General features: G+C 30.9%; 9 protein-coding genes and 1 long non-coding RNA gene across 12 annotated transcripts; 6 read left to right on the forward strand and 4 right to left on the reverse strand.

Annotated features, from left to right (window-relative positions):
- Positions 1-2,374: 2,374 nt before the first annotated feature.
- Positions 2,375-9,966, forward strand: LOC107496217 (oligopeptide transporter 1; the record flags this gene model as incomplete). Its single annotated transcript, XM_016117425.3, is given in 7 exon segments — positions 2,375-2,531; positions 4,215-4,666; positions 5,136-5,233; positions 6,060-6,632; positions 7,510-7,780; positions 8,396-8,578; positions 9,322-9,966. Coding segments are annotated over 7 exon segments (2,265 nt in total). The 3' UTR covers positions 9,943-9,966.
- A 2,331-nt stretch (positions 9,967-12,297) lies between these two features.
- Positions 12,298-16,876, forward strand: LOC107496039 (oligopeptide transporter 5-like). Its single transcript, XM_016117243.3, has 7 exons — positions 12,298-12,361; positions 12,704-13,155; positions 13,255-13,352; positions 13,861-14,433; positions 14,526-14,781; positions 14,859-15,047; positions 16,245-16,876. The coding sequence occupies exons 1-7, from the start codon at positions 12,298-12,300 to the stop codon at positions 16,863-16,865; spliced, it is 2,253 nt and encodes a 750-aa protein (XP_015972729.1). The 3' UTR covers positions 16,866-16,876.
- Positions 16,877-18,731: 1,855 nt separating this feature from the next.
- Positions 18,732-23,993, forward strand: LOC107496146 (oligopeptide transporter 1). Its single transcript, XM_016117346.3, has 7 exons — positions 18,732-18,893; positions 19,874-20,322; positions 20,765-20,862; positions 21,715-22,287; positions 22,518-22,785; positions 22,901-23,083; positions 23,154-23,993. The coding sequence occupies exons 1-7, from the start codon at positions 18,854-18,856 to the stop codon at positions 23,772-23,774; spliced, it is 2,232 nt and encodes a 743-aa protein (XP_015972832.1). The 5' UTR covers positions 18,732-18,853; the 3' UTR covers positions 23,775-23,993.
- Positions 23,994-24,124: 131 nt separating this feature from the next.
- On the reverse strand, positions 24,125-26,423 carry LOC107496147 (ER membrane protein complex subunit 8/9 homolog). The gene is made up of 6 exons (XM_016117348.3): positions 26,099-26,423; positions 25,861-25,865; positions 25,576-25,722; positions 25,428-25,487; positions 24,510-24,676; positions 24,125-24,423 (listed from the first exon to the last, which is right to left on the reverse strand). The coding sequence occupies exons 1-6, from the start codon at positions 26,307-26,309 to the stop codon at positions 24,393-24,395; spliced, it is 621 nt and encodes a 206-aa protein (XP_015972834.1). The 5' UTR covers positions 26,310-26,423; the 3' UTR covers positions 24,125-24,392.
- A 435-nt stretch (positions 26,424-26,858) lies between these two features.
- Positions 26,859-30,369, reverse strand: LOC127740670 (uncharacterized). Its single transcript, XM_052252038.1, has 4 exons — positions 30,264-30,369; positions 29,452-29,516; positions 27,819-28,037; positions 26,859-27,662 (listed from the first exon to the last, which is right to left on the reverse strand). The coding sequence occupies exons 1-4, from the start codon at positions 30,367-30,369 to the stop codon at positions 26,859-26,861; spliced, it is 1,194 nt and encodes a 397-aa protein (XP_052107998.1).
- Positions 30,370-34,247: 3,878 nt separating this feature from the next.
- LOC107496145 (GBF-interacting protein 1-like) lies at positions 34,248-39,475 on the forward strand. The gene is made up of 9 exons (XM_016117345.3): positions 34,248-34,493; positions 35,127-35,170; positions 35,617-35,716; positions 36,067-36,208; positions 36,343-36,953; positions 37,040-37,277; positions 37,669-37,951; positions 38,111-38,557; positions 38,701-39,475. Exons 1-9 carry the CDS (start codon positions 34,322-34,324, stop codon positions 38,989-38,991), a joined length of 2,328 nt encoding a protein of 775 aa, XP_015972831.1. The 5' UTR covers positions 34,248-34,321; the 3' UTR covers positions 38,992-39,475.
- A 284-nt stretch (positions 39,476-39,759) lies between these two features.
- LOC107496244 (nucleotide-sugar uncharacterized transporter 2) lies at positions 39,760-42,729 on the reverse strand. 3 transcript variants are annotated; one of them, XM_016117463.3, is made up of 7 exons: positions 42,507-42,729; positions 41,868-42,019; positions 41,568-41,776; positions 41,209-41,302; positions 40,902-41,068; positions 40,437-40,607; positions 39,760-40,233 (listed from the first exon to the last, which is right to left on the reverse strand). In XM_016117463.3, the coding sequence occupies exons 1-7, from the start codon at positions 42,583-42,585 to the stop codon at positions 39,966-39,968; spliced, it is 1,140 nt and encodes a 379-aa protein (XP_015972949.1). In that variant the 5' UTR covers positions 42,586-42,729; the 3' UTR covers positions 39,760-39,965. The 3 variants fall into 3 exon arrangements, with proteins under 3 accessions (XP_015972949.1, XP_015972950.1, XP_052108095.1); XM_016117464.3 differs by having other exon boundaries at positions 41,868-42,023; positions 42,507-42,660; XM_052252135.1 differs by having other exon boundaries at positions 41,868-42,023; positions 42,452-42,580.
- A 1,410-nt stretch (positions 42,730-44,139) lies between these two features.
- LOC107496231 (uncharacterized) lies at positions 44,140-46,948 on the reverse strand. Its single transcript, XM_016117445.3, has 6 exons — positions 46,801-46,948; positions 45,875-46,222; positions 45,435-45,625; positions 45,144-45,290; positions 44,746-44,970; positions 44,140-44,575 (listed from the first exon to the last, which is right to left on the reverse strand). Exons 2-6 carry the CDS (start codon positions 46,064-46,066, stop codon positions 44,326-44,328), a joined length of 1,005 nt encoding a protein of 334 aa, XP_015972931.1. The 5' UTR covers positions 46,067-46,222; positions 46,801-46,948; the 3' UTR covers positions 44,140-44,325.
- Positions 46,949-47,786: 838 nt separating this feature from the next.
- On the forward strand, positions 47,787-50,665 carry LOC107496105 (ABC transporter G family member 26-like). The gene is made up of 7 exons (XM_016117304.3): positions 47,787-47,930; positions 48,294-48,580; positions 48,687-48,842; positions 48,944-49,127; positions 49,293-49,571; positions 49,657-49,941; positions 50,025-50,665. Exons 1-7 carry the CDS (start codon positions 47,787-47,789, stop codon positions 50,658-50,660), a joined length of 1,971 nt encoding a protein of 656 aa, XP_015972790.3. The 3' UTR covers positions 50,661-50,665.
- Positions 50,666-64,354: 13,689 nt separating this feature from the next.
- LOC107496237 (uncharacterized) lies at positions 64,355-67,328 on the forward strand. Its single transcript, XR_001593594.3, has 2 exons — positions 64,355-65,026; positions 67,107-67,328. It is a non-coding gene; the product is annotated as an uncharacterized LOC107496237 (long non-coding RNA).
- Positions 67,329-69,817: the final 2,489 nt, after the last annotated feature.

Below are 69,817 nucleotides of genomic sequence, written 5' to 3' on the forward strand. Positions count from 1 at the left end.
ACAAAAGTTATAACTTTATGGCCATTTTTGCTATAATATTTGCCACCGTATTTACATTTCTCATAATCAAACGAAAGTCAACACGCCAATTCCAACGCATGATATTTCTTATTTTGAGTACCAACGGATTAATAAACCCAAAACCATCTTGAGTAACAAGATTAAATACTTCCACACAATCCGTCTCACAAATAACATCTCGTTGACCCACATCCGAAACTAAGAGATATCCTCTCCAGATAGCAAACAATTCTCCTTGAAGAATATTATTACTCTCAATCATTTCCAAATACTCATTTTGACAACTCTCATTACAATCTCTAATAACACAAGAAAAATCAACACTATCACACAAACCAAAATAACTAGTATTATAATTAATCTTAAAAATATTAATAGATGGAGAATTCTAAATACTATTTAGAATATAGAAAATGGACATACGTTGTAAAAGATGGAGCCACGGTACATTTTGTTTTAAATTATAAAGAGAAGTTAGTTTTTACTATATTAAATGAATGAGACATTTATATAATTGTTCTTGGTTAAAATTGGTAAATTGTACATAACAAAGATAAGGCATAAGAAGAAAAGAAAGAACACTGCAGAAACCACTCCCTCCTATGCCTCAACCTCTTCTCTATGAATCAATTTGAAGCAAAAACTTCCCAGTTCAGTCTCCAATGGTTGACCAAGACTAACGCCTCTGTTGTCGAATCTGTTTTTCTTGATTCCATATTCATTCCCTGATAAGCACCATCCCACACCTCTCTTGAATCTCTTTCAAATTGGTGAGTAATAAGTTCTTGCTACATACATATCATAGTTTAGAGATATTAATTATTAATAACAGTAGAGATTAATTATGACTTATTCTTAAAAGTTACTTAGTGATATACTTATTGTTAATTAAACAAATCTTAATTTTTTATTTATTATTTTTTATTCTATTTTCAATGATATTATTTCCAATAAAAATATGCATTTTTTTTTATTGAAGAGCTTACCATAGTAGTTTAAGTATTTTAACATTAAAAATAAAATAATTCTTCTAATATTTTGGCTATTTCAACCTTGTTATAAGACCTAGAATTTTATTGTACGTGTTTTATTTTACCTTAAGTTGTGTTTCAAACTTTAAAACTTTGGTGATGAATATATAATTAGGCTCCCTTTTAATAAAAGTTTAAGTGGTATTTGGGTTGCTCTTATTAATTACTGTTGTTGCTATTATTATTATTGATACAGTAAAATCAATTACAACTAAAAATTAGTACGCATTAGTGGTAAATTCGGCGAGAGATGGCAACGCATATAATTATGTAAAATTAGTAGCTTTTCAGAGTGATTTTTGGCCAAAATGTCTCTAAATTCAAAAGAAGAGTTAAATAAATAATAGGGAACAAATGAATAAAATTTAGCTCTTGTGGAAATTAAAAGAATCACTATCGTATAATAAAATTAAAGATGTAAACAATTACAGTTCTAACAATAAAAATATAAACTAAATCAATATCTATTAAAAAATAAGTTAGTTTGATAAAAATAAATAATTTAACTAGTTTGATACTTAATAAATACTTATTGTCAATGAACTATAGTTCAAATGACATAATTTCTCCATATTTATCTGGTCACGGTTCGAAAAAAAAGAAGAAAATACTTATTACTTATAAAGGATAATTTTGTCAAATTATCCTAATATTTAATAAATATACAATTAGTTTACATCTTTTATAGTTAAAATTATCGATGACTAAATTATTCAAAATAGTAATTTATTCAAATTTAAAAAGAGAACCCTTTTTAACTAATCGAATACTAATAATTATATATTTTGAATAAATATTTAAAGTCGCATCACAATTAGTCACCAAAAAAAAGTCGCATCACAATTTAGTAACGTTAAAATAAAAAAATGTTTGATAATAAAAAAATTAATTAAAAATAATTAAAATTTATCTTATTTAATATTTATTAATTTTAAATATTAAATAAGATAAATTTAGAGTTTTTTTCCTCTTAGCATTACCACGTTAAAATAAGTGTCAAATACAATGTTAGGACTTAGGAAGTTCTCATAAAACTACAACTAACATTATTATACATAAGTAGTTGTCTTATGTATATATCTTGTTCTTATATTAATTAAGAGTTAACAGGGTTCGCATATATAGTCATGGCAAAAAAAAAATAATGAATAGAGACCACAGAACGTGGCAAAAATAATAGAAGCCGTAACAAATGTTAGTTCTCACTATAAAAACTTGTCCCACAAATTCACAATATATAGTACTATAATAAGTAGTAGTCCTTTCTTTCTTTCTTGTAGGAGAACAATTAAGCTAAAGTAGGCATGGGAGAGTGAGAGAGAAAAAAAACACACACACACACAACAAAGCTTGGTGTTTCAACTTCGAAGAAGCTAAGGTTAATTTAGGAGATCTATCCTACTAGGACAACAATGGCTGAGGTTGTCCATAATGGGCTTCAAGTAGAGAAGCATCAATCCAAGGTTTCTTCTGTAGATGGTATGTTATAATCACCAAACTCTTCTCATATATCTTTAATTTTATTTAGTTTGGTTACATGTTGTTGATGATGTTTATTATATAAATAAAATTTTTTCTTGAAAAAAAATCATGCATATACTTTGAGCTTTTAAATTTAATGGGTTTTTTGCAAGCAATCGCAACTAATGAAATTAATTGATCTCACCATAATAATTCACCATTATATATAATAGTATTTGGTGAAAATCAGGTACAGTCAACTTTACGTGAAGTTGATAGTTGAGAGTCGTTAAATAATTTAAATAATTTAAGTAAATTTTTATCTAACGGCTCTCAATTGTCAATTTTACGTAATAAAATTGACTGTAACTAAATTTTCACGGTAGTATTTATATATTCATTATCTATTCAAAGACTCATCTACTTCACCCTTAAATATTCATATATAATATATAATACAATAACTCTAAGTCTAACCAGTTTGAAAAAATATATATATCTAAGAGTTGATAATCATTATTTGAAAAAAAAAAAATAAGGAGATGGCCATGCATGTGGTGATGAAGGTGGATGAGATAGACTTTGAGAAGTGAGAAGAAAAGATAATTTGGTAAGATTAGTTATGGGTCCATCTCATGGACCATTCTGTAATAAGAGTCCCAGCTAAAAGGTCCCATGTGTTCCCTTTTTTATTTTTATTTAATGGTATTATATAAGGTGCATGCTATGGTTTAAAAAATATTGTAAAAATTAAAATAATAATTTTTAATTTAATAAATAAAAAAATAATATCAAAATATAAAAAAATAAAAAAATATAATTTTAATAATATTTTTAGTTTAATTACTCTATTGGTTCTATAGTTTCGCGAAATTTTTAATTAGGTCTCTATATTTTTTTTTCTTTTAATTTGGTCACTGTACCAATTTTTTTCAATTAAGTCCCTCTTGACAGTAATTGGTTTAATTGAATAGGGATCCAATTAAAAAAAATTAGTGCAGAAACCCAAATAAAAGAAAAAAAAAGTACAAAAATCCAATTAAAAAAAAAATTAGTGCAGAGACTCAGGTAAAAAAAATATAGAGACCTAATTAAAAATTTTACAAAACTATAAGGACCAATATAATAATTAAACCAATATTTTTCAAATATTATTAATAATATTTTTTAAATATTATTAAAGTTATTTAGCTATCGTAATGATAAACATCTTAGACTCTACTGTTATATAAATGTTATAAAAAAAAGTGTTTAATTACAATGTTATTCCCTATAATTTCCCTGAATTTTTAATTAGATATTTATATTTTCTTTTAATTGAGTCTCTAACTCTTCATATCATATTAGATTTTGTAATTAATATCTAATGTGATAAAAATGTTAGAATTAACAGAATACTATGTTAAACAAAACGAATATACTTAACACTTAACCGAATATTTTCTATAATTCAACAGAATATTCTGTTAATTTCAATTTGTTACAATAGAAACTTGGTTATAAAATCTAATATGATATAGAGACCTAATTAAAAATTCAATAAAAATATAAAAACTGGCGGAATAATTAAACCTTAAAAAAAATGAGCAACTTTCATCATTATTAAATGTTATTTGAAGTTTAGAGTTGGAAAAAAAATGTCACATTATTTTTCCTTGTACTAGTACATTAATTATACCTAAATGGTTGTTACATATGTAGGTGACATAATTAATGAGGTTAATGACACTCCCATTGAACAAGTGAAGTTAACAGTGCCAATCACTGATGATCCAAATCAACCATCACTAACATTCAGAACATGGGTTCTTGGAACCATGTCATGTGTTGTTCTTTCTTTTGTGAATCAATTTTTCAGCTACAGAACCAACCCTCTTTTTGTTTCATCTATGTCTGCTCAAATTGTTGCATTCCCACTTGGCAAATTCATGGCTGCAACACTTCCCAAAAAACCTATTCACATTCCCATGACAAAATTGCAGTTCACATTGAATCCAGGCCCATTCACTTTGAAAGAACATACCCTTATTACAATCTTTGCTAGTGCTGGATCTAGTGGTGTTTATGCAATTGGCATAATCACCATTGTCAAGGCTTTCTACCATAGAGGCATTCATCCATTGGCTGCTCTTATGTTAGCATTATCAACCCAGGTTCTGATTAATATTTAATTTAATTTCTAAGCCCAATAATAATTAAAAAGATTTATTTATTATATTGGTCTATATAATTTTATTAAATTTATAATTAAGTCTTTATATATTTTTTTCTTTTTAATTGAGTTCTTACATTGTTTTTTATTTTATAATTAGATTATTCATAGTGTCAAAAAATATTAGAGTTAATTAAATATTTTTTTACAAAATGAAGTTATTCATAATTAAAAAGATCTTTAACTGCATCTATTTTAAAAAAAATATTTTGTTAGTTTTAACGTTTTTAAAATGAAAATAACTTAATTACAACACTAAAAATAGTATAGAGACCCAATAAAAAAAATATAAAAATTTAATTAAAAATTTAATAAAATTATAAGGACCAATAGAATAATTAAACTTAATTAAAATTAATATAAAAAAATAAACACTTTAATTTATTTGTGTCCTTGAATGTTATTTTTAGATGCTTGGTTATGGATGGGCTGGGATTTTTAGAAGATTCCTTGTTGATTCCCCCTACATGTGGTGGCCTTCAAACCTTGTACAAGTATCTCTATTCAGGTATTTTATTTATTTATTTATTTCATTATATTTAACTTGGTAGCTTTTTGCAAATTTTGTTCCATTAATTGATGTGTAAGAGCTAGAGATTAAAAATCTAATTAATAATTAACAAATTACTTAATTTGTATTATGGTGGGGTAGATAATTACTATTATTATGCTGATTATGGTAATTATATAATTTTCACAAATATTACTGAAATTAAAATCACACTTTTTTAACATTTTGACAACACTTTTTAATTTTTAAAATTAAATAATATTTGTAAATAATAAAAAAAAGATTAGCTTAATTTTAACAATATTTTTTAAGTGTTGTCAAAATTGCATTGTGACATAGCCACATGTATTATATTGTTAATTAGTCCCAACAATAATTGGTTTTTTTTTTAATCAATACATTGAGTGAATTAGGAAAATTATTTTCAAATCAATGCAAGAAGCAAAAATAAAAGTTTATATTTTAGGTTTAATTACTCTGTTGGTCCTTATAGTTTCGTAAAATTTTCAATTAGGTCCCTATACTTTTTTTTCTTTTTAATTGGGTCCCTGCACTAATTTTTTTTCCAATTAAATCCTTCTTAGTAGTAATTGGCTTAATTTTATAGGGACCCAACTAAAAAAAAAATTGGTATAGGGACTTAAATAAAAGGAAAAAAATAGTGTAGGGACCCAATTAAAAATTTTTTTGGCGCAATGACTCAATTAAAAGGAAAAAAAGTATAGAGACCTAATTGAAAATTTCGCGAAACTATAAGGACCAACAGAGTAATTAAACCTATATTTTATAAAGGTGTTAATTAATTGTTGGGCTTAAATAACAGGGCATTCCATGAGAAAGAGAAAAGGGCAAAAGAAGGATTAACAAGGCTACAATTCTTCTTGATGGTATTTGGAGCAAGCTTTGCTTATTATCTAATTCCAGGTTACTTATTCCAAGCAATATCAAGTGTTTCTATAGTATGCTTAATATTTAAGGACTCCATTTTAGCACATCAAATAGGATCTGGCATGAAAGGACTTGGAATTGGTTCATTTGGGATTGATTGGAACACAGTTGCTGGATTCCTAGGTAGTCCTCTGGCTGTCCCTGCCTTTGCAATCATAAACATGTTGGTTGGATTTGTTTTCTTCATCTATGTTGTTCTTCCTCTTGCTTATTGGAACAATGTTTTTGATGCTAAGAGGTTCCCTCTTATTAGCTCTCACACGTTTGACTTTTCTGGTCAAAGATACAATGTGACAAGGATTCTGAATGTTAAGACTTTTGACATTGACTTGGAGAGTTATCAGAGTTATAGTAAGCTCTATGTTAGTGCTGTCTTTGCACTTCTCTATGGATTGAGCTTTGCTAGTTTGACTGCCACTATTTCACATGTCATTCTTTTCAATGGAAAGTAAGATTCATCCCTTAATTTCTCTCATTATATTCTATTTAATAGTTGAGAGTCGGTTAAATAATTTGACAGATTAGACTAAATTATCATCTAATGACTCTTAGCTATCAACTTCACATGTAGTTTATCTGCATTGAGTTCTTACCATTCAATATATATAGTTTTTAATACAAAATATGCAAATTTTTGTTTTTGATAATGCTAATGGAAATACTTATTAATAATCAAAATAGAGAAATGCTAGGGGGCAGTATAATTTGTGATGTTTAGCTATCAATTAGCTATCGTTAATATTTTCAATGGTGTGAGATGATATTTAATAGTGTAGGATTAATCATTTTCTTTTTAATAGTTAAGTGCTGGCCAGATTTCAACAAAAATACTAACTCCTAGACTTTCTCATCAAAATACATATTAATTTAAATATTTTTTAGTAAAATTAAATAATCAGCTATCAAAATATTTAAATTTGTCGTAGTAGATTAATAATCAAACATGTTTATAATAATATAATAAAGTTTATTTTATAAAATACTAAATATGTATTTCTATTTGAGATGATTATTTTTTATATACAACATGTAATATCATTGTATTTGTCTAATATTATTATTTGGGTTTAGTGTATATATATATATAATGGTTGTTTTTTAATTTAAAGATTTTTAGTTTTGATTTCTTATGTTAGTTTGTTTTATTAAATTAAATGATGATGTATGTGTGTCACATTTTACTCAGTCAACATTTAATATAGCAAACAAATTGCATTGATTAAAAAAATAATAAATTAATTAACTAAGCCTTGTATACATATAATTATGTTTGATAAATCATCTAACAATTTAAGTAATAATGGCCTTGTATGAAATATGAATAGAACGATATATCAGATGTGGAGGAAGACAACAAAAACACTGAAAGGAGAAGAAGTTGAAGATGTGCATACAAGAATCATGAAGAAGAACTATGAGCAAGTTCCTCAATGGTGGTTTGTCTCCATTTTGGTTCTAATGGCCGTCATGGCCTTAATAACTTGTGAAGGTTTTGGCAAGCAACTCCAACTTCCATGGTGGGGAGTTTTAATGTCTCTAGGAATTGCATTGGTCTTCACTCTGCCAATTGGAGTCATTCAAGCAACAACAAACACAGTAATATATATTCACTATCCTTTAATTTTATGGTTTAATTACTATTTTCGTTTCTATAATTTTATTAAATTTGTAATTATGTTTTTATATTTTTTTTTATTTAATTAATTTTTTACACTGCTTTTAATTTTGTAATTAGATTATTTCTATGTCAAAATGTGAAAACTCAGGTGCAGTTGACTTCACGTAAAGTTGATAGTTGAGAGTCATTAGATGAAAATTTAGTCAAATCAATCAAATCATTTAACAACTCTCAATTATCAACTTAGTTTCCACCATGTCAAAAATATTAAAATTAATAAAATATTTCTTTCAAAAAATATGTGATCAAAGATTTAATTATGTTCTTAATTATAGATACTTTCAATTTACAGAGAAATATTCAATTAATTCTAATATTTTTTTATATTAGAAATGATCTAATTACAAAATTAAAAAAGTGTATATAGACTCAATTGAAAAGAAAAAAATATATATAAAAATTTAATTAAAAATTTGATAAAACTATAGAAATTAATAGAATAATTAAATTTTATTTTATTTTTTAAAAATTTAAAAAATAATTTATTAATATTGTATAGATTTCACTAATTTATTGTGAATAATAACATGCAGCAAATTGGACTGAATGTGATCACAGAATTAATAATTGGATATATTTACCCGGGAAAGCCTCTTGCAAATGTAACCTTCAAGACCTATGGATACATTAGCATGTCACAGGCACTTGCTTTTCTTGGTGACTTCAAGTTAGGTCACTACATGAAGATTCCTCCAAAATCCATGTTCATCGTTCAGGTTGGTATTATCAAATTATTGTACCAAAATTACTTATTCTAATTTTTTTTAATGGTTAGATAGCTTTATGAGTATGATTGTATATAAGTAAGCTATTAAAATAATATCTAAAAATTAATATTATTGACAAAAATAATCTTAAAACATAGGAACGATAAATAAGTTACTCAAATATTTAAAATTTTAATGAAAATAACTAAATATTAAATATATATTTTTAAAAATAGTTTTAGAGATTATATTTTAAAATAAGCTTTTACGAGTATTGTGAATGACCGAACTTTTTTTGCAAAATTGGATTTTGCTTTAATTTTTTATATGCATATTTTAAATAATTATCTAAATATTTAAATAATATTCAAATAAAAAAATACACATTATTTGCTAAATACAAAAACTACTCGTCCCTTAAAAAAAGATATTTAAAATATTTTTATCGTGTGTTTAAATCATTGGATGAGTTATTTAGTTTATACTCTCAAAGTTATTTTGTTAAATTTTTGAATACCATTTTTATAGTTTTTTCTGAAACAAAAATTCTCTCTTCTAAAAAGTTAAGCTCTGTTTGATATATATCCACACATAAAATTATTATAAAAAAATGTTATTCGTATACTAAAATTAGTTATTATATATTTGTATAAATACATGGAAGATTTAATTTATTTTCAATATGTATTTATATTTTGGTATGTATTTTATACTAATAACTGATTTGAATAATTTTGGTGTATGGTGTTTAGTTGGCAAGCACAATAGTGGCTTCAATTGTGTGCTTTAGCACCGGATGGTGGCTTCTAACAACCGTTGATCATATCTGCGACGAATCACTCTTGCCGGCCGGTAGTCCCTGGACATGCCCCGGCGACGACGTGTTCTACAACGCTTCAATCATATGGGGCGTTGTAGGACCTGGAAGAATGTTCACCAGGGAAGGAATCTATCCTGAGTTGAACTGGTTCTTCCTGGTCGGACTTTTAGCTCCGGTTCCGGTTTGGCTACTTTCTAGAAAGTTCCCGGAGCACAAGTGGATTGAGCTCATCAACATGCCACTCATCATTCAAGGCGCCAGCGGCATCCCGCCGGCAAGAACGGTGAACTACATTATGTGGATAATTGTTGGGATATTTTTCAATGTGTATGTTTATAACAAGTTTAAGGCATGGTGGGCTCGCCATACTTATATTCTCTCCGCCGCCTTGGATGCGGGCGTTGCTTTCATGGGTGTGATGTTGTATTTTACACTCCAAAACTATGGTGTTTATGGTCCAAAATGGTGGGGGTTTGAGGCAGATGACCAATGCTATTTAGCAAAATGCCCCACAGCCTCAGGCGTAGTTGCCAAGGGATGTCCCATTTTATGACTTTGGTTTTCATATATTATTCAATATAGTTCTTAAAATGAATCTCTTTTATTTTTGGCTATTTAATTATAGGACAAGCCCACGATTCTACAAAGAAATAAAAAAATCCAAATGATCAAATGTTTAGAAAAAGCTATATAGAAGTGCTTACTTTCTGACCAAAAAAAAAAAAGTGCCTGCTTTTATAGGCTAAAAAATTTAAATATAGAAGTGTGATATATTTTAATATTGTAATTTTTTGTGTATTTTTAAAATTGTGAAAGATAAACAAATTGGATCTTCATTTGTGTTTAAAAAATTTTCACAGTACATAAATTATACCCTAAAATTTAGAGTACACAAATTTGATCTATTCCAAATTTTTTAAAACATAAATTAGACGATTCGATTTTTGTACCTTTTAAAAGTCAGACAATTCGTTTTTTATTCTTTAAATTAAGCCATTTTATATTTAAAAAAAATACCATTCACAATTTAAAAAAACACTATTATTAATTCAATATTAAAAATAAAAAAATGTGCTTCATAATTTATTCATATATTAGAGAGAATAATTCTACGACACATGAATAATTAAAAATAAACGTTGTTTTCTAGTTTTTTCTCATAAGTTATAATTAAACATTCATCTTACTTTATCTTTTTATTTTTAAATTAAATTCCAAAAATTTATCAATAATTAATTTTTTCTTTTTTCTTTATGCAATATATAATTATATATGGATGGCGTGCCACATATCCTAATACTTATAGTAGGTTCATAATGCCATCAACATTAAATACCAGTGTTGATGTTCTGATCCAAAATTTAAAGTTAGACTAAAAAATAAATAAAGTCCAAAATTATATAAGTCTATGTGTTCGACTTAGTCGATTGAACCAATTAATTAGTAGGATCAAAACTGCCTTTATTAACAAGCTCATAAATTTAAGATATGAGATCGTAACAACCTAACAACTTCAAGATAGGAGGAAAAAAAAGATAACTATTTGATAAAATTTTAACAACTTTTAGATAAAAGAAAAAGATAAAATAAGATAGGAAGAAGGTTATAGAGCTGATCCTTAGGTTACTATTTGACCCTTAGATTACTATTTCAAACTCTATAAATACTCTTTTATCTCATGTATTTTTCAACTCTAATCTCAGTATTTTTCAACTTTAAACTACTGAGTATCGGAGTTCTTTAAAAATATCGTTTCTACCTTTTTAAAAATATCATTTCTATCTTTACTAAGTCCTCTGAAGATCACACTTCAGGTAATTCCAAAACAACTAGTATTTTAAAACACTACCAATTATCAACTCTTTTTTTTTGTTCTTTCGATAATCATTTTACTTTTTCTTCTTTGTCCAATGCAATGGAATTGATCTCTTTGTTATTTTGTATCTGAAAGGACAATATTTTGTTATCTTTGAGAGCTGAGAAGGATTATAATAACCATTCGAGTTAATTACGAAATTAAAGTTTATTGAGTAAAAGATGGAGCACTGTACATTTTGTTTGAAATCATAAGAGAGAGTTAGTTCTTTCTATATTAAATGAATGAGACATTTATATAATTGTTCTTGGTTAAAATTGGTAAATTATTTTTGGTGAAGTACATAATAAAGATAAGGAATCAATTTGAAGTCAAGAACTTTCCAATTCTGTGGTCGAATCTGTTTTTTCTTTATTCCATATTCATTCACCCTTGAATCCCTTTAAAATTGGAGAGTTCTTGTTATGTATCATAGTTTTAGAGATTACTTGTTATTAACAATAGCAGAGATTAGTTATGATTTATTCTTAAACGTTATTTAGGGATGTATTCTTTATTAATTAAACAAATCTTAATTTTTTTATTTATTATATTTTATATCTATATTTCAAATATAGAATTTAGAATTAAAAAACAAAAGTGTGTTTAAAATTTTAAATTTATGTTTTAAGATTTGTATTTTAAAGTTCAAAAAGCATTTGTCTTTCTTTCTTTCTTTTTTTTTTGGAATATATTAGCATTCTTCGTTACTTTTATAAATATAGATGGCTTTATAATATCTAAATACATGCAAGTAGATCCTTATACTTTATAATAGCACTTCTTGTTAATTAAATGAATTTTAATTTTTTTATTTATTATATTTAGTATTTAGTATTTAAAATTAAAAATTAAATTTAAAAATAAATTAAAATTAAAATTTAAAAATAAATTAAAATTTAAAATTAAAATTAAAATTCAAATTCAAAATTCAAAATTTAGATTTAATGTTGTTAGTTCTCACTATAAAAACTTGTCCCACAAATTTTCTTTCTTGTAGGCGAACAAGCTTAAGGTAGGTTAATCAAGGAGATTAATCCTACTAGTACAACCATGGCTGAGGTTGTCATCCATAATGATCCTGAAGAGAAGCATCATTCCAAGGTTTCTGTAGAAGGTATGTGTTATAATCACTAAACTCTTTTTGATATATCTTTTATTTAGTTTAGTTTACATGTCGTTGATGTTTATTATATAAACAAAATTGTTTCTTGAAAAGATCATGCATATATATACTCTGAGCTTTTAAATTTAATGGATTTGTAAGCAATTGCAACAAAAGAAATTACTTGACCTCACCATAATAATAATTCATCCTTACAATAGTATTTATATATTCATTATCTATTGTTATAAAAAAGTAGCAACTTTCATCATTAATAAATGTTATACTTGAAAAAAAAAACATGTCACATTATTTTTCCTTATACTAGTAGATTAATAAATGTTACATATGTAGGTGACAATATTGATGAGGTTGATGACTCTCCCATTGAACAAGTGAAGTTAACAGTGCCAATCACTGATGATCCAAATCAACCAGCACTAACATTCAGAACATGGGTTCTTGGAATCTTGTCATGTGTTGTTCTGTCATTTGTGAATCAATTTTTCAGCTACAGAAGCAACCCTCTTTCTGTTGGATCTATGTCTGCTCAAATTGTTGCATTCCCACTTGGCAAATTCATGGCTGCAACACTTCCCACAAAGCATTTTCACATTCCCATGACAAATTGGCATTTCACATTGAATCCAGGCCCATTCACTTTGAAAGAACATGCCCTTATTACAATCTTTGCTAGTGCTGGATCTAGTGGTGTTTATGCAATTGGCATAATCAACATTGTCAAGGCTTTCTACCATAGAAGCATTCATCCATTGGCTGCTTTTATGTTAGCAATTTCAACCCAGGTTCTCATTACTATTTAATTTCTTAACCCCATTAATAATTAAAATTAATATAAAAAATAAAAACTTTAGTTTAATTGTGTCCTTGAATCTTATTTTTAGATGCTTGGTTATGGATGGGCTGGGGTTTTTAGAAGATACCTTGTTGAATCTCCCTACATGTGGTGGCCTTCAAACCTTGTACAAGTGTCTCTATTCAGGTATTTTATTTATTTATTTATTTATCTTAAAAAAAACTCTATAAACAGCCCTGACAATTATTTCAAAAGACAACGAAACTCTTTACAAAAAAAATACCAAACCAGGTCCTTGAGCTTTATTTTTATGGGACTGATTAACTCTTGTGCAAAAAAAAGTTAATGTTATTTTTTTAGCATAGGAGCTAATCAGTCCCAAAAAACAAAGATAACGAGACTCCTGATAATTATTTCAAAAGACAACGAGGCTCTTGACAAAAAAATACCAAATCTAGTCTCTCAGCTTTATTTATATGAGACTGATTAGCTCTTGTACAAAAAAAAAGTCAATGTATTTTTTTGGTATAGAGACTAATCAGTCCCAAAAAAACAAATATCAGAAACCGAATTGGGTATTTTTTTTGTCAAGGATCTCGTCGTCCTTTCGAAGTATTGTCAGGAACCGAAGGATCTCGTCGTCCTTTTTTTTGCAATAAAAGGTTTTTATTATTAATGAATGAATTGCAAACAGGGCATTCCATGAGAAAGAGAAAAGGCCAAAAGAAGGATTAACAAGGCTGCAATTCTTCTTGATGGTATTTGCAGCAAGCTTTGCTTATTATGCAATTCCGGGTTACTTATTCCAAGCAATATCAAGTATTTCTATAATATGCTTAATATATAAGAACTCCATTTTAGCACATCAAATAGGATCAGGAACGACAGGACTTGGAATTGGTTCATTTGCACTTGATTGGAACACAGTTGCTGGATTCCTAGGTAGTCCTCTGGCTAGCCCTGCCTTTGCACTCATAAACATGTTGGTTGGATTTGTTGCCTTCATCTACATTGTTCTTCCTCTTTTTTATTGGAACAATGTTTTTGATGCTAAGAGGTTCCCTTTTATTAGCTCTCACACGTTTGACTTTACTGGTCAAAAATACAATGTCACAAGGATTCTCAATGTTAAGACTTTTGACATTGACATGGAGAGTTATCAGAATTATAGTAAGCTCTATCTTAGTATTACCTTTGCACTTGTCTATGGATTGAACTTTGCCAGTTTGACTTCCAGTATTTCACATGTCATTCTTTTCCATGGAAAGTAAGATTATTCATCCTTTCATTTCTCTCATTCTATTCTATTCGATATACATGTCAAATCATCTAACAGTTTTAAGTATATGAACTATGAAGAACGATATATCAGATGTGGAAGAAGGCAAAAAAATCACTGGGAGAAGAAGATGTGCACACAAGAATCATGAAGAAGAACTATGAGCGAGTTCCTCAATGGTGGTTTATCACCATTTTGGTTCTAATGACCATAATGTCCTTAATAACTTGTGAAGGTTTTGGCAAGCAGCTCCAACTTCCATGGTGGGGAGTTTTAATGTCTCTAGGAATTGCATTGGTCTTCACTTTGCCAGTTGGAGTCATTCAAGCAACAAATCTTTTAATTTATATTTTAAAGAAATAAAAAATAATTTATTGTATGGATTTGAATACTAATAATTTATTGTGAATAAAATGCAGCAAATTGGACTGAATGTGATCACAGAGTTAATAATTGGATATCTATACCCGGGAAAGCCTCTTGCAAATGTAACCTTCAAGACCTATGGATACATTAGCATGACACAGGCACTTAGCTTTATTGGTGACTTTAAGTTAGGCCACTACATGAAGATTCCTCCAAAATCTATGTTCATCGTTCAGGTTGGTATTACCAAATTTTTTACCTTTAGATAGCTTTTATGAGTATGCATGATTGTATATGAGGAAATTATAGCATCACCCTTATTAAAATAATACCTGATAAAAATAACTTTAAAACATAAGAATAGTAAAGAAGCTATTCAAATATTTAAAGTTTTAATAGAATTAACTAAATATTAAATATATATTTTTAAAAATAGTTTTAGAGATCAGATTTTACAAACATTATTAAAAAAAGTGAGATTTTACGCTTAAGTAAATTTTTTTATTTTTTATTTTTTGTGAATGACTGAAATTTCTATGCAAAATTTGATTTTGCTATAATTGGTGAATGCTACCCTACATTATCTAATGTTACCCTTTCTGATGTGTGATATTTTAATTCGATGTTTATTTTAATACATTTGTTATATATTTATTAAAATATTAATTTAAAAATTTTCTTATATTAACTAAATTTTAAACTAAAATATTGATATGATAAATTAAAAATAAAAACACAAATTAGTGTCACAGCGAAAATTTTCAATTTGAAAAGTTTATTGTGTCAAATAAATCTTTAAATTTGAAAATTTATTCTATACAATTTGATTTCGAATTATATGAAAAAAAAAGAAGAAATTGAAACACTTTATATCTTGTTTTTTAAAAATTAATGTAGCCACTTTGTAATTATTTTTTTATAAAGGTCTGGATTTTTATTTAATTTTTGTTAGAAATAAGAGATTTTGTGTAAAAAAATAAATGAGTAATATATAATATTATTTTTCAAATATTGTGTTAAATTTTCAACAAATTTTAATGATCCAAAATTAATTTTTTATTTTTTTATTTTATTAGATAAATTATTCATCCAACAAATTTTACTAAAAATTTAAAACAAATAAACACCTATTAAAATATGACATATCAGAGAGGATAACTTACATGTTATTTTAGAGAAGGTAGAATAGTATTCACCATTTTTTATATGCACCTTTTAAATAGTTATTCAAATATTTAAACAAAATTAATTATGGTAAAAACTCAAGTGCAGTCAACTTCATGTGAAGTTGATAATTGAAAACTATTAGATAAAAATTTAGCCAAATCAGTCAAATCATTTAACCATCAATTTCATGTGAAGTTGACTGCACCTGAGTTTTCACTGATTATATATCTAACGAATAATAATTTCTATGTTGGTATGGTGTTTAGTTGGCAAGCACAATAGTGGCTTCAGTTGTGAGTTTTGGCACCGCATGGTGGCTTTTGACATCCATTGATCATATTTGCGACACATCACGCTTGCCGGCCGGTAGTCCATGGACATGCCCGAACGACGACATCTTCTACAACGCCTCAATCATATGGGGCGTTGTAGGACCAGCTAGAATGTTCACCAAGAAAGGAATCTATATTGCCATGAACTGGTTCTTCCTCATCGGATTTTTAGCACCGGTTCCAGTTTGGCTACTTTCTAGAAAGTTTCCTCAGCACAAGTGGATTGAACTCATCCACATACCGCTCATCATCGCAGGCGCCAACAACATCCCGCCGGCGGGATCGGTGAACTTAATTATGTGGGGAATTGTTGGGATATTTTTCAACGTGTATGTTTACACCAAGTTTAAGAAATGGTGGGCTCGCCATACTTATATTCTCTCCGCCGCCTTGGATGCCGGTGTTGCTTTCATGGGTGTGGCGTTGTATTTCACACTCCAAAGCTATGGTGTTTATGGTCCAAAATGGTGGGGCTTGGAATCTAACCAATGCCCTTTAGCATCATGCCCTACAGCCCCAGGTGTAGTTGCCAAGGGATGCCCCGTTCTTAATTGAATCATCTTTTATATTTTGAGCAATGTTAAGGGGCAGCAATTTTTGTGATTATTAGCCATCAACTAACTATTATTGATGATTTAATGGTGTGAGATTTCATCCAATAACTCACATTTCTCTACTGGTTACATACTGGCCAAAATTCAATAAAACTGCTGGCCCGGCCCCTAGACTTTTCCTTATATTTTTTAGTAAATATTATTAAGTAGTGCTACGAGTCGAGCATATTTATAATACTATTTTTTAAGTATTTTTCTTTTTATCAAAGATATTTGCGACTTTTTAGATAACTATACTATTTGAACTATAATTCATTGGCTTTTAAGTATTTTATTTATCGATATGCATTATTTATAGCGTAATTTTACCAATTTATATTCTATTATTTATCTCATTTTTACTATAAACGAAATGACTATACAGTTTAATTGAGATAAGACATCATTTTATTTGGTTATATATAAAATTTGAAAAAATAGTTAAGGATTAGTTAAAATTTTTGAATTATAAAAAATTGATTTATCATTCAGACAAATAATTAAGGATATGAAAGAGTATTTACTATTTATTTTTTTGATTGAGTGAAAAAAAAAAATTAGTGGATTTGGACAAAGAATTTGTCTAGATACATTAACCTTTGTTTAGATACATTCTTTTTCAAAGAACATAAAAAAAAATAAATGAGTTACTTGTTTTGAAATTAAATGAGTATTAATTAGCAATTAATTTTCTGAGATCACATATTAATTAAAATACAACATGTACATACAAAGATTTTCGGTTATATACACAGGACTAGTATATGTATACGGTATACCTGTGTGTGTCACAAGGCAACAAAAAAAAATTATAAATTTATAATGTTTTTAAGATCCTTTAAATTTATTATTTACCAATCTATTCTAATTTGTTTGCGCTCTATTTGCTATACATAAATTTTTTTATATAAATATTCTATATATTATGCTTGTTGTATAGATATTTTTAAATAATCATTAAGAAAAGTTAAATATGTACGGTTACATATGTAAATCGAGTAAAACAAACAAATATATTTTTCAAGCAGAAGTTTGAATACAAATTAAAAAATTAGGGGAAAAAAGACTCTCCATAAAATATATAACTTAAATTCAATTTTTTGTTTAGATGCCAAACACTAAATTTAGTTCATAATTCAATTATTTTCCCATTTAAATGTTCCAAATTAAAATGGTTCAGCCAGCTAATTAATCAATAGTATTTTCAACAACACTAGTACAAATTTAACTATTTCTTCTCAAATTAGCATTTTGTATTTTACTTTTTTTATTCATTAAAAGTTTAATATATTTAGACAAAAATATGTTCAAAGTTCAAACCTATCAATATTTCAATGAACTAAAAAAATGAAAGTAGTCAATAGTTTGAGGAGTGGGAGTAAATATTAAAAAAGGTAATTATAAAATCCAACTCATTTTTTATAATTTTTAGATATAAAAGAAAGTCATTAAATTTTATGTTTTTGACGTTTTAAAAAATTAATATATATTTAAATTTTTTATTTATTTAAATATTGGAAATATAACTAAAATAATAGATGAATCAAAGAGATATTTTCTACTTAGTCAGCATGAGTCATTACTCATTACTACTCTTAGTTGTGAACAGCTTTTATTTTTCTAAATATAAGAGATTCCATCTTAAAATAAGTATCATTTTTTCCTCTCCCCCATACCACATATTTTTTCCCCTATACATTCAATTGATGACGCATCAATGATATCATAAGATATACATAGAATATATAAGAATAAGATACATACATGTTTAAATATGCATAAAAAAAAAAAGAGATAATGAATACAAGGTATATCAAGTTAAGAGGGTCCATCACTATAAAAGTGTAGTTCCTTTCTTGTTGTGTGAGAACAAGGTACGAAATTGAAAGAGACACAGAGGTTGTTGGTGTTTTCTCATCAGTGGCCAGAGAGCAATGGATTGGGTGGTCAATGAGAATGAAGAGAAGCTTCTTCAAAATCACAGTAAATGGTACATATACAATTCTATGTACTAATTAACTATTATAAATTTATAATAGTAGTAAAATGAAGAATAATATGGTGAACAATGCTAATTGCTTCAACATCTATTGAATTGATCTTGTAGACTTGAATTTTTAATGTCAAGACTCAAGAGTTAGTAAGATCCTTCCTAGGGATCAAAATTTACAGAGGATCAATCTTTTAATTTGTTTTAAATACCAAAAATTCAAGTAAAAAATATTGATTTTTATGCATAAAAAAAAAAGAATTCGATTGTATATTCCACCAACATTAAAATAATGCGTTTGATTTGTATTTTTTATTTTTATACATAAAAAAATTTTGATCATATGTTTCGTAAATATCAAAACATTGTGTTTGATTTTTATTTTTAATATATTTTTTATTTTTAATGTAAAAAATTTGTAAGATCCTTCCTACAGTCTCAAAAATAACGGAAAGATCAATATTTTAATTTGTTTTTAAAAATACCCAAAATATCGACTTTTAATCTTTTATGACCACAAATACCTTTGATTTGCGTTTTTATATTTAATATATTTTTTTTTCAATTTTGTGAATAAGAAAAAAACCAATAAACTCACATTTTTCAATTTTTATAATTTTTTCAATCTAACATATTTTTATTTTTGTACTGTATTAATTTTTATACATAAAAAAGATTTGATCATGTATTTCGTAAATATCAAAATATTGTGTTTGATTTTTATTTTTAATATTTTTTATTGTTAATATAAAAAATTAGCGAAATTCTTCATAGAATCTCAAAAACAACAGAAAGATCAATATTTTAATTTATTTTTAAAATATCAAAAATATCGATTTTTATGAGTAAAAAAATTCGATCACAAAATGCGTTTGATTTGTGTTTTTATATTTAATATTTTTTTTTTACAATTTTGTGAATAAGAAAAAAATCAATAAAAAAAAATAAACTCACATTTTTGTAAATTTTTTTTTTTTTAGGAGAGAATGAGGAAGTAGATGATTCTCCAATTGAACAAGTGAGGCTAACAGTGCCAATAAGTGATGATCCAAATGAAGCAGCACTAACATTTAGAACATGGCTTCTTGGGATTATATCATGTGTGGTTCTTTCATTTCTGAACCAATTCTTTGGTTACAGAACCAACCCTCTTACCCTTACATCTGTGTCTGTCCAAATTGTTACACTCCCAGTTGGTAAATTCTTGGCTGCAACACTTCCCACAAAGCAAATCAGTGTTCCTTTGACCAAATGGTCATTTACCTTGAATCCAGGACCATTTACTATGAAAGAACATGTCCTTATAACATTATTTGCAAGTGCTGGATCCAGTGGTGTCTATGCAATTAACATCATCACTATTGTCAAGGCTTTTTATCATAGAGGCATTCATCCAATTGCTGCTTTTATGTTATCTATGTCAACTCAGGTACCCTAAATCATTTTATTTATTTTTTGAGGAAAAAACAAACAAATCTTTAATTTTTTTAATTCGAAAACACATCAGTTGACTAATTGAAAATATAGAAATGTTATTGACTTTCTAAAATATGAGACATTTAAATTTTTCTATCTAAAATATATAAAAATAAATAAATTTTAGAAAAATTTAGATGTCTCACGTTTTAAAAAATAAGAGACGTTTTTTATTTTTTAATTAATCAAAAATTTATTTGTTTTTGAAATAAAAATTAGAAACTTATTTATTATTTATTCTATTTTTTTTATTTTACAATATTTTTCAGTTTAACAGATTAATAATTAATTCGCAATGTATTATTTTATTTATGTAGTCTTTTCTTATAACCATATTTTCAATTTGAGTTTCTTTTTAGTTATATTTTTTAAGGATTTTGTTGAAATTATTTTAGATGCTTGGTTATGGATGGGCTGGAATCTTTAGAAGTATTCTTGTTGACTCTCCCTACATGTGGTGGCCCACAAATCTTGTCCAGGTGTCTCTATTCAGGTATTTTAATTTATTTTAATATTTAATTATTTACTAATATATATAGGGTCTTAATAGATCGTTATATATTCATTATATTATACATTTTTTGAAAAAAATAAAAGAATATACAATGATAATAAAAACGAAATTATGAAAAAAGGGAAAAAAAAACAAAAAATGGAAAAATAGTTAAAAAGACAGCTGGCAAATATAATATAAAAAAATATAACTTAGTATTTAAAGACCATAATTTAAGATTTATAACTTAAATATTTTAGACTCTACTCATCACAATAATCATTGTATAATTATTTTAAAAGATATCCACATTCTACAGTCCACACATGTAAACCCAATCCATTTGACCTAAGTTTGACCAAAGTTGATAGATTATTTATTTATTTAATAGTTTTCGAAGATTTTTTCACCTTCATATAAATATATATTGTCAAGAATATTAAGCTAATTAATTAGTTAACATAATAATTTGGGCTGTGTGAAATAATTTTCATAATAAAATATTAAAAAATATATTTTCTATAATTTTTTTTCATTTATAAAATTCTAAAAATTAAAATACTAAAAATAAAAATAGAAAATAATGAAAAATCCAAAATCACTAGGTTCTAAATAACTATTACAAAAATATTATTTATACACTAAAATCAGTTATCATATATTTATACATAAATATATGTGTTGTTTAAATTATTTTTAATTTATATTTTATGTTATAACATATATTTTATACTAGTAGTTGATTATGGTGTACATCTGACATGATTCTGAATGTTATATTGTATTAGGATATGGTTTTAATCCTTAGCTCACGAGTTATGGTTGATAAATAACTATTGAATGAGATTACAGGACATTGCATGAGAAAGAAAAAAGGCCTAAAGGAGGATTAACAAGGATGCAATTCTTCTTAATAGTGTTTGGAGCGAGCTTTGCATATTATGTTATTCCAGGCTACCTCTTCCAATCATTGCAAGCTATCTCTATAGTTTGCTTGATATGGAAGAAATCTATCACTGCACAACAAATTGGTTCAGGCTATTATGGCCTTGGCATCGGCTCGTTCGCCCTCGACTGGAACACGGTGGCCGGCTTCTTTGGGAGTCCTTTGGCTTACCCCAGCTTTGCCATCATCAACATATTGGTTGGATTTGTGATCTTTGTGTACATTCTTGTTCCACTCTTCTATTGGAACAACATCAAAGATGCTAAGAAGTTTCCTATCATTAGTTCTCACACATTTGACTCTTCTGGAAACAAATACAATGTTACCCGTATTCTAAATGCAAAAAGCTTTGACATTGATATGGAAGGTTACAACAGTTATAGCAAGATTTATCTTAGTGCCATATTTGCACTTGATTATGGCTTGAGCTTTGCAACTCTCACTGCCACTATTTCACATGTTCTACTCTTTCATGGAAAGTAAGTTAGTAAGACTATTCATCATTCATATATATATTTAAATTGAAATTCAAACTTATATGCACTTACCTTTAAGTTAAGTTGATACTTGAGAATTGGTAAGTGATTTGACATGTTTGACTAAATTATTATCTAACAGTTCTCAACTATCAACTTCAATAAAGACATCTGCATGTGAATCTCTATCTTTTGAAATTCGTGGGTCTAATATATATTTGGTCGATTTGAAGAACGATATATCGGATGACAAGAAGCACAACAGAAGCACTTAAGGGAAAACTTGGAGATGTGCATACAAGAATCATGAAGAAGAACTATGAACAGGTTCCTGAATGGTGGTTTATCTGCATTTTGATTCTAATGACTGTGGTAGCTTTGATATCTTGTGAAGGCTTTGGAAAGCAACTCCAACTGCCATGGTGGGGAGTCTTAATGTCTTTAGGGATTGGACTATCTTTCACTTTGCCAATTGGAATCATTCAAGCAACAACAAACCAGGTAATCTACTCCCTCTATTTGGCCTCTATTTGGCTCATGTTTTCAACTATGCAATCTACCACCACTTTAATTTGAAGTAAATGTTTCTAAACATTAAATAAGTTGTTGTGTGCAGCAAGTTGGACTCAATGTGATCACAGAGTTAATCATTGGGTACCTTTACCCGGGAAAGCCCCTTGCAAATGTAACATTCAAGACCTATGGCTACATTAGCATGTCTCAAGCTCTTGGATTTCTTAATGACTTCAAATTAGGCCACTACATGAAGATTCCTCCCAAATCTATGTTCATTGTGCAGGTACGCATTTGATTCCATAGTTTCCAACATGTATCTAATGCTACACCATATATAAGGTTGTATTTGGTAGTTGGTAGGCACACTGGTGGCTTCCGTCGTGTACTTTGGCACAGCATGGTGGCTTCTTACATCGATCGATAATATATGTGACACATCGAAGTTGCCAGAGAGCAGTCCATGGACATGCCCCGGAGATGATGTGTTCTATAATGCGTCGATCATATGGGGGATCGTAGGGCCAGGAAGAATGTTCACCAAGAAAGGAATCTACCCGGAGCTGAACTGGTTTTTCCTCATTGGTCTCCTTGCGCCAGTTCCAGGGTGGTTCCTTTCTCGAAAGTTCCCAGAGCACAAGTGGATTGGACTCATACACATACCACTCATTATGCAAGGCGCCAGCAGCATTCCACCAGCGAGATCTGTGAACTACATCACGTGGGGAATTGTGGGGATCTTCTTCAACATCTATGTTTACAAGAAGTTCAAGGTGTGGTGGGCGCGCCATACTTACATCCTCTCGGCAGCCCTGGATGCCGGAGTTGCTTTCATGGCTGTTGCACTCTATTTTGCACTCCAAAACTATAATATTTTTGGTCCAGATTGGTGGGGTGTTGATGGAACTGATCACTGCCATCTGGCCAAATGCCCCACAGCACCAGGTGTAGTTGCTGCTGGCTGTCCTGTTCTATGAGTTTCATATAAGAAATCCATGCATGGAGGTGTTAATATAGAGTATCAATAGTAGAAGAACAAATTGCAGTTTGTTTGCATAGCAGGCACCTTTTAGTTCTTTTATTTCCTTTTCTCTGGTCAAGTTGTAATTAAGGTATATGTGTTAAATGAAAGTTAAAAGCATATGTTCTAGCATGAAAGCAAACAATCTCAAATAAACCATAAAGGTTCTTATTGTTATTGGGTCATTTCATTTTATTTTTATGTTTAATTTTTGGCTTTAAAACAAAATAAGTTCTTTAAATTTTTGCAATCGATTGTGCAACTTCACAATTACAACTGCAACTACATATAAACTATAAAGTCATAAGCAAACCATAAATCAAGATGATATGACTAATTAAGAAAACTCCAATGAATATACCTGAATTCGAAGTAATTAAGGAAAAAAAAGGCTCTAAAACCAAAATCCTATGGGACAGAAGAATTTTAATATTGTCAAAACAGGTAGAAAACATCCTGCTTATACATCTGAAGAATGTTTCTCTATCCACTATTGTTCATAGCTGAGATAACATCACCAATTTGTATTCTAGTGCAATGAATTAAGTAAAAGTGGAGAATACAGGGGCTGGAATCAATTGAAGAGCCCTGGATTTAGCCAATCCCTGAAAAAAAAATGAAATAGATTATAGGTTGTGTGTAATCAATTATAATACCAGAATATAAAGTGCTGCATGGCGAAAGCGCTTACTTGCTTATATCGTCAAGATGATCATCGAAATCTACAATACCCTTCCATTTCTCGGTTGAAATATAGTCCAGCAAGATCAGATTTGCTGACGGCTCTCTGAGAGAGAATCGACTGTTCCCTTCCGACTGAACCAACTTCCAGTTCTTAGATGCATCCCTAACATAAAGCTAAATCATAAGAGAAAGGCAATCTTGGTTAATGTAACCAACAAGATAAGAGTATAAACACTTAGAACCATATGTTAATGATTTCCTTTTTATAATTTACTAAAAGAAATAACAAACGAATATGCCTTTTAGATGCATCCATAGACAAATAGCATGTGATCTATTTTATCCATACAAATGTTGTTTGAAACCTTATAACGCATTAAGTCTGTGCCTACATAATAAACCAAAACAAATTGCATGACAGAACGATTTCATTCTCCTATTCATCAAACTAGACAGATCAATATGCTGCAAAATGTTGGCAATCAAACAAGGAACTCTATTTTCTGGAAACCGAGACCGAGAGAATGATGCAACATATTCAGAGGTGCAATTTATAATCCTGCATCAGATCTTAGTTCCAAAATATTACAAATTGCAACACGAAGATGCTAGCCCCAATATCCCTCTAAGTTATTGTCTAAATTTAGAGCTTAATGCAGCAGAAAAAGGCCCCAAAAAAAAAACGATCAAAAAACAAAATAATCAAAGCAGAGCATTTATCTCAAAGTGCTGAAGGGGACTACAAAAGATGCACATATTCTAACAGCTTCAATACTTACAAATGCTGGTAAGGATTTATAATCAAATGTGCTTATATACGGAATCCCAAAGACAATCCAGAATAAATACAAATGTACAATCATAATAGAACAAATGATGATTAAAGGCTTTGATGATTGTGGTTTCCTATATAAACGCTGCTAACCTGCGTTACAGCGCTACGATCCTTGCTCTTTTTCAAAGCTTCAAGCTTCTTGTTATCTAACTGCGAATAAAAGGTAAGGAACAACACGAAAATGACAACCACAACCACACGAATCATATAAAAAACAGAAGAAAATCCCAGCACATACCAAGAGAATGGCGGCTTGAGGAAAGTAGCGGCATATATGATCGCCAATATTCTTAGCAACACCACCAAGCTCATAGTCATCAGACCTCTCATTTGCATGAAAATAGCCAACTATGTTCAACCCTTTAGCAGAGAAATACTCCTCTATCTATGTCACACAAGATAAAAAAGAATTGAAAACAAATAAATCAAAGGTCTTGCTAACCAATGTAAAGGATACTACAAGTACAAACTTTTTAACAGCAAATATAACTTTTTCTTCAAGTTCTCAATGCATTGAAAGAACCAAAGCTTTCCACTTTGACTCTATTGACCAACATGGCACTCTTTAGCTAAATCCACAAACCAATCAATCAGAAAACCAAGCAAGCAAAAATTAATCGGTACAAAGCATGCTACTTTACATTAGAGTTAAATCAGAAAATAAGAAAATTAATCAAACAAGATAATTGTACCAGAAGGAAACATGATAAACTCAACAGTTTAAATTACAAATTCTCCTAGAAAGTAAGGTTTTTTTTAACGTAGAGAGATCTCCAATTGAGGGAGGAGGCCGAGGTGAGAGTGGAAGAGAGGGACGGCATCGTCGATGAGAACGGCGTCGTTTGAAGGGGAGATGCGGCCGATGAGGACGCCGTTGACGGAGGAAGTAGGGTGATTGAGTGAATGAAGAACGAGCTTTATGTATGCGTTCTGTGACAGCTCGTACCTCAGATCGCCGCTGCTGCTACCCATCGATCGATTCAATCGGTTAAAGATTCAGATTTTAATTTCAGATTCCGAAATCAGAAGACAGTGAACGAATGAAGAAGAAGAACAAGCTAGCTTAGCTTCACTGACTCCTATCAACTGTGTCAGCTCAGCCACTGGACGGAAACGACGTCGTCTCGAATATAACTAAAATTTTATTTTTAAATTAACCTTTTTTTTTAAGGTGAAGCACACTGGTTTGACCTAATCTATCTATTAGATATAAAAACTAAAAAGTGTTATTTGCGGTTATCAAATTAATCATTATATTTTTTTTTTGTGATTAAATAGAAAAGAAAGAAAAAAAAAGGAGACAAAACTAAATTAATTGGCTAGGGTCATATCTAAATTTATTATATGTTAAAACTCATTCCATAGTTGACTCCAATTCTAGTGAAAGCTCATAGCCATACAATCTGCAACACTATTTGCAGTCCTTTGAATTAAAAGAATAGAGACTCTCCAATTCCAATTCATAACCTCTTGTATATGCTTTGCCAAATCCCATTCTGGAATATCCTTACCAAGCATTCTTTAATTTACCAAGAAAAGAGCTTCTAAACAGTCTGTTTCACAAATGACCTTACGAAATCCACTCTCCCAAGCAAGAAGTAAACCTCTCCAAATTGCATATAATTCAGCAAAAAGAACACTGCACACTTCGACTTTCCCAGTGCAACCTTTCAACCAACATCCATCAGGATTGCGAATGATACAACCAAAACCAGCATAGCCAGAATGAGCAAACCAACTAGCATCACAATTCAATTTAACAGAATGAACTGGAGGTGGAATCCAATGCAAACAAAGTGAAGGAGGAGACAGAGATTGATGCATAGCAAAAATAGTGTGAAACTCCCTTACTGAACTACAAATCAAACTCACCAGTTTACTAGCACTCCATGAATCATCTATATTAAATAAGTCATGATTCCTACTTCTCCAAATCCACCAGATGGTCGAAAAGAAAAGAAAAACATCTCCACTCCTTGCACCTCTGTAGAGCCAATCATGTAAATTCGAGTTATCTGAATACAGGCCTAAAAGGTTCCAGACCTCCTTGGCACTAGGGCACTCCCAAAGACAACGAAGAATGGATTCATAACCATTCTGACACCGATGACAGGTGCTAGATAAAGCTAAACCACGACTCAAACGAAACTCTGACGTAGGAATAGCATTATGAAGATTGAGCCAAATCAAGAACTTGTACTTTTCAGGAATATGCAGTCGCCATACCCACAACCAATTATCATGCTCATTCCAGTCAAACTTTCTTTTGGCTAGCCAACTGTACCCACTCTTAGCTGAGTAGAGTCTAGAAGATGCCACACCCCACTACCAACCCGAACTCTCTCCAGCATTCAAATCCGGATTATAAGCATTCAAACGCTGTTTGACATCTTCTGGAATGATAGAGAAAATATCATGGAGATTCTATTGACCATCTTTCCAAACGTCTCTAATAGTTAAATCAGAGTCAGATATATGTACAAAAGGGACATCTTGAGCAATTGGTCCCTCAATACTCCAATTGTCAGACCAAAAAGATTGATCAAGTGACCCAAAGCACCAAGAGAAGGCATCCTTAAGAGCACCAAAAGCCTTTGAGATACTCTTCCAAACATGAGAAGCATTGCAAGGGACATGGCCATCTAACACTCCCTCATTCCTCAGATACTTCGCCCTCAATAGAGCAACCCAAGGCTTGTCCTGACAATAAAAAAGTTGCCACACTAATTTACCAAGTAAAGATATATTAACACACGCAGGATCTCTAACACCAGGCCACCAATTTTTTTTTTTTGAGTAATCACGGTCCTCCAATTAACAAGAGAAAGACTTCTACCATCAACTTGACCCTTCCAAAGGAACTGTCTCATCATAGAAGATAATTTATCACAAACCCAATTTGAAAAAAAAGATACCTGCATATGATAGATATGAATGGATGCTGCAACAGAATTGATCAAGCAGAGTCTCCCTGCTTTATTTAGAAGCCTTTCTTTTCAATTAGCTAATCTTCCCCTCACATTTTCAATCACCGAATGAAAAGAAGCCCTACTGGTACGGGAATGATTAAGGTTTACTCCAAGATATCTTCCTAAGTCCAAAGCAAAACGTATTGAAAAAACACAAGTAAAAATATCTCTTCTACGAACAGTCACATTTTTAGAACAAAAAGCTTTATACTTTTCAAGATTCACTTTCATGACAGATGCCTTGCAAAAAATGTTAAGAGAATGCATGACCATTGGACGTGACTCTTTGTAGCCTGACAAAAGAGTAAGAGATCATCTGCAAACATCAAATGAGAAAATTTTGGGCCACCCCTAGTGAAAGAAACTGGTTTCCACACACCCTCGACCACCTTATGAGATATATAGCAAGCAAGTCTTTCCATACAAAGCACAAATAAGTAAGGAGACATTGGATCGCCCTGTCTAACCCCCTTCTAGGAGCAAAACTATCCAATCTATTTCCATTCCACATAATAGAAAGAGATGATGCACGGACACAAGTCATAATCAAATTAACAGTGATGATAGAAAAACTAAAAGCAATGTGAGTACTCTCCAAAAACCTCCAATCCACCCTATCATAAGCTTTTTCAAGATCAATTTTAAAAGTAAGAGTACCTTTCTTAGATTTTGTGTGCTTCATGAAATTCAGAATTTTTTGGGCCACAATAATATTATCAGGAGTATCACGACCCGAAATAAAACCTCATTGTAAAGGACTAACAATGTTTGGAAGAAAAGGCCGAAGTCGGTTAGTCAATACTTTAGTGATAATTTTATAAACAACATTACACAAGCTAATAGGTCTAAAATCCTTCATAAAGATAGGGTTATCAATTTTAGGAATAAGCACAATCAGAGTTTCCATGATGCTAGGATTTAAGAACTCTCCCAAAAAAGCACTCCGGATAATATTCCAAATCTCAGTGCCTACTATCTCCCAATATTCTTTAAAAAAAAAGCTTGAAAGCCATCTGGACCAGGAGCCTTCAAATGGCTCATACTGAATACTGCTGACTTGACTTCCGTAAAAGAGTCAGGGTCAATTAACCTAGCACAAGCCTCAGTGCTTAGAGTGGCATCGGAACATCCCCTAAACAATCAACCTCAACCTCTTCCGTTGTACCAAAGAGATTCTTGTAAAAAGAGAGGGCCTCTTCCTGGAGAAAATCTGGATCAGTAGATCAAGACCCATCTCTAACATATAATTCATGTACTCTATTATGGTTTCTACGCACCAAAGTCTGAAGATGAAAGAATTTGTATTTTTATCCCCATACTTGACCCACTGCTCTCTAGATTTCTGGTACCAAAAAAGTTCCTCTTGCAATAGTTAATATTTTTAGCCAATATATGAATTTAGCTAATATATATTCTAATATTTTTATTAATAACTTTTTAATATTTTATTTTAATAATACACAATAATTATATTAAAAATCAAATTTTACATAATTTTTTATAATGAATTTTTTTATTAGTAATTTTATTATGTGTTTTTTAAGACATATGTTAACTAAATTTTTATTATACATATATATTATAATTTTTTAATATATATTTCATAATTTTTGATTTTATATTTGGTAAATATTTTTTTAATTTACATATAATATAATTGTGTAATATATATTTAATGAATTTTCAAGTGTGTTTTTAACCAAAATGACTATATGATAACTTATATAATCATTTAAAAAATCTAGTGATGTTAGAAATATATACAGATATATATTGACCTATTGGGGTTCGTTTTAAAATAGAGTTAAACTCCAAAGTGGTATCTGAGATTTACGATTTGCACCAATTTAGTCCCTGACTTATCAGTTGCACCATTTATGTCCCCGACTTTCTTAAAATTGCACCAAGGTCGTCCCTAGCCACATCTCCGGGCAAATTAACTGCCGCCGGCAGTGACCTGGCACTGAGAAGCCACGCTGGCATGGATAACAGCTGAGGTGGCAATTGAAACTGTTTGACCCAATGTGGTCCTTATCCCTAGCTTTAATCCCAATTTCTACCATGGTATCGTTACCCCTCTTCATCTTCTTCTTTCTGCCCAGCAACGTTCTTCATTGTCTCCGTTGTTCTTACTCGTTGAACTGAAACGAAAACCATAATTGGGTGTGCGAGCCAGGGTCAAGGAAGCTCTACACGATCAACGACGAGAACGCGTAGTCGGACCAGACCGTCGCGGGTACCCGAGCGGTGTGGGTGCGGCTGCCGGCCGGTGCTTCGTTGGTCCGGAACAACTACCAACCCAGATAAGCCCTTCTTCGGTTGTCCAAATTACAATGTGAGTTTTTGGTAAGAAAAATTGATTACTGTTTTTCTGTTTTTTCCTTCTTATGATATCTCATATTCAGACTAGGGGAAAAACATAGTGTGGATTTTTTCTCTGGTGATGATGTAGAAGAAGAAGAGGAAGATGAAGGAAGAGTGGATGCAACTGCAGTTGACAATGTGCAAGTCAGAGTTAATTTAGCCTGGAGGATTGAAAAATTGGAAGCTGAAGTGAGGACCCAAAAATCTATGATACAATTCTTAGGCATAGTGGTGTTTTTCACTGTAGTTGCTGTATTGATTATGACTTTGAAGTTCTGACAATGTTGTATGTAATGTGTTCATGGATGAATGAAAGTAAGAGGTGGTTTTTTATCTTGAGATATATGCCCTGTTTTTGATTGAGTGGTTATCATAAAGAGAAATAATTACAGATCATCTGACATCATAATAGCATAATGCATAATTACAAAAGTAGCGAAGATAAACATGTTTGAGTAGCAAACATTAACCTGTTTGAGTTGAAAAACATTAAAGGAACAGAAGAAGTGCAACAGCATAGTTATCAAGGCTGGCAACACAAAAGTTATGACAATTGTCCTAAACAAAGCAACTATCTACTAACTGCCTTTAACAAAATAACAAATTACTGTCCTAAACATCCTAATGTCAAAGTCATGAATTGTTCTTTTTTCTTGGTGCTTTGAAACTGGAAGTTGGAACAAACTTCATAAAATTGTGCAATCTGGAAGATGTAGCCACGCTGGCTCCTTACATTAGATCCACACCAATGGATTGAGGTGGTGATGAGCTCCTCCTTTTGGTGGGCAACTTCTGTGGCCTTGATGGTGGAGGTGCAGCAGGTCCTGCTATGTCCTACAGCAGATAAACAGTTCAACACATGAGTCCAGATAACAACAAAATTATACTTTTGTTATGTTGTAACGTGGAGAAGTATGTTACCTGTGATCCTTCGTAGTTTGGTTGTGATATGTCAATCTCCACAGCAGGAGGTTCATCAGCTGGTGCAGCAGCAATTTGAGGTTGAGGGCTAGCCTCAGAAGCAGAAGCAGCAGCATTTGTTTTGGCTTTATCTGCAGCAGTCTTTGCAGCTGCAACAACAGCAGCTACTTCATCCAGTCTCTTCTTTGAGCACCCTCTCTTAGTATGCCCTTTTACCCCACAATACCTACATGTGAATGGCTTCAAATGCCTTTTTAAACTTTCACTTGGTTTAGCTTTCTTATTACCACTGTTGCCCTCATCAACATCTTTTCTCTTTTTCTTTGTCAAAGCTCCAGGCCTCCTCCTAATATTAGGGGCCTGTGGTTGAGTGTACAAGAATTTCTCCCACAATGATTGGCCAGGAAGAGGGTTAATGTGATGGACATAAATCTTGTTGTATGCCTCCATAGTACACAGTTGGTGACAAAAGTCTTCCGGCCTCTTGTTTACTCTTGCAAGGGTAGCACAGGCATAAACACATGGAATGCCTACAGTTAGTAACACAAATACAGAGTAAGACAATCACAGTTTTCAGTATACACAAATGGTAATGATGAAATTAAAGAGTTTGATAAAGGTCACTAGCCAGCATCCAGAATTGGCAAGTGCATTATTTTTTAAATGTTCCCCCATGATGAAACATGATATCCATCAAAGTCTCCATCTGCATTATGCAAAAAACCAAATTGAGGAACCAAACAATTAGATTCACACATGCAAAAACAAACATTGGCATTCAACCACTTATAAAACACCAGAAACACCCATCAACCAACCCAACTAAGATTTCATTCAAAACAGAGCATGGAGAAAATTTCTCCACTACCCACAAAAACCCTAACAGATAATCAAAAACTTTCAACTTTCATCAACAAAAATCAAATTTTCACCATACACAGACATTGATGCTATTCTTTTTGTTGAAAAGTATTTTTTTTAGAGTTCAGACGTACCTTTGTGTGCTCGCGATTAACTGCTTCTCCTTCCTTCACCAACAACGACCGCACAACACTCTCATAGCGGCAGCGAACTCCATGGAGCCAAACGTTTTCAACCTTCAAACCCTATACAGTGGCTAGAACTCAGGTTTTCATGGTGCATTGTTTTGGTTTTCAAAAGACGAAGAGGAAGATGAAGTGATCATAGAATTTTGGTTATTTGGGTTTTGTTTCTAAACTTACATGAAACGACGTCGTTCCATCCATCAACAGTTTTAGCGCCAACAATGACACTCCAGCGTGGCACCCAGTGTGGTTTCTCAGTGCCAGGTCACTGCCGGCGGCAGTTAATTTGTCTGGAGATGTGGCTAGGGACGACCTTGGTGCAATTTTAAGAAAGTCGGGGATATAAATGGTGCAATTGATAAGTCAGGGACTAAATTAGTACAAACCGTGAATCTCAGAGACCACTTTGGGGTTTAACTCTTTTAAAATAGCTTGAGCTGACTAATTGTATTATTAAATTTACAACTTTCTTGTCTTTAAATAAGAAAAGTAAAAAAGAAAAAAGAATGGATTGAAGATTACGATTGCTATATGTGGTATTATGCACATTTATTTGTATAGTTAATGCATTTAAATATCCCTTAGCCCATACGTGCATAATCGTTCCCGCAAACAATTATAACATGATGGATTCATACAAATGAGTAGATTGATTAAGAATGTGGAAGTTATTTTTCAAATTGCAAAAAAGAATTAAAAAGTATGTTCAAATTATTGGGCTAGGTAACCCGATGTACTAGGTTAGTCCATTCTAATTAAGTCTAATCGGATTAAACTAATTCCAATTCAACTTTTTTATATTGACAATTTTAGTTAAATGTAATAATGATTTTGATGTTATGTGTAATATGAGATATACAGATATATAAATTTTAAATTTTTATAAGATATGTAAATATAATATATATAAAATATAAAATATTTTTTAAATAAATTATTGATATTAAAATATAAATTAATTTTTAATTATATAAAATATTTAAAATATTTTTTATTTTTAATAAATATTATATATTATTTTTAAACTCATTTAAAAAATACATGTTAACAATCAGGTTAAATATATCAAAATGTGATAATATTTAAGTATATTTAATCGTGTTTAGCAAAAAAATTTTTTTTTATTAAAAATACAAAAAAATGCGGCCAAATATTAATATGTGTCTGACACACAGTTATATCTAAAATGTATTCAAAACACAAATAGTCGAATGCAATAACTCAGGTAAGTATTTGTACTTTTTAGATATAAAATGTAGTATTAGTGTATTATCCCCTTAAAAGACTAATTTAATTTAATTTTTTAAATATGTTATATTTTTAGAAATTTCTTGTGAAAAAAAGTAAATCACAATGATTTGGTCTATATTTTTTTTTGTTAAAAATCCTCATTTATTATTACCCTAGGGAAGGTTAATATAATTTATTTTATTTAAATATAATATATTGTTATGAATTGCTTGGAGAAAAAGTAATATTCCACTACAATTTTCTATAAAATAAAAAAAAAAGAAATCACAATGATTTGGTCTAACATTTTATGATTTTAGAGTTTATAAAAATAATCATTGATGTTGTGTCCCTTATAAGACACAAACTAAAGACACTATCCCCTTTTCTTCTTCTTGGTGCTTGTGTGTGTTAACACAGCTAAAAACAAAAAAAAAAGCATTAGAGAAAAAGGATGAGCGGCGGTGGCGGGTCTTCTAGGGTTCCGATCCCCAACAATGTACGGAAGACCATCCATGACATCAGAGAGATCACCGGAAAACAGCACACCGACGACGAAATCTACGCCGTCCTCCGTGAATGTTCCATGGATCCCAATGAGACCGCTCAGAAGCTTCTCTATTTAGGTTTTCTTCTCTTTCTCTTCTTTTTTTCAAATTCATTTCTCTTTGTATTTCTTCAATCCCAAATGATAAAAAATGTTACTTTTTACTGTGCCCTCATCTGGGTCTTCCTTTGTTTCCCTTGCGATCCACTGTGATTTCTTATTTTGCGCCTTTGGCTACCGACCCTTTTTGGTGTTTGTTCTTTATAGTATTTCTGTTGTTAGGGATTTGAAGATAATGGTTTCAAGTTTTAAGCTTTACTAGAGTATTAGCTAAGCCAGTGATTATTGAAGTTGAGCTGGTATTATCATTTTCATGGACGTTTTAATATCTTTTTGATGTTTTTATTGGTTTGTGGGAACTTTGTTTGGTGCTTTGAATACCAGAAGTTTGGATTTTTGCAACTGTTGAATGCGTGTGAACATGATTTAAAACATGGGGTTTGGTGGTATTAGCTTAAGTTCTTAACATGCTATTGTGATTGCTTATATCTCCCTCAGGATCTCAGCTCACGCATTTTCTATTTAGTGGCTGAAGGAGAAGGACTCTGGCTTATAATCATTTATGAATGTTTTAATGGCATTTCTGAGTTTTCTCTGGTTTTAATGTTATTTATGTGAATGGCTTTGTTCATACATTTTGGTTTGTTCACAGATACTTTTCATGAGGTGAGAAGGAGACGTGACAGAAAGAAGGAGGTAACTTTTCTTTTCTGTTGGAAAGTTCTTTACCTTCTTCACTTGTTACTTGCTATGTGATTATATAATTGTGTCTAAGTTGGTTCGTAACTTTTGCTTATGAAAGTTGAGTTGCTGAATCATATTAATATCGAGCCTGAATAGTATATCACTTGAAATGATGCCTTGATGGACCTCTTATTTGTTTCTTCAGAATTCAGATATCTTGATTGCTACCATTTTGTTGGCTACTGGTTATATGCCATGTTTAAAATTTGTTCAATATTATTTGCTGAAGTGTAGAAGATTTGAAGTTATGTGTAATTGCTTGTGTCTGCATTATATACTGTGTTGTGGCCATTGTAGATGTCAAGTTGTTGTAAATGGTAAATGAGCTTGTACCTTCCATTATATTCTCTCGTATTTATTGTCACCCTTGACTAATTCAAGTTTGTTGATCATTCCAGGGTTTTGGAAGTAGAACCTCTGAGGATTCTCGGTCAAAGCAAGGTGGACAAGGGAGGGGGTTAAGGGGTGCTTCAGGGGGTTACACGTCCAATTTTTCTGGTACAACTTCACAACTTAAGTCTCTAATATTACCTCTGTTTCGTCTATGGCCATCCATTTTCAGAAGAGTCACCTGGAAGCTACCTTTGTCTACATTAAAACATAACTTTAGGATATCATCAATTCTTAAAAACTTAGCACAAGCTGATTCTTTAAACATTTTCTTACAATCTTTGATCTGAAACTTTTTCATAATAATGTTTTGATTTTGCTGTTGCAAGATGAAAAAGACCAACTCTCCTACATGTTTTTTTCGTATAGAGATCTGTCTTATGTATTAGCTGATCTCCTGCCACTTCTTTTTTTATCTCATTAGTTGCGATACTTTGTTTTGCAAATATCTCTTTTAGATGGCGGTGGTGGCGGCGGTGGGAGGAACCTTGCAATGCGTAGGGAAAATGGAATCAATAACAGTGCAGAGAGAAATCATGCACCCTCATCTCAGCCAGTTTTGCAGAAAACAAAAGCTAATGCAGCATCTCAAGTCACAAGGTTAAGTTGTTCACCTCACCTGATTATTGATGCTAGTAGTATTACACCAGTTTCAATATCTTCATTGATATTTTAATATGCTCTATTTTGAATCTACATGCATCCTCTTCAAATTTAATTTTCTTCAAGTGCAGAGTTCCTGCTAATACAACCCATGGTGCTATTGCTACAAATCAAACCAATGGGAAGTCTGGCAATGGTTCTGGTGGCCAATCTCTTGCAGGGAGTGTTCCAACTGTCCCCAAAAGCAGTTCCACTGATAACAACACCGGCAATCAAGAAAATGTTCAACCCCAAGTTGCTCCTGTTGCTGCAGCTACTTCCCCTATTCAAACCTTTAACTCAGTTACCAGCACTGAGCAAGGAAAGTCACTGTCAAGTTCTGATCAAATTCTCACTTCTGCTGCTGCATCCACTGGTCATACCTCTTCTTTGGATCCTGTACTTGCATCATCTTCCTCCCATAATCCTGGTGTCAGTAGTTCTATTAATAGGGATGTTGGGAGTCCCTGGATGTCTGCTGGAACAAATCAAGTCAAAGGGAATAAAGTTATTCATAATGAAGCTAGTCATTTACCACCCAAGAATGAAAATTCCGTGTCTGTGAATTCTGCAAGCAAAATGAATGCCCCTTATTCGAACAATGTTGAAAACAATCGGTTCTTTGAGCCATCTCAAGCCTCAACTGCTTCTCTAAATGGAAACTTGGGGTCATCTTCTAGCTCCAGTAGCCAGCCATCTCTAGGTAAATCTTTTAATTCTATGTTCACAAGTAATTCTTCACTCAATTCTTTCAATATGCTGGTGTATTCACTTCTGTTTCTGAAACAGCTAATGTTTCCGAGGTTCCAACTTCTGATGCTTGTGTGCAATCTTCAGCCGAATTGAGGCAACATGTTACTTTTCCTAACCATTTCCAAGTACCCAAGGCTTTAAAAAGTGGTCTGACATTTGGAAGCTTTGATACCTTGGGTCCAAATGAAACATCTAGCAGTGGAGCTGATGGTGACCATGACCCTTCTCCTGCTCTTGAATCTTCTCTTGGAAGCGACAAAGATGGCATCTCTAGGTTTGTGGTCTAAATGCTTCAATTTTTTTGTATAAATCAAATTATATACCTTTTTAAAATGTTGTAGAGATGGTCTGTTATTGGGTCAGCCTAGCTTTATTCTTTTGCCAAACTCCTCCATTCAGGTAATTACCAAAATATACCTTAATGTCACCACTTTAAAGGTGTAGAGTTTCTCTGCGGAGAAAGTAAATACTTCTTTCATGTCCCTCTGGAAATCCTGGGCTGGGGTATTATTTCTTTTATGAATTGTAATGGTTTTATTTTATCTCTCTCTCTCTCTCTCTCTCTCTCTCTCTCTCTCTCTCTCTCTCTCTCTCCAAGTTTATTAACCGAGTCATGGTGTGCTCCTTTTAATCTTTGATTTGATGGTATTCATACTTGAATGTAGGGACCAAACTGCATCATTGAGTCAACAAGGGGATCAAGTTGATTTTCAACATTCTTCGTCCTATATGATTGAAAAGACACCAGAAGGCAATGCTGTAACTAGCACTGACTTGAAGGTTGATCATCCAAAGCAGGAGGTATTGTTGGCTCCAGAGGGCCATCAAATTCCCAATGTTCAAAGTGCTCAAAACTATTACCAGTCCATCATTTTAGGGAATCAGCAAGTTCAATTTGAGGGAACTGAACCTCAATCTCAAGAAACATCTCGTTTTACTAACTTTGTTGTAAGTTTCTCCATGCTTAGCTTTGGATTGTAGTGTTACTTTGAGAAATTGCACTTTTTTCCTTTACTGTAAATTGATTGGAATTGCAACAATGAGTATTGTTTCCTTTTCCACACATTCCCTTTTCCTTAACTTCCTCTCGTCCTTTTCAAATTGCAGCCTGCAAGTTCCCAGACCGTCACTAGCCCTAGCCCAACTCCACCTCTGCAGAGCCCTATTCCTGTACCTCCACAATCAGTTTCCCTTTTCAGGCCACCTTACCCGGCCAACTTCTTTCCATATGGCCACTATTACCCTCCAATTTATCTGTCTCCAATACACCAATTTTTAAGCCATAACGGCTTCCCTCAACAGCCATCAGCTGGCAACATGTATCTACCCGCAGCTGCTGCTGCTGCAGCCGGGATCAAATTCCCTCTCCCTCAATTCAAGACTGGAGCGAACACAGGAAATTCAGCCCATATTGGAATTCCTTCTGGATCTTATATCAACCCTCCTGTTGGATATGCACCTAGTCCAGCCGTTAATGCAGGAAGCTCAGCTGGAAATGAAGATATTTCTGTCTCTCAATTGAAGGAAAACCATATCTATACAACTGCACAACAGGTTAGTTCATTTCCATACCTTCTTTAACGTTTCTGTTTAAGTTTTACGCCCTCTTTCTCGGTGGAGTGGGAGATCATGTTTGATCAGCATCTGTCCAAGTTTTTGGATCTTCTAGTTATTTTGACCCTTTTTTTAAATGTCAGAGTGAAGGATCTGCTGTCTGGATACCTGCTCCAGGCCAAGATGTATCAAATTTGCAAGTTAATTCTCTGTACAACCTCACTCCTCAGGGACAACATCTTACATTCCCCCCGCCTCAGGCCAGCCATGGGGCGTATGCAGGCATCTATCCTCCCGGGCAGACAGTAGTTTCGCCTTCAACACTTTTGCAACAGTCTCAGGCTGTGGCTGGGCCTGTCGAAGCTGTAGGACCCCCTTCAGGCTCTTACCATCAGCCTCAGCCTACACAGATCAATTGGAATTCTAATTTTTAGAGCTGAAAAAAAAATTCTCTTGGTGACAATGATGTGTTCAAATACAAGAAATATGGTCCTGATCTGAAAGTGTAAATAAGAAATGCGGCCAAAAAGAATGAGAAAAAAAAAAGAAAATTAGTACTCTTTTTTGGATGGAGATATTTTGGTGCTAACGATTTTGAAGGGTGCTAGTTGCAGGTTTTTTTTTTTTTTAATTTTTGCGCCCCAAGAAGTTTATTTTACCCTTCACATGTTCTTTTGCCCCCCTTATATAGAACATTTAGTTGTGGCTATAAGAAAGAGATTCCTAGTGGTGTTATACTAAGCCAAGAGTTTCAATAGAGTAGGGTGAGATTTTACCAATTTTTCCAGTTCTAATGTCTCACCTGTATATTACATTTTGATGATTTGATAGCGGATATTATATTATACAGTTCTATTGCTGTATTAGAATTTGTCACATCTATTTTCTCTATAAACAAAAGTTCAAGTTTCATGTCCCCTTTTTATGTTTAGAATGTGCTTTGCTTGTGGGTTGAATGAGAGTTCTAACATGCCCTTCTGAATTATTGTTTATGCACTGAGAAATTTGCATTTTATGATCATAGCACTTTTTATAGGTTGGTTTCTTTGTTTCTTTCAGTATAGGCTTCTTTCTTTCTTTTATTATTCTCTGGATTCACAACCATGAATTTATGTACTAATATTGATCAAATTGTATTTTGTTGAGAACTATCTTGCATACCAATCTTCAACATCTGTCAAGTTTCAAACATTAATTATAGAAAATCAAGTTACCATATGATACAAGTGTGATGTAACACACTCTTCAAGAAATAAAAAATAAAGAAAACTACTCTTGGTAGACATAAACCTAACACATGTTTCATGTTTTAATGATTAAATCTCTGCAACTAAGGCCGTCAATACAACAAAAATGAGACAGAATCTGGTCTAAATGTTTCTCCCAAACGATTGATTATCTATCTGTCTTAGACAACAATGCTTGTACTATTTACATTCAAGTCTGTGCTGCCTTCACCAACAGATTTTGTTACAACCTGCTTTGGAAGCTGCTTGGTGTTATCCTTAGATTCTTGCAAGTTGAGTGTTGTGTAGACTGACATTCCAGTGAGAGCAACAACAGCACCTCCAATGCTCACAATCCCAGGATCTGAGTTGAATATCAGATACCCTCCAAGCAGAATCACACATGTTTTGAACTGTCCTAACACAACATGTGTGGTAGCTGAAGTGGCCCTGCATCAAAGTGTGGAATTACCCTATTTAATTTACTTTTCATTTTTCCATCATAGAATTACTCATGACATGTTCTGTGGTTTGCGTGACGCTCAAGGTTCTTGCATAGCACATATGATATCGTCTGATCTATATAGTCGATCTAATCTAAACAAAAAAGTGGTATGCTGTTATTATTGTAAGAGAAGAAAAGGTAGTCTCACCCTAATGCCAATGCACCTGACCACTGCAAGAGAAAACCAAGAAGAGCAGATATCAAGATTGCAGTTGAGTTGTTTACATCCCACTGAAAGGATAGGACTCCTGGAGGATCTATCCATGGCATCAATGCCCCTAGGAAGAAAACTGTCACTGGGGTTGTCTTCCACATCAACCTACCATAAAAAAAGGTTTTTTTAAGTCCAAGTATTTTGGCAAATGATAAGTGTTAGAGGAAATAATTAGAACTGGAAATTAACTAGAGCTAGTTAGATATTAACATTTAGTTACATATGAGCTTTTACAAAATTGAAACTGTCAGTAGTCAATTGTTATTGTATTGATTGATGGGTGTAACTAACTCTTAGCTATATGTAACTGATTCTAACTAATTTCTAATTCCAGTTATATGCGCTAACAATAACATCGTTATGCCATGGAAAAATTGGTTAGTGACGACAAGTGCTTACGCCAGGGCAGTCCAATTTCCTTGCTGTTGTAGACTAGACCATAAAATCTTATTTATGGCACTTGGTATTATCCATGCAATTGCAACCAGAGCACCAAATAAATTGAACTCTAAATCTGTTACAGTTGCAACTGCTACACCTACTGATACCACAGCCAAAGCCAAGACCTGAATCATTACAATTACAAGATAAGTGCAAATAAAGAAAAAATAAAGAGAAGGGGTTGGTGTACTAGACCCCTTTTTAGCATATTTGAAGGGCTTTGCTAAAGAGAAACAAAAGAAAAAGCAGCAGCATTATTCCTTACCTTTTTAAAAGAAATTGTCTTCCCAAAAAGTACAAACTCAGCAAGAACAATTGTTGGGGTGACAGCAATTTTAGCCATTTGGTAGAAACCAATACTGCATGATGAGATGACTATTCAGTAAACAGAAAAAAGTTACAAATCATTCACGAGTTTAATTTATATGCACTGACAACTATCAGGTGTCCACACATGGGGAAAAAATGATTTCCTTTTCAGATAGTGAGGATATTTGATTAGATGTAAGTGTAAAAACTCTTTTATATGCACATTATATAGAAATTAAACTCCTATTTTACTATGTCACCAAAAAAACTCCTATTTTACTATGAAAAGTGTTATAGCACAAAGAGGTGTTGGACCTGTTATACTTGAGGCTAGTGTTGGCAAGGCCAGAGGCAAAGGCCATTACAACACCTAATGCAAATAGAGAAGAGAATGGAGTTGTTTTGGATGGAGGTGACACAGGAAGCACTGATAGTGCCTTGAAAATTGCTAGGAGAACCCATGCTGTGAGGTAGTGAACAAATGTGAGGAATATTGGGAACTTGAATCCAACTTTCCCCATCACCTGTTAATAAAAATTTCCTTCAATGAATAATAGTTCATCATCACATCATGAATTACTTGCAAAAAAAGAAAACGAAGCAAATCCTGCCGACCAATTTGTTTGCCATGATGATCCCAACAGCAACCATGAAGTTGAAGGACAATGCAACCACCGGTCCACAGTATCTTTGCTGTTGGCGCTTCGCTCCTTCGGAGGTTCGGAGCTCATTGTAGAGAGAAGCTCTGAGCTCTTCCAGTGCTCTACCTGACTATCAGAACTGACATTAGTCTTAAGAGTGAAGAGGACATCAATTCTAATACATATAATGTTCTTAAGAACAATGATGTTGCCATCAATTGATTTATGTCATATTTATGCATGTCTCTGAAAGATTATTGAAGATGGTATCCAATTTAGGAATTTGAAAATTAGAACATCAAAAGAAATTTCAGAAAATGGACATTATCAGTTCAATCCAAAAATGGGAATTGATATCACAATGGAAATTAAAATGTATATTACAAAATTATAACTTAAGACTGTCTATTTAGATGGATTTTTGAACAAGAAAAATGAAATCTCACACAGAATGATCAAGGAAAGAACAATGTTAAAATGATTTGAAATCTATACATAGCAAAATTCAGGAGAGAATTTCAGAAAATCAAGAATACAAGAATGGAGAGGTAAAAGTACTTGTTTGCATGCAATGAAACTTAAGTGCAGTGATATCTAAGAACTAAGAAGAGACCTGCTTCTCCTGCATCACTATCTTTTCTTTTGATGAGTTTTCTTCCCTCTTCTCTCCACAGCAAATCAAACCACCCCATACCAATCTGGACTATTCATCACATATTTGATCAAATATTGAGGACCCTTTGTGTTACACTTGTGTTACCAATTACATATAAAGAAGTTATTAAAATAGAAAGACAGAGGGGAAAAAAATAAATTAAAGGGTCACATTAATATGAATGAATAGACCAAGATGCTTAAAACACAATCAATGCAAAAGGGTATCTTCAAAAACAGATTTTTTTCATTCTTCAAGGAGGTGTTTTCTCAATAGCATGAAAGAAGAAAAAAGAAAAAGAAAAAAAAAATAATAAAGAGAATAAAGGGAAAAAGTGGAAGAAGCTAAGAGAAAAAATTGCTTTGTGTTACATGAGAGAATATTGTATTTGATCTGACTTCCAACAATATAATGACACGTGTCCTGTTTCAAGTATAGTTAGAGATTGGTGTAACTGTTGATTTACGGGGAAGTTAAGGTAACATCATGAAAAATATTGTTATTATGATTAGGAAACAGTCAAGAACACATGTAGCAACAACCATATGAAGTGCTCTTATATTAGGTGAGATTGACTTGATAGCAAATCTTTCGTTTGTGATATAAGATATCAATCAATATATTATATGTATTATGTATCATATCATATATCAGATATCATAACTAAAATATGATACAAAACTTTTATCTTACTCTAACTGCATTGCCAATATTTCAGGTATCACACCAACTAGTTGTTGGTGTTAACCGTTATTCACTAAATATTATGCATGCTAAGTTTTTTTCTTTCTATAACTAAAATACAAGTATAATTTCTTGATTTAATTCTATAGTTTAATCTTTTTTGCATTGATTATATAAACTAGTAAATAGTTAAAAATCAAACACTAATTCTAATATATGGGGCAAATGAAATGTCCAATATAATACTAAAAGAAAATTTGTCAAGAATAAAGTTCTAAATGGTGGCTTTCAAGTTGGATGATCAATCATATACCATAATGCTTTATTATTTTTGTTTTATTCCCTTAATTAAATTTTCTTTGATTGGTATGCTACTTTAGACTAAACATCTATTTATGGGAATGGATGATTAGATGCTGTCATGCTGCTATTCCAAGAAATGGAATTTGCACAGTACTATCCACCATGACAAGTTTTTTCTGAACTTTCTCACACTTTATCAACCTCTAAAGCCTAAAATGATGTCTAATATAATAATTCCATATCCTTTTTTTTCTGTTTGGATAGTGGGGACAGATACTGCACATTTTACAATTAAAAATTTAAAATATCCAAATTCATAGTTTCAGCCCATAAGTCCACTCATTCATGTTAGGTATGGCTGGTAGCTTTCCTCTCATAGTATATATTATTATATTAAATTTTAGTCCATTCAATTATTTGCTATATTGGTGAATGCAATCAGTATTGTCCTCACTGTCTCTTTTTAGCCTAATACCTCTGGAATTTTTTTATTTTTTAAGTTATTTTTCTTTTAAAGTTGTCCATAAGGTCAAATGGTCAATATCCATTGTTTGCATAGCTGCAGAATTGATTCCTTCCTTATCCATATCCATACTATAATGAATTCAGAAAATTTAAGCCCTGTAGAAATTACAATGAACAAAACCAAGGAACATGATTACATCAATACTAAATCATTCAAAAAAAAATGTTAGTGTGGTCCTATTTAACTTTGAACACATCAAATCCAATTACAATGTAATTTTCCAGTTACAAAAGGTGGTTTCACAACAACTAATGGAAACAAAATTCACTTCTCCTGGAATGGATGCTCAAAATAATCATTTTCCTTAACAACGACATCGATATCAGCATCAGCATGTAGTTTGTTTGCATCTAAGCTTCTTGGGGTCATAGCTGCTAATTTCATTTCATACTCAGCAACTTCTCTTCTGATTCTATCAGTTGCCATGATTTTCTGAGATATTTGTTCAAAACCTTGGTGGATGCTAGTGAGGAGCCTATAAATCTGCCTCCCTGTAGCATCCTTCTTCGCTTCCCTGCAGAGAAAAAAAGAGAAAGAAATTTCTTATTACCTACCTTTAATAAAAAGTAACAAAATTAGGCCCTTTGTCTTCATTTCATTTTCTTGTGTGCACTCTGCATGTAATATGCCCTAGCACACCTGTGTGGATGTTTCGATACACATGCGATGATCAAATGTTCATACCTAAAGACAATTTCATCAGCAACAGCATACGTCCGATGCAAGCGTTCTTGGATAGAGTTACTGTCTAATTGAACCTCTCTAGTTTCTTTCAAGATACGCTCAATGTCAGCATCCTGTTTGCGACTATTTTTTGTTATCTCTTTTATTTTTTCAGTGTATGATTTCCTCGATGATGATTTTGGCTGCTTCGCAAGATCAGCAGAGAGCTTTGATTGCTCTTCCTCCCTAGAGAAACACAATATTCATGTTTAAAAAGTATTCATTGAAAGGTAATCAACAAGGATTGAATTAGAAGAAACTTTTTAACATTCCAAAGCCAATCTATTTTACTGTTCTCTGAAGAATCTTTTATTCAGTTCAGTTGTACAAAGTAAAATGAAGAATTCTTGAATACATACCTCTTTCTAATTTCGGATAGAATGAGCTGTTCTTCCTGTTGACATTCTCGCAACTTTTCGAGCATTTCTTGTAAATCTGGATTACTTGAATATAAAGAGTCCTCGAGACTTCTCTTCTTCTCTTCCAAACTTTTTCTTACTGGATCCCTGCAAAATGTATTGAAATTCGGTGAAGTGAACAATTTGTCCTATGCTGTGACTATGCTGAACTGGAATCAAAGTAAACCCTGAATACACAGTACTAACTGAAGCTAAAATGATCTAGTATTTCATATGAATATGTTTACTCACCACTCTGACTCCAACTTCAAAAGATTATGTCTTTTGGCTTGTAGTTGTTCATTCAACTGGTTGGCATAGAAGTCAACGGAGTGTTGCTTATCAAATGCCATTTCTGATACTGATGTCATCACTTCCAATTCTCGTTCAAGAAGCTCTAGTTCAGAAATTCTTGAAGCCACGTCATCTATGAGTGCTTTTTCCTGATTTATAAGTTTATTAGTTATTTAGTTTCACATGCCATTCTATATCTCCATATTTCACATCTATTGACATGATCAGATCAAGAAATAAAACAGCTGGATCATACAGTTCCTTCATCTAAACATCAACTACCCAACAAAAGATAGAAAAATAGGAAACAGGGGAGAGGGGGGAATCCCCAAACTGGGTCATATTCAGTTGGAATTAAGTTAAGAAAAGCATGTAACAATTTCTTTTGTGAAAGTTACCTTTTGTTTCAAGACATTCATATCTCCACCATCTTTAACATGAGGACCACTTTCTTCATTTCCAAATGAAACTCTTCCATTGTCAGGTACTTCAACCGAATCCACTTCATTTAATATACAATTTTCTTCATCCCTGCTACAACCATCCACCATGCTTGAGGAGGATTCACCGGAAGCAGGTGTTACATCCATTTCCTCTACCTAATCCATTGTTGAGTACTCGAGTCCATAACGGATCTTCTCAAATTATCCTTTTAGATTTCTTCAAGCACTAATCTTTCTAAGGTCAGCAGCACTTCCAAATTTCAATAACTCCAAAATATTCTCCCCGTCAGATGGATACAGAAACTGCCACAGACAACAGATGCATTCCATTCTTAGCCATAAATCCATAACATAGCAATAAAAAAAATCTAAGAAGATGAAAGGTTAGCACAAAGGGTTCAGATCATGTCCACAAGATGAAGTTTTAGTAGTAATTTAATGCACTAAAGTTACATTTGATAGAATGACTAGATGATTTCAAATCATAAATACGGATGATTATGGATCAACAATCCAAAAACATTCCAAGCTCATGCTTTAAAATCTCAGTCCAATCCTACCAACAATCATTGCAAAACTCCTCCACACTAAAAAATGTTTAGAATCTCAAATGAATTTCTTTTTCTAGGAAAAAAAAAGTATAAAAAATCTCAAAATGAAGAGTTCATTGTTGTTGAATAATCTTTATCACTCTCATATAATTGCAGAGATCACAACTAATAATATTACTGAACAGGGATGAATAAAGCAAGATTCATCAGAGATACCAATTACAATAGAGAAATTCAAAATCTCATCTTTGCTTATTTTCCCATACTTTCTCAGCTTTTGAACACCAACCCAGAAGAAAAAAAAAAAAAAGCATCAAATTCCTCAAGTACCTTGTGGAAGCTGAAATCTCCAATGCAACCGCTTAGCAGCTGAAATCTCTACAGAGTAGCACTTGCGATTCTTCCACGCCCCCTCTGTGCGAGGGTGTGTTGTTCTTGCTGTTTTGGATGAAAAGGTTCAAGCTTTGAATTAGGGGTTCTACAGTTCAACACTTTCTAGTTCATGTGGAAAACGGTGTCGTATATCCCAAAGTTATTTTTGTTTTCATCTTGTTTTTTAGGACTTTATTTTTTTTTCTATTTGACAAATAAAAAAAACAATTTGATGTATGGTGTAAAGCTGTGCTAAATGAATATTTGAGAGATTAATTTTGATCCATTAATATATGTATAGTTATTAATCACTTATTTTAAAAGAAATTTATGTAAAAATTATTTAAATTAACAATTGTTTAGAATCTTTTTCAAAACTTATTTTAAGGCACATATGCATAATTAAAATTAGCTTCACTTACTTTAATGTCAAAATAGGTTAAGTTATAGGCGAATTTTATACCCTAAATGTCAGACATTTCTTTATAAATATTCTATTGATTTTTAGAAAAGAAGAAAAAAAATTGTGATATGTTAAATTCTAATCATATTCTCTTTTGTAAATGAATCACATCATAAACAATGAATAGAATGCAGTTACATTCATGGTTTTGTCATGTTATTGTTACAAAATAGTCATAATGGTTAAATTGAAAGGGATATGTAAGAACTGCATTTCATGCAATTGAAGGACCAATAAAATGCCACGAGAATTTTGTGGCCCACCAAACTAAGATTCTAGATTCCATATATAGTTAAGCTCTTGGTCTAATGCAGATGCTTCATGATATCTGAACTTTTATTACTAGACTTAGATTCAAGGGTTGTAATAGTAGTAGCAGTAGCTCATCCCATTATTCATGATCATGGAAAATGGTAGGGAGGATCATGAGATTGAGGACATGTCAATGTCAATGTCAATGTCACCACCTTCTGTTGGTTCCATGCAAATAGCTGGAAGCAATGGCTTTGGCCACAGCATAGAGTTCATGTCTCAAGCATATCTTCCCAATAGCTACTCAGAAGTCGTCCTTAAAATTGTGGATTCAAGCATTAACCAAGATCCACCACTCCCCATATATCTGAAGGTAGGGGAGAAAATAATCTTGTTTCTATGAAAGAATTATGTTATTTGTACACTAAAAATTTTACTAGATAATCTTATCGTGAACCGTGTGAGTTAGTATAATGCATAGTTACATGGAACGCAATACGCTCTTTGATGGGAATGGGTACGTGGTACGCTATATTTAAAATATTTTATGTGAAAAATATACTTATACATTTCAGTACGTAGATGAATTATGAGTTGGTACGCAATATGTCACCTAATTAGTAAATTTATGTAATATTTTTCCTTTGGAACTCTTTCAAATTTAGGGTGTTTTTTTTTTTAATTATAGTTAACTTGGTCTTGAGAATGGACAATTCATTTTCTCATTGATTTGCAGTTTGAGGATGTAGAGTTCAAAGTGAAAAATAGCCAAACAGATTCCAACAACCCTTTAAAGAAAATGGTGACAAAGGTGGCCACACAACAAGTGGAACAAGAAAAATACAAGAAAATCCTTAAGGGTATCACAGGGAGCATTGGTCCTGGTGAAATTCTTGCTTTGATGGGTCCTTCTGGCAGTGGAAAAACAACTTTGTTGAAAGTAATTGGAGGAAGATTACTTGAGAATGTAAAGGGAAACATTACTTATAATGATGTTAGATTTAATCCTGCTATAAAGAGAAGGTTAGTAATTAATATCTATCTATAACATGAACTTTTGATCTTTTCAATCCATAAACTTGTGCTGATGTTGTAGTTTTCTGTTTCTTCTCTTTGTTTTGCATTGTAGGATTGGATTTGTTACACAAGAGGATGTGCTTTTCCCACAACTTACAATAGAAGAAACATTGATCTTCTCTGCATTCTTAAGGCTACCAACCAACATGAGCAAGCAACAAAAATATGCAAAAGTGGAAAACACTATCAAGGAGTTAGGACTTGAAAGGTGTGTTAGACAATGGTGCAAATTTATTTCCTTATAGCTTTTGCAGAACCAAAGGTAGGGGAAAAAGTTGTTTCTCTGAATAATCTTTCGTTTAACCATAGATGTCGCCACACGAAAATTGGTGGAGGATTTCTAAAAGGCATATCAGGAGGAGAAAGGAAGAGAACTAGCATAGGCTATGAAATTCTTGTTGATCCTTCATTGCTGTTACTTGATGAACCAACTTCAGGTCTTGATTCAACCTCAGCTAACAAACTTCTCCTCACTCTTCAAGGACTTGCCAAGGTATTGGTAACTAGAAATTAGTAATTTACTGTATCTACATACAATTTATATCAAGATGCATGAGTTATGAATGTATAGTTCAAAGTGACATATATTCTTAAATGAGTACATTTTAAGTGTCATTTGAAATAGATGCTGAAAACTATCTTTTGATTAACTTTATAGGGTGGGAGGACCATAATAACTACAATTCACCAACCATCAAGCAGAATCTTTCATATGTTTGACAAACTTCTTCTGATATCAGAAGGCTATCCTGTTTATTATGGAAAGGCTAGAGACTCAATGGAATACTTTTCTTCATTGAGATTCGCCCCGGAGATACCGATGAATCCTGCAGAGTTCTTGCTTGACTTGGCAACTGGTCAAGTGAATGACATAAGTGTTCCTCAAGAAATTTTGGGAGATCAAGAATCTTCCGAGCCTTCAAAAGCTGTTATTAAGGTAAGTTTCAATTATGTTAGTTAGTTAACTATGTCCATGTCTTATCTCATTTCTAACTTAAAGAAATGTTGATTTGTTTTCTTAGTATCTAAAACTCAAGTACAAAGAAATTCTGGACCCAAAAGAAAAGCTAGAGAACCATGGAGTGGTAAACACACCAAAACATCTTCAGCTAGCAATTCAGGTTAAAAAGGAGTGGACATTGAGTTGGTTGGACCAATTCATTATTCTTTATAAGAGAACATTCACAGCAAGATGCAAGGACTATTTTGATAAATTAAGACTAATTCAAGCCCTTGGAATTGCAATTATTTTGGGGCTACTTTGGTGGAAATCCTCAACCAACACAGAGGCTCAACTAAGAGATCAGGTAGTTCCTTTCATGATTCCTATTTTCATTTTGATTAGAAAAAACTAACAGGGCCTTAACCTGAATCAACATATTTGATGCAGATTGGTTTAATGTTCTATATCTGCATATTTTGGACATCTTCATGTATCTTTGGAGCAGTATATGTTTTTCCATTTGAAAAAGCCTACATAGTGAAAGAAAGGAAAGCAGACATGTATAGATTAAGTGTATACTATGCATGCAGCACTCTGAGTGACATGGTAGCACATGTTTTCTATCCTACTTTCTTCATGATTATCTTGTACTTCATGGCCGGATTCAAGAGGACGGTTGCATGCTTCTTCTTAACATTGTTTGCAGTGCTGTTAATAGCCATAACAAGTCAAGTAATTCGCATCATAAATCAGTTCTCCCAAAAGTTTAAGCGAAAATGTGAAAAAATGATTGTATTGAATGCATGGATTCAGCACATACCAAAGTTCATGCAGTGGATGAAGTACCTTTCATTCATGTACTATGGATTCAGACTTCTTCTAAAAGTGCAGTATTCAGGAGACCAACTCTATGAATGTGAGAGCATAGGAGGGTGTAGGACCCTTCAGAGTTCACCTTCATTTGACACTGTTAATTTGAAAGGTGGCTTACAAGAAGTTTGGGTTCTCATAGCCATGGCATTATGCTTCCGTTTTCTTGCTTACTTCTGCCTCCGCAGAAACATTGATGTATGCAATTATTAGTATCTTTGATGAGTGATTTGAGAATTAATGTGGTGGTTGTGGTTGTTTGTAACATGTAACATTTGAGGTAAGTTTGAAAGCAAAATGAAAATACTGAATTCATGTATTGTATTTTACAGCTTGTAATATAGCATATAGGTACTTCAATTTACATTAATCAAATTAAAGGGGGGTGATTTGCTATCTACAAACTTCTCTTTTTTTGTTTCATATTATTATTTCTCAATTTAAGTCAATCTTTGCTCTCAAGACACTTGCAACCACCTATTTATCAAGCATGAAAACACAAAGGGGGAAAAATACACAAAAGGTTCATAAGTTGTTTTTTTTTAAGGTGAAAATTCATATGGAGTTATCTTCATGTGAAGTTGTTAGTCGAGATGATTTGATATGTTTAACTAAATTGTTATCTAACGATTTTTAACTAACAATTTCATATGAATAGAACTATACCTGAGTTTTTACTTTTTTTTTTTTTTAAGTAACATAATGGAGGGATAGAAGGGGGATGTGGAGGTGGTTTGGGATCAAATCCATGTGCATTGTAATGAATTAATGATGATGCTTCATGCCTTGATAAAAGATAGATTTTGCCTTTTCTTCTTCTAGGATTAATAACAAGATGTCAGGAAGAACTTTGCATTCATTATCTATCGTTAATTTGAATTAGAATGAGACCCGCGCGACGCGCAGACAGTAAATTAATGATAGTATATAATAAATATTAAAAATTGTTATATTTTATAGAAATAAATTAAATATGTGTAAATTGAAGTTAAATTTAAAAAGTTTTATTTTAAATAATTTGTAGTACAAAAGATTTGGAGGTTGGAGTTGTACAAAGTAATATTTTTATTTGGTGGTTTGATTTTTACATTTGTTTTAGTTGATGAACTTAGTTATCTTATGTGGCGCTCGTCCTTTTTTTTTTGTTGGTTGTTAGAGTTGCTGCTTTCTTCTTTTTGTCGTAGGTTCTTGTGAAGACATGTATTTTATGAATTGTTGAGTTTGATGCACTTTCTATTGTGTTATTTGGTTCCATCTTTGTATGTATGTTCTTCTCCCGAAGATGTGTCTTGAATTTGTATGATTTTCTTTCTCCTTAATCTCTTGATGGGGTGGTGCTTCAATGTCATTATTTTACTGAAATGTCATTAGATTTGAAGCAATTGTGCCCAATAAGTTTTTTGCGTCGCCATCAAATAGTACAAAAGTTGTTGTAACACTTTGATCTGAAACCTTTAATTGAATTCTGAACCTAAAATAAGTATTGGGCTAGCAACTAATAATTTGATAGATGAGATTATGAAAAATATATAGAGTTACCTTATTGTTGGATATTGTGATGTTTGATTACATGTGCCACAAATGTAGTTGTTTCTTTTTTGTTTATATGCTTTCTTCTGACACTTTTTACATTTAACATAGTTCCATTCTAATTTGTCATCAATTTCGTTTATAGTTGCTAAAATTGTGAAGATCTTTTTCTATTCCAATATTCAATTTATGTTATCATTAGGTATATGGTATTTGAGTATGTATGAATGTATGATGCATGTTGTGATTTTTTTTTGTCATACCTGATCATTAGATTCTCATTGCATGGCCATTAGATCTTTGATAGTTATTCGATTTCTAATCGTTCTACTCTAAAAGAATGATGCTCTATTAAGTAAGTTTGAGATGTGCAGTTCAAAAATAATTTTTGTGTGCTAAATTTGATGTTATGTGAAGGAATAGTGATAAGAGACTTATATATGTAGTTAAATGGTATGGAATTTGAATACTTATAACGTAAAATTTATTATGATTAATAATATTATTATGACATTTGTAATATGGATACTTATTACATTTAGTGAGTTATTTATAAAAATTAATAAATTAATTGTTGCGGTTATAAATTTATGGGTAAAAAATACAAATAAACCATGGGAGGAAAGTTGTTACATGAATAAGCCAAATTGAAGATTGATTCACGAATGAGCCAAAGCATACTTATATGTAATTCGAACCTATTTGGTTCGAACTACACACACATAATTCGAACCTAATTGGTTCGAATTACACACGAATAGGTGCCATCACATAATTCGAACCTAATTGGTTCGAATTACTCATGATTAAGTGCCACCACTAATTCGATCCTAATTGGTTCGAATTACGTACAATTGGGCTATATAAGGAGTTCGAATCAAACAAATTCGAACCACTTCTCATTTTTCATACTCCACCAAATCCCAGAGAAAATGACCTAGATTCGATCCGAGAAATAGTATAACCGAAGACTCAGCTGATGGGGGACGATCCTGCAAGGCTGTACCGGTTGGACGGGGTTGCTCATATAGCCGGGGTCATCAACGACGAGGTTAGTAGATAGAAAATTTTGTGCACACAGTTTATTTGAGTTAGTGGTTTTGCATGTAGTTTTAGTGGCAGTTTATGTTAGTGGTTTATCGTGGTGGTATTGCAAATGGTTTATATTAGAGGTTCTGCATGCGGTTTAGTTGGTGGTTTATGGTAAGTAGTTTTTTGTAAGTGGTTTTATATGCGGTTGTGTTAATGGTTTATGTAAGTGGTTTATATTAGGTGGTATTGTTAGTGGTTTATTGTAGTGGTATTGCAAATGGTTTATTTTAGTGGTTTTGCATGCGGTTTAGTTGGTGGTTTAGGGTAAGTGATTTTTTGTAAGTGGTTTTATATGCGGTTGTGTTGATGGTTTATGTAAGTGGTTTATGTTAGTGGTTTTATATGCAGTTGTGTTGATGGTTTATGTAATTGGTTTATGTAAGTGGTTTATTGTGTTAGTTTTTTTTTTTTGTTACCAGTATTGTATGTGGTTCTAATAATGCGGTTCATTTAATGCGCAGCCACAACGATGCATCAGGAGCATGCGGCAGCAACAAGGCATGCCACTCGATGAGCGTTATGTTCCCTACTTGCAGATGGCCGGGTTATACCATCTGGCTAGGCCGAACGATAGATGGTTCCGGTTAGATGAGCCCCTTGTCAGCGCCTTCGTCGAGCGGTGGCGTCCTGAGACGCACACCTTTCATATGCCCTTCGGAGAGTGCACGATCATGCTTCAGGACGTGGCGTACCAGTTGGGGTTGGCAGTGGACGGGCGTTATGTCAGCGGTTACCTTACAGATTTCCATATGTATATCGAGGGTGGACGTCCAGCTTGGATGTGGTTCGAGGAGTTGCTTGGAGTGATTCCTCCTCCGAGCCAGGTTTAGAAGTTCGCAGTAAACTGCACCTGGTTTCAGGAGACTTTCGGAGAGTGCCCCGAGGGAGCCGATGAGGAGACTATGCGGCGCTTTGCTCGTGCCTATATCATGATGTTGTTGGGCACTCAGCTGTTTGCCGACAAGTCCGGCAACCGCATTCACATCAAATGGCTTCCCTACATAGCTAGGCTTGAGGAGATGGGTTCCTACAGTTGGGGGTCTACAGCATTGGCATGGTTGTACCGGTGCATGTGTCGAGTGACAAACAGACATGTGGTGAAGTTAGCGGGCCCACTTCAGACGTGTGGCAAACAGACGGAGGGCACTCGTTGCGGGCCACGACGATGGTGATCTTTGTGACGTGGACGGTGGGGGAAGGGGTCCAGTCGGGGTTGTTATCCCCATCATGGCGGCCTTGGTGGAGAGGGGTACGCCACCGGAGATCCCACTGCCCATGGTGAGGCTGGACTTGGGGAGGGGCCGCTCGGAGATTACTTCGTTGGAGTTTCCCCTGATGACCACACACTTCAGGAGAGTACGCCATGGGTGAGTCCGGGCAGCACGTTTTTAGACTTCCTTGTCGGTGTTGGGTATGATGGGGATTTTGGTGGATCCCCCTTCTTAGATGAGATCAGTGCCATCATGCATGATGATGAGGCTGCCCGTGGGCAGAGTCAGACGACGGAGACACAGGCACCGTTACATGTCGATCTGAATGAGCCTCCCTCCGTGCCTCCTCTTGAGTATTTCACTTTGGGTGGTACCCCAGCTTCGGCACATACTGCTGGGTCACATTCAGTTATCGGGTCGTCCTCATCCCGACCGGTACATGTCCAGCCTAGGACGCCTGCACAGCCAGCCCCACATGACGAGGACGAGGACGACGAGATTGAGGATGAGGAGCCGCTTATCCGGAGAGGTCAAAGGACACGGGTTCCACGTCGTTGCTTCACGGGGTCGCACCTGTTTAGATGATTTCTGTGCCGAGTTGTATGTTACCTATCTTCGTCTATGTATTTTGTTATCAGTGTTACTTCGTATCCACATTTAGATGTATGTGTGTGTTACTATGAAAACATCTGTACTTTGCGTTTTGATGTTATTTAATTTCCGCATCATGTCTTAATTAATTTAATTCGTAGACTAATTTATTCCCATGTGTGTTCAATAGACATTTCGTTTAAAACTCCTTAAATGAAACATATTCATCAATTACGATTCCATAAACGTAACATATTCAGGTCTGTTCCTTAGTAATTCGAACCATCTTGGTTTGATTTACAATTAGTGGAATTCGAACCAATTAGGTTCGAATTATGTGATGGCACCTATTCGTATGTAATTCGAACCAATTAGGTTCGAATTATGTGTGTGTAGTTCGAACCAAATAGGTTCGATTTATATGCAAATGTAGTTCGAACCAAATAGGTTCGAATTACATATAAGTATGCTTTGGCTCATTCGTGAATCAATCTTTAATTTGGCTTATTCATGTAACAACTTTCCTCCCATGGTTTATTTGTGTTTTTTACCCTAAATTATAAATATTATATATAGAGTGAGAAGAGTAGAGAGAAACAAGAAAAAGAGAAAGATATAGATGAGAGAATTTAAGAAGGGAGTTTATTAATTTTAGAAGGAATTACTTTTTTCTCAATTTGAATAAGAGAATGTCATGTGACATATTTGGTTATTAAATTAGATAATAATATATAAATATATCAGAATTATATATAGAGTGAGAATGATAGAGAGAAATAGAAAAAAGGAAGAGTTGTAAATGAGAGAATTTAAAATAATATATAATATAATATAATATATAATATAGTTATATTTTAATTTTAATATAATTAAAAAATGTCATGTTGCATATTTTGATTGTCAATTTTATAATTAATCATTGATAATCTATTCTATTATATAAAAATCGAATTTATACACTTAATGATGAAGCTGACGTGGCATGCTTCTGAGAGTGTTTCCTGATTTGTTTCTTTTAACTCATTAAATACAAGTTATTACGATAAACTAACTATATCAACTAATTGATTTGATTAGATATATAATTTATATCAATTTGATTTGGTAATATTTCCTAAATTATTTATTTTAATATTCTGTTAGTATTTTTTAATTTAATTCTTTTAATTTATTAAACTAAATTTATTATATGTACTAATTAATTAATTTGATTAATTTATTAGTTATTAAAATAATAAATCTATGAATAAAATAGGCAATAGAGATATTTTCAACTAATAATTAAATCAAATCAAATCATATATATTGAGCTAAATTTAAATTATGTGAATTAATGACTAAATTAAAATAAAATAATTTCTTACTTATTCAAGTTGAGTGCAATAAATACAAATTAATTTTGTTAGATAATGATAGTTGTTTGGTCTACTATATACAAATGGCCACACAAAATTATAAGAATCGTTACTTTTATCGCTCTTGCTATTTCAAGCTTTTAACTCTTCTTTTCTTCTTTTTTTTCTTTATGTATAATTTCTTTTATATATAAATATACCCAAAATGAGAAAGTATGAATGAGTATTTTATTGACTGTTTGTTTAATGAATATATCTCAATTTAGACATTCTATTATTGTAGATAGAAGTTAACCTGTAGCAATTCAAAATGGCCAATGTATTTTTTTATAGTATTAAATAGAAGAATATTTATTAAAATGAATATACCCATTGTAATATTTTTTTTCAATTGTTATATTTTTATGTAAGTCGTGTAAATTCTTTGAAGGCACAAGATAATAAAATATGTTGACTTTAATATCATTAGAAGCTAAATTTAATGGTTCAAATAAGCACCACTAATTATATTAAAAAAATAATTTTGTAATAACAATGTAATTTACGTATTAATTTTTCGTTTAAATTCATTTTAAAATGTAGAAATTAGACTCAATTATGCTAAAATTTTAAAGATAATATAGAATTTGAAGACAAAATTAATATTTATTAAGGAAATAAATTTATTTATGGCTATTTTCTAACTATAAATAATAACAAGACTTATGAAAAAATATTAATGTCATCAATTTTATTAATTAAATCATAATATTAGGTAGTTGATAGTTTCATAAGCGAAAATTATTAAGTAATTACGTAAAAATTAGCAACGAATAAGCAATAAGAATTCAGAAAAAATCTATCATATAAAACCAATTTCATAATTAAAATAGGTCACATATCATATTCTCATATATTCTATTTATTATCTATTATATTATATAAAAATAAGGTTTTTGCGCTTAATGATGGAGTTGACGTGACATGTTAATGAGAGTGTTTAGCAATTTGTTTCTTTTAACTCATTGAATATAATTTATTATGCTAAATTAACTATATCAACTAATTAATTTGATTAGATATTTAAATATCACATAATTTATTATAATTTATATCAATTTAATTGGGTAATATTTTTTAATTTATTTCTTTTAATATTCTATTAGTATTTTTAATTTATTTTTTTAATTTATTAAATAAAATTAATTATACTAATTATCTTTATTAATTAATTAGATTATATTAATTAATTAATTATTAAAATAATAAATCTATGAATAAAACAGGTTCTCGAGATACTTTTTACTAATAATTCAATCAAATCATATTTATTAAGCTAAATTTAAATCATGTGAATTAAGGACTAAATTAAAATAAGATAATTTTTTAATTATTCAAATTGAATGTAATCAATAAAATTAATTTTGTTAGATAATCATGATCTTTTGGTCTTCTATATATAGATAACTACACAAAATTATAAAAATTATTATTTTTATCGCTTTTACTATTTCAACTTTTTTTTTATGTATAAATGTACTCAAAATGAAAAGGTATGGACGAGTGTTTTATTAATTATTTGTTTGATAAATATTATAGTCTGAAAATGTCTCAACTTAGGCATTCTACTGCTGTCGATGGAAGTTGAACCTCTAATAATTCAGGGTAACCATGATATTTTTTATAGTATTACATAGAAATTTTTTTTTTAAATGAATATACCCATTGTAATTAATTTTCTTTGTCAATCTGTTATTTTTTACCTAATAAACAATATCCATGTTGTATTATTTTCATCAGAAGCTATACATAATTGATTGATAATTCTATATATAAAAATACATAAATACCATATTGTTATCTCGCTAAAGTTAATTCACCTATGATTATGCGAATGTATAGCACTATCAGATGAAAATTTATTAGATCGGTTCTGCTACGTTACCAACATCATATCTGCCAACTTCTGCCAACTCTTATATAATTGTGTTTTATGAAAGTGTGTTCATGGATGTGTCTAATAAAAATGTCTTTTTTATAACTGTGTTTAATAGAAGTGTCTTTATAGATATATTTTCTGGATGTGTCTCTTTATATATGTATTTAAAATATATTAATTATTAGACACATCTACGAACACACTTTCATGAAACACAAATATAAATAAGAGTTGGCAGAAGTTGGCGGATAATATATTGGTACCCTATACTTTTCCTTATTAGATTACATTTATTTCCAATGAGGTAGGTGATCTTTTAGGCCCAATCACGATAAAAATTGATTGGATTACATTTATTTCTAATGAGGTAGGTGATCTTTTAGGCCCAATCACGATAAGAGTTGAGGAAGGTTTGAAAAATGCTAACAATACAAATACTTTTCATTTTTAATACCCAATAATAATATATAAATTAAAACTAATGTTTTTTTTTTTTACAAAATTATAAAATGTATAGCATACTCAAAACATATCCAATCGTATTAATTGTCATTGTTTATCATACGTTATGACAAATTTGGTTATTAAAAAAAATTAAAATTAACTTAAATATACACAATATTATTTTATACTTTTCATTTTTATTTTATTATCATAAAAAGTCATATATATTATAAGAGAACCTTATCTTTTTACCAACGATTCTTTCATTCAATGGTTTCTATAAAGAAAAAAGACATAATAATACTGTGTTTGGCAAGAATATATGGGATTTTAAAAGATTGAAGCATAGGTTTAGTTCTTAACATATTCGTAGATAAAGTGTAGAGTAGATAAAAAGACAGCTAATAAAAGAATAAATGGTTAAAACTTACTCAAAGCTTAACAATCGTAGTGTATGATAAGTATTCTATAACTTTTTTGGATTTGATTGTTTCTTTATTATTATATTTTGTTCTGTCTAATTTATGCTAAAAAGACTTGTGATAATTATTTTATCGTAGTAGTGTAAAAGTTGTAGGTATTATATTTACTTTATATGCTCTTAAATCTCTTGTCCTTGATAGATATTTGTGACTGAGTAATTATTAAAAGAAATTGGTTTAATATCTATTTTATATTCTATTTAAATTATAATAGTGAGTAAATATTTTTTTCAAAATAAATAATGCAATTTTTTCATAAAAACAACGTTTAAATAATTGTGAAATTAGATTATACCACAGATGATGATTAATATTTTGATATCAGATGTGCTATAAAACAAATTTTTAGGAATAAAATATTATATTATATAATTTAGTTATATATTTCTTATCTTCAATATATATTATTTAGATTGGTATATTTGTAAAAAGGGTTTTTCAATTTTTTTAAATTATTAAATTAAATCAGTTACAAACTAATTAATTAGGTTAATTAAATATCTTTTTAATTTTGTATTTATAAATAAATTATTTTCTACTTTAATATATGAATTTTTTATAATTTTTTTATTGCGCAATTCACTTTAACAAAAATAAATTAATTTATGAAAATTTAAACTTAAACGCTTGGTATGGTTAAACTCAAATTTTAATTTATTTTGTCATATTATTATATAAATATTCAATTCTTTGATTAAACACTTATTTGATTACGAAATGATATTATATATTACTTTCATATTGACAATTAAATTTCAGTTGTTATACAAATATTATATTTTAGGCAATTGTATAATTATTTTGTTATTTTGAAATTATTATATAATTTTAAGATCATTTAATTACGTTTATTTTTTAAAAAATATTGTTATTATTGGAGAGTAACTAATATTTGTGATAGTATCAAATTGAGACATAAAAATACAAAATATTAATATGCTGAATTTTCGAAGTATAAATCTTGAAGTAAATATATGTAATTATAATTAATGGTCATAATTAAAAGTCTTTATTTTATTTCAATTTGTTCAGGACATATTTATCTTAAATTTTATTTTTTTATTAATTAGTATTTTTTTATATATTTAATTGTCATTAATTTATATAAATTAAAATGTATAACTTAAAAAAATAGAGGCGTGTCTAAAAAATAAAAAATAAAATATATATTTTTTGTTAGTAAAAATTTTATGTCGCTTTAGCTTTTTTTTTCGGCATATCTTACATTTTTATTATAATTAAAATTTAGAGATAAATTATTAAATATAAATTAGTAAAAAAATATAATACTTAATGAATTATCATAATCACATTTAAAGGTATTTAAGTTATTTTCATATAATAAAAGTGATATGCTTCAAAAATATTTGTATATAATTTACTAACAAATATATGAGATATTATCATAATTTTTATTTTTTATAATAAAAATATTTTTATATACACATGAAATTACAAGTGAAATTATAGAATTTACATAGAATTTTTTAATTAGTATATGTTTTTACAAGTGAAATATAAGTTATTGTTATATAAAAAATGTGATTTATTTATGCATTGTTTGGATTAGAAGAATTTGTTGGGAAATAAAATATTGAAGAAGAAAATGGACGGAAAAAAAATCATTTTTTCAAATTTTCGATCAACAAATAAATTGAATGAAAAACATAAAAATGTATGTGGAGTTCATGTAAATTTGTTCTCTTTAAAATTGCAAAGAAAACTGATATAGAAGTGCAAACATGGATAAAAAAACAGAGTTACCATTTGAATTATAATTTATATATAATATATCAAAATATTAATATAATTTTACTCTATTATATATAATTTTTTTATTATATTTTGGATTATGTTTTATGTTTGATTGATTATAAATTTGAAGATGTTTAATTATATATTTTGGACAATATTTATTTTGCTTTGGATAATGTTGTTTTTATTATTTTGTTTCAATAAATTTGGTTTATAATTATATTTATTACATATTTATAATTATAATGACTTTAATGTGTGTGAATTTAAAAATTATAATTTTTTTATGCTTTTTGAAATTATAAATTTATTGAAATTGTTGTGAAATTATATATATTGTTTAATATTTAATGGTTTATAAAAAAAAAGGAGAACCCGCCAACTCGCCAGCGTACCATTAGGCAGAACGCGGGGGAGAAATTCAGGACCGTCTTACTAGACAGGTCGGGGCGGGCCAGGCCACCAGATGGCGGACTTTCCCGTTTGTCACCTCTAATGAGACATGAATATAAGTACTCGCCGCATAGAACCTATTAAATATACGAGAATATGAAATTATTAATTTATCCTAATTTATATATACGTAAATCCATTTCTTGAATTTAGTAACCCTAATTTCTGCCTCCAATTCAAATTCTTCCTTTTTCTTCCAGACTCATTCTCAGCCTCAATCCTCTCACTCTAACTCACTTTCTCTGCTTCTCAAATTTGTCATTACGTTGCTTAGTATCGTTCCAAAAAATTATGTTATGTTATTATGTTGGAATATGTTTTTATGTTTTTTCCTTTTAAAATGTTATCTTTTATAACGAATATGTTATAAATTGTGTTGAATTATATTGAATTGATTATTTTATGATTATTATATTATGTCTTTTTGTGTTAATTTTTTTCAAAAGTTTTCAAAGAATATTCGTAGATACTCGAAGAGATCTGCGTTCCCTAAGGGATAATTAAACAGGAACTTGCAATGACAGAGAAGGAACATGGGCATTTTTTTTTAAATAGGAGTGAGGGATGGAAAGGGGGCTTCTCACGCTCTCCTGAGTACTCATTACCATATCTAACTAGCAACAGGATCCAATCTGAGCCGATTTAAAAGGGGACACGTGGACTTTATCTGTATTAGGCATTTAATGTTTGAGACTCTAACAATAGATTTTAGTTGATCTTACTTGCATTGAGGTCTTAATAGGTCCAAATATATTTTGGATTAATATTTTGAGTTATTGTTATAATAAATACTATATTATTTAATATTATAACACTTACTATATGTAAAAGTTGAAAATTTTTTAATATTATAACACTTAATATTTACAAGACATTTTTTAATTCAAGTTAAAAAAATTAATTATCTCTTTTTTAGTTTTAAATATTATTTTCTAACGTAACGAAAAAGTGAAAATAACAATAATCACTCACATAATTAAAATAGATAATCCTAATATTAACATGACACTATATATATCAAGAATTATTATATATGATATATAATTTTTTTTCTTTTTTGTAATAACTATTTATATAATTTATTGAATAATTTTTTATCTTAATATTTAATAAATTTAACATACAAAATATTATTTAACATACAAAATAAGTAACTTAATTCATTATCTAGGACAATAAGTATAATAATACAAATATTTTAAATTTTAAATTTAAATTTAAATTTGAGTAAGAAAATAAAAAAATGTTTTAAATTTTATCTCACTAATCAGAATTAATTTTAAAATAAGAAATTATTTTGTATATCATATATATTGTAAAATAGTATAGTTATTTGTTATTTTTTAATGGTAAATATTGTCAAATAAAATAGTGTAAGAAATTAGAAGAAAGTATATTTACAAGTTTAGAAAATATTAATTTATTTTTCAATAAAATAAATTATATATTGAATAACAAAAGTTGTTATTGGTTTCTCTTCACACTAACTAATACTCAATAATGGTGTTTTGGTACACTATGTTACCAAGAAATATTAATCGATCTAATAACTTTTGTAACGACATAAGTTTTAAGTTTATGAATTTGAAAATTTAGAAATCATTTCATAAAATGTGAAGTTTTAACAAGTAACAAGGTTGATCATATTGTTTTGACTTAAAGAATGAATATGATATCAACAAATAAAATTGTCCCAAATAAATTTCAACAAAGACAAAAGTCCATGAGTATTGCTATTAATGAAAAATTAATCTATTTTAAAAGACAAATACAAATTTTTTTCTACGGATTTCCTAACTCGACAAGTCGATGACTAATTCACCATATATTGATACTTTATTTATTAAGGGTCTGTTACTAACTAATGGATTGTTATACACACAAGACGAGATTCGAACTCCAAATACTTGCTTAAACAGACAAATGAGATGATCATTCAACTAATCCAAATTGATTAAAATAAATATTAATTATTTTTAATATTTTTAAGTTGTAAAATATTTATAATAATAATAATTACTACATATATTTTTCATTTAAATTTTAATAAAAAAATTTTATATAATTTTATGGATTATCCCGTGCAGGACACGGGAACATACATTAGTAATTTATAAAAGAGATAAAGCCGTTGAAAGAATGAGAGGGATAGATAAAAGAACTAAGGGAGAGAAAGGATGGGAGAATTCTTTAATTTTGGAGGGAAAGATTTTATTTCAATTGCAATAAGGGAATGATATGTGATATATTTTGATTGTAAAATTAATAGGAATAAGGGAAGAAAACTTTTTAATTTTAGAGGAAAAAACTTGATTTTAATTGTAATAAGAGAGTGACATGTGACACATTTTATTTATAAAACTAGCAGAAGACCTATACAATACACGGGTTGAAAATTTCTATTTCTTGTTTTGACTTATTTTTTCATTTTTTTTAAATTGTCACTTTTTACGTTACTAAAAGTAGTCTAATATGTTAAATTTTTAATTAAACGTAAAGATTTATTTATTCTATCACAACTCAAAATACATAAGTATCCTCTTTTAATTTCTCACAGTTTGCATAAGTATCCATATTTTTCAAAACATTCATTTTGATGAGCACTTCTTAAAATTGGTTATACAAATCCTGCCTCACAGTATATTATATCTTGTTTAACTTCATAAATTATACAAATACAACTTAAAAATATAAACAATACAATAAGAACCATAACTAATATAATTTATGTATATTAAAAAAATTTTTTGATTTATTGTGTTAAAATAATTTATATCTTGTATAATAATCCGAATTTTTAAAATTAAATAATAAAAATTTTATATAATTTTAATTGATATAATTTAAAATTTTGACTAATATTATGAACTAAAAAAATTTATTTATTTATCTATAATTTTAAATTAAAGTGTTTAACTACAAATAATTTATAATTTAAAAAATAAATAATTTTTTTATATTAATTAATAATTATACTAAGTTAAATTTGGTTTCAAATTAAGACTCTACTCTAATCCTATATCCCCAATTTCAAACCCTAATTTCACTAACCATAACTTCTATTACCCAACTCACACACGTACTACCCCACCTGGTCACCTCTCAGTGAGCCACGCTCATTCTTCTCACCCCCTCACCCACTGCCAAGCCTCCCTAGTTATACACACAACACAACCAAAACAAAAACACACACACACAGAGAAAGAAACAAAAGAAAGGGAGAGAGCGATCCGAGAGAAAGCAGAGGGCATCCGAGAAGAAGGAAGGGAGGGGGAGGCTCGCCGCCGTCGGGGCTAGGTGTCATCGCTCCCGGCGCCGTCGCTGTCGCGGAGAGGAAAGGAGGGGTTGGTGTCACTGCTGCACATGGTGGGAAAAGAGGAAGACCACGCTGCTATTGCCATCATCGTTATTGTCAAGAGTGAAAAGAGACGCCACTGGGGCTGCTGCTGTTGTGGGTGTTGCCGTTTCTAATTACTGCTTCATTCCACCATGACTGAACCCTATCTTCTCTACCCAATAGAGCTTATGGCGCTACTATGAGAACCACTGCTGGAGAGGACAAGCTACTGCTGCTACCTTGGTTCTGCATCGGAGCTGCTGTTACTGCCACCACCATAGGTGATTGGCGTTGCTGCTGTTTCAATTGATGCTGCTGCCGCTGTTCCGACTGCACTGGGGTGTCGCCGCTGCTGCAAATTCAAAACAAAAGAGGGTTTGTTGGGTTAATTTCGAAGTTCGACTAATTGAGGTAGGGGATTTGCTTTAAAAATAAATGTTTTAAGTTATGAATGCCAATAAAATTAAACGAGTAACTGCAAATGGTTTATGGTTGCTTTGTGTGAATAATTGTTGGAATGGAGTTGAATCATGGCTGTAGTTGGTGATTGGTTTAATGATTTAATGTGCTAATTATTGATGATGTTGTGTATTTTGAAGTTATACTTGCTGCTAGTACTTGTTGATGTTGATTTTGTGTATGGAATGTTGCTATGGCTGCTGGAAATTGATTTGATAAATCAGAATTGAGAAATGTTGTTATAGATGAGATGTTGAAGAATGGATGCTGTGATAATATGGTTACGTTGCACCTATGATATGAAATTGTGATATATTGAATTAAGAGTTCTTGGGCAACTTTGGTTAGTCAAAAAAAAGTTAGAAATGTGGTTTTAGATGAATCCTAGGCTTGAATATAGGATTTGGTATGTGAGGTTGTTGGAAATACTTTGTACAGAATTTCTGCAGAAATCTGCATAATTGGCAGCAGAACGAATGACTTTTTGGGAGCATTCCAGACCTAATTTTCAGATGAAACTATTTTTCTGTAAAACTTTAGTGTGTCTTGAATATTCCATAAAAATTTCAGGAAATTTGGCCAAGTGGTTTGGAAGATATGATTTTTTGAAGTTTAGTGGTTGCTGCAGATTTTTCTGGTTTTCTGATTCTGCAGTACCAACTTCCAGACGCTATAACTTTTAATTTAAACAGAATTTTGAGTTGATTTCAAAAGGATTTTAAAGATCTATCAGTCTATTTTAAGTGAGTACAAGTTTCATGTTCATATCTATTTTGTAGACTTAGATAAGTCACTTGGAAGGTCGGTTGTTTGCTGGAAACTCTGAACTGGTTTATGAAAACAGGGCTCCACTTCCAATTGATAATTAATTAATCAAATGGAGTGATATGAACCTGAAACTTATGGATTTTGAAACTTAGGGATGTTGACTGTAATCTCACCAAAATTTAGAAGCAACTGATTAGAATTGAAATTATTATGGAATTTAAAAAAAAAAACATGGCTGCTGTCTATTTTCCGAATTTTTGTAAATACAACAGCAGAATTTTAAAGCTTGTATAAAATTCAATTCTAATCCAAATTCAGTAAAACCTAACTTAAATTAAAGATTAAGATCTCTAGAGTTACCTTACCAACATGGTTTTAGATTAGACAAACTTAGGAAATGAAAAGGAATGTAAGTTGCCCCTAAGAAAGGTTAAAGTTAAAGACAATGATATTGAGAAATATAGTGAAGAAAGAAAAATGAGGAACAAGGAATGAAATAAAAGTTGAGAATTATATTGAATGGGCCTTTGTGCCGAGTGCTAATGCGGAAGTGTCCGCCTAACTGATAGCCTAAGATTGCTAATGCGGGAATGTCCGCCTAACTGATAGCATATTGTATGTTTAATTGGGCTTTTGTGCCAAATTGCTAATGCGAAAGGGCCCGCCTAACTGATAGCTTGAGATTGCTAATGCGGGAATGTTCGCCTAATTGATAGCACTGTTCCTTACTGTGATACACATTGAAATGTTATTATAATGAGGCCTAATTGACACGGGTAACCGTAATGCCAAGGTGTCTAATTGACACAATAAAGGGACCATATTCGGGGTTCACTCCGAGTAACGTCGGGTTGCGGATAGACAACCGACGCATGAGCTCATGACCTGTTTAGGATAGACATGCATCATATTGATTGTGCATTTGCATTTGGTCTTGTTTTGCTTGTTATATTTTCTCTGTGATTGTGCTGCTTGACTTGTTTGTCTTATTGCAATTTGTTTGTGTGTTGATCTATTTCTTGTACTATTAGTTGGTGTATTGAGGTGACTGAGAATTGAGATTTGTTTTTAGTTCAAAAAGTTAAAGAAGGTAATTAAGTATATGAAGTAAGAGTAAGAAATATTTCCAAAGGTTTTAAAAAGAAGAAAATAGTTTTATTAAGTAAAGTTAATTATTTGCATGTTAATCATTACTTTTAGGCATTCCCATTCCCTACTGAGAACTAGTGGTTTGTTCTCACCCCAAAATCTTCCACCCTTTCAGTGACACAGGTTCGTAGACTCAGTTTGAAGCCGCGGGGCAATTAGGAGTTTTATTTAAGTTAAGTTTATGTGTTGAGTTGCTTTTATAGAATTTTCTCGCCCTTGTTATTTAAGATTTTATTTTATACAGAGGGATAGGAGTTGAGTTGTAACTGAGTTTCTTTTGTATTCTTTTGTATGATATTTATTATTATTAATAACTATGTGACTAGTATTTCTTGGAGATCTTTGATATATGATTTTAATTAATAGAAACAAAAGTTTTCGGCTTTTTCCTAAAAGTTGAAACGCGAAATCGAACTAAAGGCTCAATATTAAATAGTAAATAAGGAAAACAGGTCAGTAACGCCTTACTTTTGGTACGATCATGACGTACTGAAAGTTAGGGTGTTATATCTTGGATAAAAAATTTATTTTACAAAAATATAAGTTGTTATTTTTAAATGCTAATAGAAGTCTATCAAAAAGAGAGGGCCAAATGCATTAAAGGACGAAGAACTTAAAGATTTGAAAAAAATACTACTTTGACCTCTTATTTTGTTTAAGGGCAAATCACTTAATTAAGTCAAGGGAAGTAAAAAATTACACAAATTCGTCAAATCAAAAATTGGTTCATGAATCAACCAAAGCACATTTATATAGTTCGAATTAGGTTGTTTTGAATTTGATTTACATGTAATTTGAATCACCTTGATTCGAATTACACACACGCACACCCACTAATTCGAATCAACCTGATTCGAATTACACACATACAGTAATTCGAATTAGGGTGATTCGAATTACACCCTGATTTATTTATATTTTATTTCATGCATTAAAAAAGCTAACAAAATATTTAATTACGAGACTTCTTTAAAATATTAATGAGCTATCAATTCAAATTCTATACAATACTCTTTTGTTCATTTTTAATAGTTCATGAATATTTTTTAATAATTTTTTTAAATTATATGGTGAGCAATTCGAATTCTATACAATACTTTTTTTTTCATTCTTGATAGCTCATGAATATTTTTTAATAAATTTATTTTAATTATACCACCAAAAAATATTTTATTCTATGCAAAATAATTTAAAAATGACTTGAAAGATGTTAGGAATGCTATAAAAATTTGTAATGTCCTAATCACTTAGGACATTAAAGAAATACTCTACATAGTCGATAGTTTAGAAATTAAAGAAAATATATTTTTATCATGTATTTACCTAAATCACTAGAATATTATAAACTTTTATAGTACTCATAACATCTTTTAAGTCATTTTTTTAAAATTATTTTGTATAGAATAAAATATATTTTTTAATTATTTTGTATGGAATAAAATATTTTTTTAATTTCTAAATTATTATTGACTATGTAGAGTATTTTATTTAAAATTTGTGTACATGCATGTATTTACCTAAGTCATTAGAACATTACAAATTTTTATAGTACTCCTAACATTTTTTAAGCCATTTTTTTAAAATTATTTTGCATAGAATAAAATATTTTTTGTAGTATAATTTAAAAAAATTGTTAAAAAATATTCATGAGCTATTAAAAATGGACAAAAGAGTATTGTATGGAATTCAAATTGATAACTCATTAATATTTTAAAGAAGTCTCGTAATTAAATATTTTGTTAGCTTTTTTTAATGCATGAAATAAAATATATTTTTTAATTTTTAAATTATTAATTTTTTAACAATTTTTTTAATAAGTTATTAATTTTTTTAATAACAATCACCCTGATTTCGAATTAGAGGGTGTGTACGTGTGTATGTAATTCGAATCAAGGTGATTCGAAGTTCGAAACAACCTAATTCGAATTATATAAAAATGTGTTTTGGTTGATTCATGAATTAATTTTTGGTTTAGCGGATTTGTGTAATATTTTGCTCCCCTTGCCTTAATATAGTGATTTGCCCTATGTTTAAATACTAATTGAAGAAAGAGAAAAAAAAAGGGATGGATATTTAAAATATCTCATCAAACTTGTTATTTTCCAAAATCAAAGAAAGAAGAAGAACGACAAGCGTAAAACTTCTTTTGCCCAACTTTAACTCTTAGATGAAAGGGAGCGCACTATAGAGGACGTTTTTTTGTTTGTCTTTTTTTTTTTTGCTTTCTCTTCTATTCTTCATTGGAATATATGCAATGCACGGACAGAAAACATCTGTACCCAACTGTATGCTCTGCTTACCCCAATCCCAATCTATACCCTTCCTTGATACAACAAATAACATTTTACTGTAGTTACCATATTCTAATATCCAACTATCAATACATATTATGATCAAGATCTAATAAATGTTTGTTATTTATTAACCAAAATAGCAACAGCGGTAGGATCAAATTTTCAACAACAAATTCTTCAGAGGGGCCAAAAATAATTATTTCACCCGAAACAGCAAACTCAAGTACTATAGAACATGTAGAATAGTAAAGGTGGAAAAAGGAATATAAAAATCAACAATATGAGTTATAAGGTTATGATTCACCTAGTTCCGTATCAACTTAAAGATTATTTGGAATTGAAATGATAACAGAAAAAATTCACTCTTAAAATTTTCACTCTAAAATATTGTTGCGTTGAATTGGGACTGCGGAAGTCACAATTACAAAAGCTCAACTACTATTTCTTATATTCTTTTTCAACCTTAACCATTGTGTGTGACAACAAAAGTAAATTCCAGATATAAGTTCAATGTATAAATTTTTACGAAAAA

The sequence above is a fragment of the Arachis duranensis genome, chromosome 7, assembly GCF_000817695.3.
Source record: "Arachis duranensis cultivar V14167 chromosome 7, aradu.V14167.gnm2.J7QH, whole genome shotgun sequence".
Taxonomy (NCBI): domain Eukaryota; kingdom Viridiplantae; phylum Streptophyta; class Magnoliopsida; order Fabales; family Fabaceae; genus Arachis; species Arachis duranensis.

What these genes read in the sequence shown, in the direction of transcription:
- LOC107496039 (XM_016117243.3), top strand. Translation starts at nt 12,298, where the DNA reads ATGGCTGAGGTTGTCATCCATAATGATCCTGAAGAGAAGCATCATTCC. An exon ending in GTACAAGTGTCTCTATTCAG is followed by an intron (nt 13,353 to 13,860) that starts GTATTTTATTTA and finishes AATTGCAAACAG; the next exon opens with GGCATTCCATGAGAAAGAGA. An exon ending in AATCTATGTTCATCGTTCAG is followed by an intron (nt 15,048 to 16,244) that starts GTTGGTATTACC and finishes TATGGTGTTTAG; the next exon opens with TTGGCAAGCACAATAGTGGC.
- LOC107496146 (XM_016117346.3), top strand. Translation starts at nt 18,854, where the DNA reads ATGAGAATGAAGAGAAGCTTCTTCAAAATCACAGTAAATG. An exon ending in CTTCAAAATCACAGTAAATG is followed by an intron (nt 18,894 to 19,873) that starts GTACATATACAA and finishes TTTTTTTTTTAG; the next exon opens with GAGAGAATGAGGAAGTAGAT. An exon ending in GTCCAGGTGTCTCTATTCAG is followed by an intron (nt 20,863 to 21,714) that starts GTATTTTAATTT and finishes ATGAGATTACAG; the next exon opens with GACATTGCATGAGAAAGAAA.
- LOC107496147 (XM_016117348.3), bottom strand. Translation starts at nt 26,309, where the DNA reads ATGGGTAGCAGCAGCGGCGATCTGAGGTACGAGCTGTCACAGAACGCA. An exon ending in ATCGTAGCGCTGTAACGCAG is followed by an intron (nt 24,677 to 25,427) that starts GTTAGCAGCGTT and finishes CTTATGATTTAG; the next exon opens with CTTTATGTTAGGGATGCATC. An exon ending in CATCTTGACGATATAAGCAA is followed by an intron (nt 24,424 to 24,509) that starts GTAAGCGCTTTC and finishes TTTTTTTTTCAG; the next exon opens with GGATTGGCTAAATCCAGGGC.
- LOC127740670 (XM_052252038.1), bottom strand. Translation starts at nt 30,369, where the DNA reads ATGGTAGAAATTGGGATTAAAGCTAGGGATAAGGACCACATTGGGTCA. An exon ending in GCGTGGCTTCTCAGTGCCAG is followed by an intron (nt 29,517 to 30,263) that starts GTCACTGCCGGC and finishes CTACTGATCCAG; the next exon opens with ATTTTCTCCAGGAAGAGGCC. An exon ending in GTACAACGGAAGAGGTTGAG is followed by an intron (nt 28,038 to 29,451) that starts GTTGATTGTTTA and finishes TTTTATTGTCAG; the next exon opens with GACAAGCCTTGGGTTGCTCT.
- LOC107496145 (XM_016117345.3), top strand. Translation starts at nt 34,322, where the DNA reads ATGAGCGGCGGTGGCGGGTCTTCTAGGGTTCCGATCCCCAACAATGTA. An exon ending in TCAGAAGCTTCTCTATTTAG is followed by an intron (nt 34,494 to 35,126) that starts GTTTTCTTCTCT and finishes GTTTGTTCACAG; the next exon opens with ATACTTTTCATGAGGTGAGA. An exon ending in TTACACGTCCAATTTTTCTG is followed by an intron (nt 35,717 to 36,066) that starts GTACAACTTCAC and finishes TATCTCTTTTAG; the next exon opens with ATGGCGGTGGTGGCGGCGGT.
- LOC107496244 (XM_016117463.3), bottom strand. Translation starts at nt 42,585, where the DNA reads ATGGGGTGGTTTGATTTGCTGTGGAGAGAAGAGGGAAGAAAACTCATC. An exon ending in TCATCATGGCAAACAAATTG is followed by an intron (nt 41,777 to 41,867) that starts GTCGGCAGGATT and finishes TTTTATTAACAG; the next exon opens with GTGATGGGGAAAGTTGGATT. An exon ending in TCAGGTGCATTGGCATTAGG is followed by an intron (nt 40,234 to 40,436) that starts GTGAGACTACCT and finishes ACTTTGATGCAG; the next exon opens with GGCCACTTCAGCTACCACAC.
- LOC107496231 (XM_016117445.3), bottom strand. Translation starts at nt 46,066, where the DNA reads ATGGATGTAACACCTGCTTCCGGTGAATCCTCCTCAAGCATGGTGGAT. An exon ending in TGAATGTCTTGAAACAAAAG is followed by an intron (nt 45,626 to 45,874) that starts GTAACTTTCACA and finishes CTTATAAATCAG; the next exon opens with GAAAAAGCACTCATAGATGA. An exon ending in TTGAAGTTGGAGTCAGAGTG is followed by an intron (nt 45,291 to 45,434) that starts GTGAGTAAACAT and finishes TACATTTTGCAG; the next exon opens with GGATCCAGTAAGAAAAAGTT.
- LOC107496105 (XM_016117304.3), top strand. Translation starts at nt 47,787, where the DNA reads ATGCAAATAGCTGGAAGCAATGGCTTTGGCCACAGCATAGAGTTCATG. An exon ending in AAGGAGTTAGGACTTGAAAG is followed by an intron (nt 48,843 to 48,943) that starts GTGTGTTAGACA and finishes GTTTAACCATAG; the next exon opens with ATGTCGCCACACGAAAATTG. An exon ending in CTCTTCAAGGACTTGCCAAG is followed by an intron (nt 49,128 to 49,292) that starts GTATTGGTAACT and finishes TTAACTTTATAG; the next exon opens with GGTGGGAGGACCATAATAAC.